Genomic DNA, 61,626 nt, shown 5'->3' with positions numbered 1-61,626 from the left:
ACCAAAAATCATTCAACCGGAAAACCCGTGCAATATGCGCAAGGACTTGAGCTATAGATCAATCCTGTAAAGTTTCATTGAAATTGCATTAGTGGTATAAGAGAAGTAGTCCGGACAAAACTTAAAAATTAAAAATTATTAAAGGGCCATAACTCTGACAAAAATCATTGAACCGGAAAATGCTGACAATATGCACAACTAGACTTGGTACTGATCATTCCTGTAAAGTTTGGATAAAATTGCACCAGTAGTTTATGAGGAGTAGTCCGGACAAGTTTTGTGACGGACGGACGGACAGACAGACAGACAGACAGACAGACGGACAGAAAGACGACGGAGAAGTGATCCCTATATGTCCCCACTACTCCGTGGAGGCGACACAAAAATGATGCAAAATTGAAAAGCCTTGCAACGCTGTTCACTCAAACCGGACTTAGAATAGTGCAAAAATATGACTTTTAAATTCATTTTTTGGATATATTTCTTAATTATCTTTTGTATATCTTTCTGTTTCAAGTGTCCAAACTGATCTTCATAAGAAATAGACCTACCCCGGAATTAAGAATGTTTGGGTTTTTCCCAGCTAATCCAGGGGTACAAACAAACTTTTGCAGTTACAGCTTCGAAATTAAGTGTAACAGGACTGATAATGCACCATGAAGCTATAACTGTAAAAGTTTGTTTGTACTGGAGACATAGCATGGAAAAGCCCACATTTACGAGTTCCGGATAACATCTATTCAAACTTTATGTTTTAAGTCTTTTGAACCTCAGTGGAGTCCCTTTAATGAACTTGACCCTCTGGTATGGAAGCAGGGTCCTAATTACCTTTTGGAGGCAGTGGCCAAGGGCCTGCAGATTGGGGGAATTTTTTGTTGTTTTAAATTAAAAAAAATTTTAATTGGGAAAAATATACATTGTATATGAAACTGGGAGTAAATTTGTGCCAAATCTGACAGGGCCCCAAAACTTATGTTAAGAGGGCCGTATAGAGTGGCTAATTTCTTGTCACACAGACCAAGTTAAGGTCATATTCTGCGTATGATCGAGTTAAAACTTAGAACAAAAAGAAGGAAGAAAATACTTAAAATCTATTTCCAACTTTACTATTGACCAAGATACAATTTTTGGTGTATAAAATATGGAAAACCATCTTATTATGATACAAGACAAAAAATATGAAGACATATTACCTGTCAGATGAGAGTAGAAATTTACAGATATTCAGCATTGTGTTCACAACAAAACTGTATCTACTAGCCCCTTGTTTATTCAGCTGATCTATCAATGCCTGTTCTATAGGGATTGTCCTAAAAAATAAACAGTAATCAAACATTACAAAATTGATAATTGTTAGCTTTAACTACGAACACATGCAATGTATTTGCCCTATGAGCACTTCGTCAAAAGTAGGTGCTGTAACAAAATGCCGTTTATACTTCCATCTTGTTACAGTGCTAGAGTAGATCATACCATTAATTTTCCATAAGCTAGCTTGATAACCTACCTCAAAAGATAGAATTCAATATCATATACAGTAAAACTTTGTTCACTTGAACTAGAATTGTTTCGAATACATCCCTTTGCTTGAATTAACTGTACAATCCCAGTAAAGTCGTTAAATAATATTTGAGCCGCGTCATGCCAAAACCAACATAGTGCGTTTGCGACCAGCATGGATCCAGATCAGCCTGCGCATCCGCGCAGTCTGATCAGGATCTATGCTGTTCGCTATCAGTTTCTCTACTTGTAATAGAGTTGGAAAGCGAACAGTATGGATCCTGATCAGACTGCGTGGATGCGCAGGCTGGTCTGGATCCATGCTGGTCGCAAACCCATTATGTTGGTTTTGTCATGACGCGGCTCATTTATTGTTCTGCAATGGTTCATTAAAATACTGATGTCTTGAACTCTCGAACCTGATCTCTAGTCCCTTCAGCAGTAATATAGTGAAATAGCATCTTTTGGTCAGTCACAAAAAGACATCTTTCAGACTCTCGAAGAAATTCTTTGAGCTCTCAGACTTTGAGTGAACAAAGGATTTGCCATTCTATAAATTTGGTACACTCCATTCAAAGTTTAATAAAGTGATGACAATATAAAAATATATAAAATTAAGCTAGCAACAGTTGGTAAGTCTGCACTGCCTCACTGCTGTGGGTTTGAATCCAGACAGGGACTTTGGATTCTTTCATGTGAGGAAGCTACTTCATGTGAGGAAGCTACCCAGCTAACTTACGAAAAATAGGTGATTCTACTCAGGTTCTTGTTCATACCTGAAACAATGCACTGACAACCCCTGAGGTCTTCCTCCATCAGAAAAGCTGGAAAGTAACCATATGACTTATACTTTCTTGGTGTGACATAAAACCCAACAAAAAAATGTCCAGACTGACCAGGTTCGATCCTTGTGGCAAAGGCTTATCAATTTCAAGCTTAATAAATAAAACAACAGTTATTTTATAACAAAAGTTTGAATGATAATATCTTACTTGGCATTTTCCAGGAAGCTCCCCATGAATGCTGGATCCCACATGAGGTTAGAGGCAGATGGCTTGATATCAGCATATAATGTTACTCGTATCTTAGAGTAGGCATTACTAAACATCTCTTGGAACTTGTTCTGTAAAAAAAAAAATATGGTAAAATAAGGTTCAGCTTAACCACAGATTATTTCCTAACCAATTCAATTACTGAAAGTCTTCATTGCATAGATATGTTCTGACAAGTTGTTCATGACATGTTTCACAAAGATGCTGGAATGTAAAATAATTAAAGGAGCTCCACTGATGTCCAAAATGCTTAAAAAACGAACAAAAAATTTGAATACTGTGGCATTTAAACTGAAAAGATACGCAAAAGATAATTAAGAAATATACTCAGAAATAAATTAGAAACATATTTTTGTGCTATTTTAGCCTGATTTATGCTTTTCAATTTTCTGTCTGTTTTTTCCAAAGAATGATTAGTTTTGGAAAAACAGAGTAAGCAAATGATCTGTAATTTTGCTAAGACCTACATGAAATGGAATATTCATTTCAAAAATCATTTCCCTTCCTGTCATGTCATATAACCTTAGTAAAGTCCCTTTAATATTAAGAAAATTAATTTTGCTTGATGAGTTTAAAGTCACAAAGGTACTATGAAGGCCGTAGGGTAGCTTAATTACCCTTGAGACAGCTAAAATAAAGGGAGATATTTTACATTGAGAGGCTGAATAAAGAGAGATAATTAAACTTGATATAGCTTAAACAAATGGAGATAATTAAACTTGATATAGCTTAAACAAATGGAGATAATTAAACTTGATATAGCTTAAACAAATGGAGATAATTAAATTTGATAAAGCTTAAACAAATGGAGATAATCAAACATCAGAGATGCACAACAAAGGGAGATAATTCACCTTGAGATAGCTACAGGACGTGTAGACATCATACAGGTATGCCAGGATACATCTCTCTGCTGATGAACAGTCGGCTGGGTTACATACATGCTTCACCACACCAATCAGACTGAAAAACATTATATATAATATAACATTTTTAATATTTTATTCTGACCTTATCAATATTATTCACCATTGGCATTGAAACTTTATCAATAAGAAGTTAAGATTTCTATGCACATACGTTGTATATGTACTGTCTTCATTTGTTCTTATTGAAAAGCATTTCTGGTGGACATAGAATAACAAAATCATCATGCATAGGTACCTTTAAAACAGACATAGTCAAAATAGAAAGGATGTCACTTTTATCTGTTTAAACGTGTACAGTCAGTTTTTAGCTAAAGACCGTATAGAAAATTCAACAACCGGTATCTGAGGTTAGTATTTGTCAAAGAGGAGAAAAAGTTTTAAATTGATATTAAACATATAACAAGATATGACAATTTGTTTGTATTTTGGTTGCACTTAACAATGTATTTTTTCCCCGATCTTATCGAGTACGATATGACCCTAACAGAAAATATTCACTCCATATTGTAATGATTTTGAGTACAAGAAACGCAAACGAAATGTCATATCTTGTCATAAGAAACAAAGTTAAATTCAAAAATCTAAGCATTTTATTTGTGTGGTCTGTTAAACGTTTAACACGGTTATCTGGTGTCCGTTTAAACTGTTATCATTTTTTCTTACCCTGACACCGCTACTAAATAGACAAATAACTTCTACATGACCAAAATTGGCTATGACAATATGGATGTATATCTCAACTGCATATTCTTGAAGACGGTATGTACCTTTTAACGGTCCAATTGATAAAAATGAGCCGCGTCACGACAAAACAAACATAATGGGTTTGCGACCAGCATGGATGCAGACCAGCCTGCGCATCCACGCAGTCTGATCAGGATCCATGCTGTTCACTATTAGTTTCTTTACTTGTTATAGGGTCTGTAAGCAAACAGCATGGATCCTGATCAGACTGCGCGGATGCTGGTCGCAAACCCATTATGTTAGTTTTGTCATGGCACGGCTCAAATACATTATTACTTGTTACATACCCTTCAAATGCCTGAAATGTGAGATCTTCGGAGACTAGCAGGAAGGAATGATATTTCCTGAAGATAGCTACAATACACAGACACAGTGATGTTGTGTAGATGCCAGATAAGTTAGAGTTACTGGCAGACAGCTGGCTTTCCACTATACTCAAATCTTTCAGAAGCTGAAATGATCATAAAAAAATTAAACAGATTTTAGAAAATTTTGGAATTTTGAAACAAAATCATAAAAGACCTAACTTTGGGGGTGTGGGGGGGTGGAAATATGATAACTATTATTTTTAACATTTTTTTAACCATTTTGCAGACAGAGGTGTTTTTGCCTTGGAACATTCTAAGAAGTTATGTTCGTTGTTTAGTTAAGCACCAGCACTGTTAAGGTCATATGGTGACTTTCCAGCTTTTCTATGCTCAAACTAAGTCAAAACTTTACATGCAATATTTCAAACAGCAGAAATTAAAAGTAAGCTTTTATAAACATGAGAAAATTCAAACAGTGTGAAACTGATATACCAATATTCAGGATGACAGAAAGATTTTTCTCTCAAACATAGTCATATTTAATATGTCATACTAGTAATTCAAACAAACTATGGAAATCAAAAGTAAGCTGAAACAAAAGGGAGACAAACCTGTACGGAAAATTCTAGGAGAGTGTTAACAGCCATTGAATGTTCCATCAGATCAAACAAGTACGATATATTCTCCACCTGCGGTAAATACGTCGACGTTCCCGATGTAAAACAATTGATCTGTTCGTGAACGGCCATGGTACACTGCCACGTGACCACATGTTGATCGTAATACGATAACTTATGAAACTTTCCAAACAGCACTTCTAGGTTACCGACAACTGAAACTGAACTTGGTTCGTCTTTATCTTTCTTTTTCTTCGGTTTACCGAGATCACCGCTACTCATGTCTATACAGCTTTTACGACTGTACAATCGTAGGATCTCTTTCCCGACCTTTTTTAAGATGTGGCGCGCAGCGTCCCGAGCTTTTCCGACACCAAACAGAACCACTAGCCTTTGATTACATTCGTGACTTGACAACTCGTCTTGAGGTAGAGGGAAGTGGGTAGCGTACTGCTGATGTCTGGATGGACCTTTAAGTTCCGCCATCATCGGCGGCTCGGGCTTACTAACACTTGCTATAGGCTGCTCTTTCTCTGACTTAATTGATTTAACGGAAGCTGAAAATAATTCACACTGTTAGTATGATTTTGAGTAATAACAAAAAATAACTGTTACAGAATATGTGAAGAAACAAACATGAAATCAAAGTGTATGGCATTACTGTGTTATACATTACAAAAGATAATATGTGCATTTGTAGTGTGTTCATTTGTAGTGGTGGTAGTGTTTTGTTTTGTGTTGTTGGTGGTGGTGGTTGAAGTTTTGTTTTCAGTCACATGCTTTGAGTTTTCTGTTACAATCATGAACATTGGTCAGATCATGTGGAGATTTCACCATCTTAAATGGTCAAGAAGAAGAATTCTATTAGACTCGTCTTTTAGTTCTCATCCTTTTCTATTATATAAACATATTTTGTTTGTTGTTTATTTGTATGTACATTATATATACTTTTGGGAATAAATATGTTTAAAGCTTTAGTGAAGGAATAACCAGAGGAGTAGAATCATTGACCATTCACCTTGACAATTCTTGCTAGATATAGCTTATATAATATAAAACATTATTTCAGAAAGATTTACATAAAATAACTGGATCCAAAGACAGAAATACTATAAAACCCTCAAATAGATGGAAAAAAAGATACACATTTTAAAAAAATAAATGTTTTTTTGGTTGGGTGTTATGTCGCTTCAACACTGTAAAGGTTTTATGGCAACATTCCAGTTTCATTGGTGGAGGACGACTTAAAGTGTTCCCTCTATGCATTTATTCCACGCATGAATGGGCACCTGAGTAGAACCACTGACATTCCGTCAGCCAGCTGGATGGCTTCCTCACAGGCGGGATTCAAACTCAAAGTGGTGAGGGGCATTTTATTTGAAGTCAACAACCTTAACCATCCAGCTACAGACACAACAGTAACAAATATGCTCTTTTAGTTCAAAATTTATATAAAGATGTAAAATACTTGAAACAAGAATGTTCATTAAATTCAGCATACCAGGTGCAGTGGGACTAAGTCTTGGTTCATCTTTCACGTCAAAGAAGCTACCAAAGTCTGTATCCATTGTATGTATGTCCATGTCCACCTTTATATCATCTTGATGCTGAAATAAAAATGTTGATTTACTAATATTTCTCTGTCAATAAATTAACTCACATATTGTCATTTTATTGCAGTAATTGGTTAACGCTTATTGACATTTAATTGAGTTAATTGGTTAATACATTATAGTGGCAACATCTTATACAGATATATATTATCTACTTTATTCACGTGAAATGTTAGATAGATTTTTGTACTGTAATGTAATGTTTGAGATTTTTTTCACCCTAAAACGGTAGAAACCCACAATACTGGATTTCCATTAAACCGAAAGTCCCCAGTAAATGGGACATTTCTAAGGGTCCCGAATTGCTCACTTCTATTCTCTTTGTATAAATATCCTCACAAAACTGGAAACTCAGTATTTAGGATGCTGGACAAAAAATTGGAATAATAAGTCATTTGTCACCAAAATTTACCCTGCAAAATGGGACATAATTATGAATTATGGATTCAAATACACAAGTAAGCTTTCACCCCATCCCCTTAAATCCTCAGTAAACAGGAATACTCGCTTATCCGGATATTCTTCCGTTCCCGACTGTGTCCCGTTTAGTGAGTTTTTACTGACTATAATAATGAGTATATTCACTACAATGTAACAATTAATGAACTTACTTCATGTTTAATACTCTCCACTTCACTCTTCATACTGAGTAAGTCGACACTGTCGGCCACCATGGAAGCTACAGCTGGCGCTGACATGAGATCACCACGCGAGATCAACGTGCACATGTACGCATCGTGTGAGAATACTTCATGACGTATTAACTCTGAGAACAGGTGGATCAAGTTAGCAAACGCTTGCTGGCTGTCCTCACTCGAGTTAGCTGTATCGTCTATAAATAGAACATATTCAATCGATTGTAGGTTTAATACGAAATTTATTGAGCCTAAGGGGACTAGTTTTATTCAACAAGTTATATAAATTTATTATTGAATCTAAACAAATATTATATTCTATTTATCACACATTAGAAAAAAGAATGGTAAACTGTTAAAAAGAATCGTTTTTCATTGACGCACCTATGGTGTAAGGCTAAAATTAGCATGCTTTTATGATATGCTTGTCTATAACACAATCACACTATCAATTCTGAACAAAGATTCATTGCAGATGGTCCAAAATCTTCAAATATTCAAACTTATAAAGGTCTAATTATGAAAAAAAGCAGCTTACCTAGAACAGGAGCTTTAGTATCTAGGAAGTTAAGAAGTAAGGACTGGAAGACAGGAACACTGGCTGGTATCATCATATCACTACCAGCAGAATCTTTATCATCAGGTACATCCGAATCCCCATATTTCTGAAGCATAAGAAATCAGAACATGTCAGCATGTGCCGTAATTCTGTGTCGGATCAGAAAATAGTTTTTAAAGCAAATTCTTTACAGTTGATTTCTATTTGGTTGGGTTTTATGTCACATCAACACTGTAAATGTCTACTTTTCGACTAATAGTCAAGCTAATAATTACAGTCATTCAATTTCTTACCTCTGCCCTAATGTCACTTTGCCTTTTCTCTAGTAACTTAGCAACCACAACAGCTCTATGAGCACCTTTTCTCTTTGTACTCACACCCAGTCTATAAGCAGCTTGATTTGGGTCTCACTGACCAATGGTAAAAATAAAGAAACACATTTTCCCAGTGTTTTATTTCTAAAAAAAAATTTTCTAGGAAATTTAAAGGGAACAGTAAAATGATATCTTCCCCGAAAATTAATTTCTTAAAGGCCAGTTTAAACTTTTTTTATTGGTTTTTCTGCACTACAAAAGTAAAATCATATGGCCACATTCCAACTTTACTTTTCAGGAAGATTCCAGGTGCCCCTCTATACATTATTTCAGTCTCAAACAGGCACCAGAGAAGAACCACCAACATTCCATAAGATAACTGGATAGTTTCCTCACATGAAAGAATATTTAAGTCCCTATTGGAATTTGAACCCACTGCATTGAGGGGCAAGTGGTTTGAAGACAAAAGACCTGAATGACTCTGCCACAGACACCCATAAAGATAATTGAGTGGAGCAAACCAATTACGTCACTTTAGTGAGTAAGTATAAAACCATCAAGGAAGAATAAAGGAAGATTTAGAACCTTGTGTACATACCTCATTTCCATCTTTGTTCTGTGTGACGGTGAAGATTTTGTTATACAGTGAGTCTAGACAATTGTTACTTTCTACTTTATCAAAGTTGTGTCTGTCTAACATGTCCAGAACATTTAAAACTTTACCCATAGTATAACCTGAAAATCAATGGTAAATAAATATAAATACAGTGTGTCTCTCAATAAGCTGATTTTTATTGTAACATTGGCGGTTTAACCTCCTCACACGAAAGTAGCTTAATTCCTTGGCGGGATTCCAACCCACAGTGGTGAGGAGCAAGTGGTTTGAAAGTCAATGACCTTAACCACTTGACAAAGGAAGCCCCACTTAGAACCACTCTTAAATCTACCTCCTTCCACTAACCATTACAAGTGTCATATTAAGAGAAAATTGTAACCCAAGATGACTTTGAACCTATATTTTCAAGATTTAAAGGCAGATTGTCCACTTAGCCAATAAATTTTTAGTTCACTTAGCCCATTTATTATTAGTCCACTTAGCCTATTTATTAATAGTCCACTTAGCCTATTTATTATTTGTCCACTTAGCCAATCAATTATTAGTCCACTTAGCCTATTTATTATTAGTCCACTTAGCCTATTTATCATTAGTCCACTTTGCTTATTTATTATTAGTCCACTTAGCCTATTCATCATTAGTCCACTCAACCTACGCTAAAATTACAATAAATATAACTAACCAGTCGTAGACTGTTGACATTTATCGGAGGACCATCTAACTTCTGCTGCCCTACTACGTAACCGTATCTGCTGCTCCATATTCCTAATCTGTGAACGTATCTATAAAACAAATATACCTTCTTTGTTAACATTTCTTCAAGATGTGTTTAACCTTGCACCAACACAGTATAGGTCATATGGCGACTTTCAAGCTTATGTGTGGTGGAAGACATCAGATGCCCCTCTGTGTGAGGCACAAAGATATATCTTAGAAGAACCATAGACATTCTGTAAGACAGCTGGATAGCTTTCTTTCATGAAAGAATCCAATTAGGCTTGCTGGGCTAGAATATACAGCAGTGAGAAGCAAGTGTTTGGAGTCAATGTGAATAACAAGTGGGACACAGATGCCCATTTTTTTACATGAATGTTAAATTATAATATTATAATTTTATTTTTTGGACTTTGGACAGCTACTTTAACCATTGGTCACAAAGGCCCCATATCAATAGCTGCATGTTAATTTGTAAAGTATTTAAGAAATAACAACAAACTCCTTAATTCAAATTATTTTGGTAGTGCTTCAAATGTTTCTTTTTGTGCATATCATCAGCTGACTATTTTTAATCAACAATAATACACATATCAAATGATTTAATGTCAAGAAAAATGTGAGAATAGTAAATGAGAATGTTTTCCGCGACGAAACACTATTATGATTGTTTATACCCTAAATTTGTTCATTTGTATACAAATTTATATTTATTACCTGATTATTTTGTTCACTTGGTGGCATAGGTAAACAAGACGGTGAACAAGGGAGAATATCCAGTGGTGATCCGCAGTAAGGGGAACTACTCCTACCTTCACTTAAGTTGTTCCAGATCATAGCAGACGGGCTTGTCATTGTTATAACCTGAAATCATGTACAATAATAATAATTAATAATAATATATAATAATGATAATAATAATAATTATAATAATAATAATAATGATAATAATACTAGCAATAATAGTAGACTTTATATACAATTTGAGCCACATAAGACACTTCATGTAATATCGTGTACAGCTGAATTTTATAACTGGTTAAATTATGAAAATATTCTACAGGTTATACACATAACATTACAGAAACCTACCATTTAAAAGATATAATCACAGTCATATCAATACAAAATTTGAAAACTTCTTGGAGAGGAGAATAATTTAGTTTTTAGTTTACTTCAAACAAATTTATTTTGATTGTGTTGAAAGCTTGACCTTAAATTGACCACTCATGAATTCAATTCCTAAAATTGGGAACAAATGAGAAAACATGGTTGCGAGTTTGTGACTCAAGTTGGACATGAAACAAAAATCCCTTGGTTCCAAAATAGACATCTTAGAGGAACTCCACTTAGTTTTCTTGACATCATGGGACAGTTGGGACTGGAAATAAATTTTTGAGATTAATATTTCATTTGATGTCAATTGAGACCAATAACTTGTGTGCAAAATTTCTCTTTCCATTGTTCCAGAACAATTACTCTAATTGTGCCAAATGACCTAAATTGAAAAGTGTTGTAATGCTTTTCACTAAAATCAGGCTAAGATTATCATAAAGTACGATTTTCAATTTATTTCTGTAATTGCTGTACTACTATATATTAGCATCCGCGCACTCTGATCAGGATCCATGCTGTTCGCTATCAGTTTATCTACTTGTAATAGGGTTGGTAAGCGAACAGCATGGATACTGATCAGACTGCGCGGATGCGCAGGCTGGTCTGGATCCATGCTGGTCGCAAACCCATTATGTTGGTTTTGTTATGGCGCAGCTCATACATATATATATGTATGATAAAACTTTACCTGGAGACATGCACTTAAACTTAGTATAATCCCTCTATGTTGTGGACAATTGTTGTACTCTGCAAACACTGCAGCCAGAGGATTCTGGGATACCAGCTGATTGTTATTGTTACTAAAAATAAACATTTATACAGTGTACATGTTAGTTTTATACTAAATTATTTCAGTTGGATTGTGTTCGAAGCTAACACTCTGGAATCCATTCCTGGAACCAATCAGTACTAAGCAATGAGTGTAAAGTTTCTTGTTCACTGAAACAACAGCTTGCCCCTGATGAAGTTTGAACCCGCAAGACAAGCAATCCTTAGATTGCTAGACTGACATGTTAACCACTCGGCTATGCCGCCACATGTTAATAATGAGGAATTCAAAATTGCATGGCTAAAATATTTGAAACATTTAAATTTCATTATAATTTCTTGTCTGAAGTTCAAAATCTTAATCCAAGCAGAATGTAAATCTCAATAATCTATTTCATAAAAAAAATCTTGAATTCAACTTTCAAATTCTGAACATACCTAATAACTTGGAACTGTCAAAATTTTTCAGTAAAAATACACAAGGCTGTGAGTCGTCATATAAACAAACCATCAACTTTATTGTTTAGTGATAGATTCAAAAACCTTTTACTATTCGTAATACATTAGATGGAATTTGGAGAGTACTGTTTTGTTGGTTTTTAAGTCGCACCAGTACTGTAGACGTCATAATGCTACTTTCTAGCTATACTGGTGGAGAAAACCTCAGTAGCCCCTTCAGACATTAATTAAGACACCAGCCCACACCTGAGTAGAACTACATTCATTTTACTAGCTAGCTTGATGGCTTTCTCACATGAAAGTATCTAATGTCCCTGGATAATACTATAAAAGTCAACAACAAACATACAAAATGTAGAGAATCAGGTTTTGATACGTACTTATTGTTACTTGCGTTTAACATCGGCGACTGTGTCCTGGGCGAGGTACAACCTGAATCATTACACATCTGACTGATTCTACGTGCCGCACCGTAAGCTAGACGTCTCGATAACTGTGCTGATAATGTCACCTCATCAAGATACTGACAAAAAAAGAAGAAACAATATAAAACATTCATAAATACCTTAATCAGTGTTGCAAACAGTAGGTTTTAGCAAGCTAATCCTTAGGTACAAACTTTTAAAGCTGTAACTGTAAAAGTTGGTTTCTACCTACAGATTAGCTTTGAAAAATCAAAAAATTCTTAATTTCGGAGTTAGTCTATTAAGAACAAGCATTTGATAGTATTGCGGGCAATACAGTAGTCCCCTACCGGTCCCTCAAAAAGTTCTTTAATTGTCATACACTCCTGTGTATTGCCATTTATAATGAATTTGAGGATGAAGTCTGTATTTGAAAATATCAACCACAAAACATAATAAAATAAGTTTGTCTATATCACAGTAATGTGTTAAGTTTCCATGCTTAGTAAGGAAATTATGTTTATACAACCTTGTCATATTATTACGATGTGGGATTTTAAAGTAAATCCTATAAGGAATGAAGAAGTTGGAGTGAAAATACCAGTTTTCTCGAAAAAATCTAAGTTCAAGGGGGACATAATTCTGGAAATAGTCTCTTGCTAGAGTATTAAACCTTCTCAAAAATGTCGAGTGATAATAAGAAACATATATATGAAGTTTGAAGTAGATACATTAGGAAATAAAGAAGTTATTTAAACAAGAGGGCCATGATGGCCCTGAGGTCGCTCACCTGTATATAGGCCCCCCCAACCCCCCTCCCCAACGTTGCAGGGCCAATTTAACCCAAGGGCTTTTATTTGCACAAACTTGGTAGACACCCATTAGAAGATGTTTCATGCTAAACATTTAAGCTCTAGCTCATTGGGGCTTTTTAAAAGAAGATTTTTTAAAAGTTTTTACTATACACATATAGTTAAAAACAATGACACCCCTGGGGCCGGGCCAGTTTTGACCCCAGGGCTTTTATTTGAACAAACTTTGTAGACACTTACTAGAAGATGTTTCATGCTTTAATATCTAAACTCTAGCTATTTGGGTTTTTTCAAAGAAGATTTAAAGTTTTTGCTAAACACAAATAAAGAAAATCAATGAACCCCGGGGCGGAGCCAATTTTGACCCCTGGGCTTGTATTTGAACAAACTTGGTAGACACCTATAAGAACATGTTTGATGCTCAATTTCTTAGCCATAGCTCTTTGAGTTCTTTAAAAGAAGATTTTTTAAGTTTTTACTATATGCATATAGGGAAAATCAATGACCCCCCGGGGCGGGGCCAATTTTCACCCCCAGGGCTTTTATTTGAACAAACTTGGTAGACACCCATTAGAACATGTTTCATGCTAAATATCTTAGCTCTAGCTCTTTGGGTTCTTTAAAAGAAGATTTTTTAAGTTTTTACTATATGCATATAGGGAAAATCAATGACCCCCCCCCCCCCGGGGCGGGGCCAATTTTGACCCCAGGGCTTTTATTTGAACAAACTTGGTAGACACCCATTAGAAGATGTTTCATGCCAAATATCTAAGCTCTAGCTCTTTGAGTTCTTTAAAAGAAGATTTTTAAGTTTTTACTATATGCATATAGGGAAAATCAATGACCCCCGGGGCGGGGCCAATTTTCACCCCAGGGCTTTTATTTGAACAAACTTTGTACACACTCACTAGAAGATGTTTCATGCTTAATATCTAAACTCTAGCTATCTGGGTTTTTTCAAAGAAGATTTTTAAAGCTTTTGCTATACACATATAAGGAAATCAATGACCCCCGGGGCGGGGCCAATTTTGACCCCAGGGCTTTTATTTGAACAAACTTGGTAGACACCTATTAGAAACATGTTTGATGCTAAATATCTTAGCTCTAGCTCTTTGAGTTCTTTAAAAGAAGATTTTTTAAGTTTTTACTATATGCATATAGGGAAAATCAATGACCCCCTGGGGCGGGGCCAATTTTGACCCCAGGGCTTTTATTTGAACAAACTTGGTAGACATTCATTAGAACATGTTTCATGCTAAATATCTTAGCTCTAGCTCTTTGGGTTCTTTAAAAGAAGATTTTTTAAGTTTTTACTATATGCATATAGGGAAAATCAATGACCCCTGGGGCGGGGCCAATTTTGACCCCAGGGCTTTTATTTGAACAAACTTGGTAGACACTCACTAGAAGATGTTTCATGCCAAATATCTAAGCTCTAGCTCTTAGGGTTTTTTAAAAGAAGATATTTAAAGTTTTTTCTTTCGGTTGCCATGGCAACCAGAGTTCTGCATGGAATTAAATTCTTTGAACAATTTTTAAAGGTGACCACCAAAGGAACATTCCTGTGAAGTTTGGATGAAATTGGCCTAGTGGTTTATGAGGAGATGTCATTTAAAGTAAAAGTTTACGGACGACGGACGGACGACGGACGGACGCCGGACGAAAAGCGATCACAAAAGCTCACCCTGTCACTTTGTGACAGGTGAGCTAAAAAGACAACATTTTTTCCCCTAAAAAATCTAAGTTCAAGGGAGGTAATACTGATATTTTTTGTGCTAGAGTTATAAACCTTGTCACATATGATGTGAATGATGACCAGAAACTTATATTTAAAGTTTGAAGTAAACACCTTAAGAAATAAAGAACATATAGTGAAAAAGCTGAAAAATTTAAATCAGAAATCTTGAAATTCAGGCTATTTGTTGCCATAGCAACCAGAATTTTCAACATAGGAAGAAAAGAAAAAGATGTGCATAATCTCCAGACTGCCATCTACCCATATTTCAAGTTTCATAAAAATATTTTCAGTACTTTTTGAGTTATCATTGGATCCAGTTTTTGGGTTAAATTTGCCATATTTTCAGACTATTTGTTGCCATAGCAACCAGAATTTTCAACATAGGCAGAAAGAAAAAAGACGTGCATAATCTCCATACTGCCATCTATCCATATATCAAGTTTCATAAAAATATTTTCAGTACTTTTTGCGTTATCGGGGGATCCAGTTTTGTGGACGGACGGACTGACAGACTGACAGACAGACGGACAGACAGACGGACAGACGGAGGGTAAACCTAAAGTCCCCTCCGGTTAAACCGGTAGGGGACTAATTAATCAATTAACTTACTCAAGTGCATGTGTTCTAAGATATTAAGCAAAATTTAAATATCTGACAAATATGAAACTTTTCTACATCTTAACTTCAAAGTCATTGGCAAAATTACATGTGCAACCCTTATCCATTCACCTTAGGAATAGTTTGGAGTTTTAGATTATAAATAAGCAAAACACTAGAGACAGGCAGATGATAAAAAACACCACTAAATGTCCTGGCAATGTGAGATGCAAAAATGGCATTGGAACAAAACCCATGTCTAAACGTAAGACTAAAGGGACAACCCAGCACACTGGGGACAGAAGAAGACTAAAAACTTGGCTCAGGGGGTAATAGTTTTAGTAGTTTACCCTCCAGATCACAGAAGTCAGCCACATTAAATTTACCAAAGCACAGGTCAGCCTCCACATTGTGGGCCCAGCAAAGCAACTGCTTTGCCTGTGTGTTCAGTTTCTCTACTTTGCCTTTAAGTAAGGGGCAGGGTAGGGGGTACTAAGTATACAATAAAGTATAAGCAAAGATTAGTACCTGTAACAATTCTTTCAGCACCAGTTTCAGTATAGTATCATCAGTCTGTTTTGTCTTCTCTACTATCTCCACAATCCATGACAAAAACTCATGTCTGTCCAGTAATCCCTCCTGTATAATACATATACACTTTCAGTAAAATATTTAAAACATTTCACAAACATTTGTCATCTTATGTGCTTATTTTATAGTAACATCAGCCGTTGCAACCTCAATTTGTCTTGATGCTTGATAGCAAAACAAGAGCCATGTTGAAATTTTCTAGTTTGCTTCTAAGTTTACAGAGTGTCCAACTATTTCTCAAAGTTTAACATTTGACTTCAGGCCATGTAGCAATGTTCCAAGTTCACAAAGAGAATAGATAATTCACTAAAATCCACAAATTTTGGTCAGTAACATGTGATTTTTACCCTAAAATTGACTCAAAATAATACAAAATTCACAATTTTGCAGTTGTCATGACATGTTTTTTTTTTATCCCAACAGATCTAATTTCAGGACCGAAACATTGCCAAATTAAATTGACTTAGAGATGTTCCCAAAAAGGGTCGAAAAATCAAAATAAATCAACATAAAGTCTATCAAAAGTCAAGTTTTCACATATAAACATGATACATACATCATACATATGTCTTGCCAGCCGTGAACAGTAATGCCACTGTTTGAGCGCTAGATCCAGGTCGACCTGTGATGGTGCCTGAGTGGCGGTCAGAAAACTCATCACCGGACCAGTAGTGCTGCCATGGTAATGCTCCTGAACCTTGTTTAACTGTTCCTTCATAAACTTTGTAAGACCTATAGTCCATTCTGAAAATAAATAAGAATTTTGGTATTAGTTTTTTTGGGGCTGGATTTAACGTTATACCACCACAGTATACATGTAAGTCATATGGTGATATTTCAACTTTATTGGTGGAGGAAGACCTCAGATGCATTATTTCAGGCACAAACGGGCACTGGAGTAGAACCATCATCATTCCATCAGCTAGCTGGATTGCTTTCTCAGATGAAAGAATCCAAAGACGCTAGTGCAGCTCAGATCTCCAGTGATAAGAGGCAAGTGGTTTGAAGACCTTAACAACTTTACCAAATGCCGTCAAAAAAAATTCATGACACATTTTAAACCTTGTAAGAGCTATATTCACAAGTAGTCATTTCTGAAGAGTGAAAATTTACTAACTTCTAAATTATAAGGTGTGTAGTCCATTCTGTGAAGATAAAAAATTAAAGGAAGGTGATGAATACCATAAACAATTATATTTATAATCATAACAGTTCTGAGTGATTTCGTAGAAACAATTTCATGATGAATACTCATTTTTTTGTTCCAACACAATTTACCAAAGACTTGCTACATAAATAACTATATGTAATATCAGATCAATCATCATGTATATCAAACTTACCAACAACATGACACATCCATATAATTCTTTCATAGTTTGTTGTTATGTCTGATACTAAATAATTTAACTTTAATCTAACATAACTATTTATTGTTTAAAAGCCCTTTTACAGACCAATTCACCAAACCTAAATATGACCTATACGACTTACCTAGTGACTGATCAACTGTTTGTCTTTTCTTCGGCTTATTTTCCTGCATGGCAAGGTAGTGGGCCGCCGTCATCTTGATAAACCACACTGCTTTTATCATCGGAATGTTAAACTCGCAGAGGTTGGTGAATATTTCCTCTTTCTTACTGTAGAAAAAGGACGGCACTCGTTTGCTCAGGTGTGCTAGAGGCTTAGATCCTGAGGCCAAATCTTTAAACCAGTTTTCTACGAGAGGTTTCTTTGTTGTTGTAACCTGCGAAACAAAATTTATTAGACAATCAATATAAACAAAAACCTGTAAACAAAGGTCATTCAAGAGAGAGAGATCAAACATGACCTTAATAATACAAGTGGGCTTAATTTGGAGGTTATTTTGTTCTTTTTAATCCCTGACTGAAGAGTGGCCTTTATTTACAGGATGATCTTTAATCAAAGGAGGTGTGACTGTATATAGCAAACATTTATATCAAATTAAATTAGACAGAATTTAAGACAATTGAAATGGGCAGCATTTATGTCAACTAAAAATAAACAACACTTACAGGCAATCATAATTTATAACTTAATTTTTACAACTTAAAGCAGTGCTTTTATAATCAACTTTTAAAACAGACGCCATTAAAAGGCCTTTCCCACACTGAAATTTTCATAAAAACCATGCAGTTTTCGCAAAAATCTGATCTTACATGTACACCAGCTTTTTAACCTTTTTAGCGATAGTTCTTCCCAATTATATGGAAAAAAACACTGGAAAGAATCACGAATAATAATCATCTATGCTCAATTTTGATTATTCTTAAACTGTTATTTCATTCATTTTTTCCTCTAAAATTCCACAAAGACCAGAAAAATATTTTCTGAAAGCTAGGAAAGAGTTAATTTATCTGATTCTTGATTTCATACTTTCCTAAGTCATATACAACTAAACACAAATCTATATAAACTATAATTCAGTATACCGGCCAGAAATTATCTTTCATAATCTGGGGCTTCTTTTTGCTACTGTCACTCCATGTGTTCAATTCTATCTTCTTAGTCATCACCGCACTGAAGAATGCTCCAAACTGAAATATTATTGAAAATTATCATTCTCCATTTAAAAGCAAACATTTTTTTTCGTTTAAGAAGCATGGGATAAAAATCAAAGTTTTAACTGTCATTTTGATTGTATTGTAACATTTATGTCTTCAAACTAAAATACAGGGGAAGCTGTGGACTAGTTGTGAAGGTAATTTCATTTTTTGAAATGCTTAAGATTTTTTTTTTAGATAAATTGTCATGACATGACTTCAAGAAAATCTTATTTGTATTTACAAGAAAAACCTGCAAATCTTAACAATTTTCAATAAAAAGTTGATTTGATCATGAAAAACTCAAACCCACAAATCACTATTTTGAAAAAGCATTAGAAAAGGAATATTAACAGTATATTGCTACTTATTTATTTATATTACAAAAAACACCACAATAAAACCTTCTCTTGACTGATGTTCGCATTCTTCCCGGATCCATACTGAAATAAATATCAGGCATAAAATTAGTTCTGTATCAATGAAGCTAAACTTGCTAATACATATAGATATACATTATAATTGCAGCTTATCAAATCTATATTTGTTTAAATCTAACTAAAGATCAACTTTTACAAGATTTGTGTTCTATTTATTTAATGTTAACCTAATTTTATAATAACCTTTTTTTTTATAATGATTTAGTCTGTTATTCTCCCTATGAAAATCATCAGAAATATGAATGTAAGAATAAGTTAAAATAACAGCAGTGATTTTCCTGCTTACATAAAAGACTCTGATATAAGGCCTATTCCCAATTGAAATTTTCTTTAAAATCAAGTAGTTTTCCCAAAAATCTGAACATAAACCTGCCATTTTACTTCCAAAATTGACAATTTTAGAGATAATTTTTCCCAAAATCAAAAGGCTAAGGCCTCTTCCCAATAAAGCGAGAAAAATCACTGAACAGAATAAAATAGTGTACTTGAATTGCATTAGATAGCATGAAGCTCAAGCATTCAATTCTACGAATGTTTTTACTTACTTCATCATTGAAGTGTGGCAAATTACTGAATCCAAGCTTAACACTGGTTGACGTGAGTTCATCCTGTAAAAAAAATCATTTGCTGATGTGACAATATTTGTCATTCTTTAAAAATGTTTTAAAGACTATTTATGGTTTATAACAACAAACGAACATGCCAGTGTCAAAATTTTCATATTGCATTAAAAAAAAAAAGAATTTAAATCTTTTCGATTTACGATACAGTTAGAATACTGTTCCACAGTTAAGCATCCTTACAAGTTCAAAGGTCAGCTGCCAGATATGTATACAATGACTACAATTACACCAGTAGTGTATTTAAAATGTAAAGTGATCTTAATTGGCAAACTCTAGAGCAGAGGCGCAACATCAGCTCTGTTACCCTACTCCACAAAATCCAAAACAATCTTGTGAGGGTCGACCATCACCATCTGACACTCACTATAAACCTGAACTACCTAATACCATACTCAAGGACACAATACTACTCCTATTCATTTTTCCCCAGAAGTATCCGTCTGTGGAGTCTGGAATGGCCTACTAGTGTCCTTACAAGCTAGTCCCAGTTTAGATCTCTTTACTGGGAAGCTGCATCCTTTTTACCAGTTCTGATTCAACTTTGCTTTTAACTTTTTATCTCAGTCTTGTAGTTCTTATTATTATTTTAAACTTGCTTTTATCAATAATCTTATACCTACAGTACTGGACACGCGAAACCCGCAAAAGTCGCGTTATGCCGCGAGTGTAGTCTATGTCGCGACGGGACACTACGCGGTAAAACATCGCCGCGTGCAAGTTCGCGGAATTTCATGGCGGTTCACGAAAAATCGCCGCGATGTATCGCCGTAATTTACGGCGAATCTTCAGCAATAATTGTATTAGAAAGTACTACTTGGTCATTTCCGTGGTCTTTAATTTTGAAAACTTTAAAAAAATCTTGTAAACGTCATGTATATTTATAAATATTTAGCATTTTAACATGTACAGCATATACATTTTGTATACTAAAACAAAGCAATCAGGTGCTGGTGAAAATTAGTTAACAATAAAACGAGATTGAAATTACAAAAGGTAATTGGTACTACATCAAAGAACGCACGATAACAAATTGTCCAATTGTTATTTTGATAATAATACAAATGTAATTAAAATCCATTGTTTACTTTCGCACATATTCTATTTTTAGAACAATGCAAAGCGACATTTAGCACCGATTCACATGTGTAACGTCTAATATGCTAATTATGATTGTTGAAAATTGTAAGTTTTATCACTTAAATTGAGACATTCTTTACCTTCAATTTCACGAGTAAAAAATGCCAGGTGCATGAGTAGTTAAAATCGGAGTTAAATCACACATTTAATATGTAAAGTAACGAGTGATCATTCATGAGGGCATTCTGTGCATAAATTAGGGTGTTACTATTTAAAGTATTTACATAAATAGCGACCAACCAGGGAAGGATATTTTCCTTACGTCACGCAGTACTGCATGCGGGCGGCAATTAAGTTGAATTAACTAATAAAAGCACGTATCACGTGGAAACGGGATTAAAAATTTTTTTGTTCAATTAATGAATATTTGTAAAGCATTTATATGGTCACTAGTTTACCATGTGGTAATTTTAATGTGCTTTGGGGTACATGTTCGTTTGTTCATGACTGACGACACAGATTAAATACTAAGCCCATGCAATAAAACATTTCTGGTAGCGGCGGGGATTCTGTCATAAAATTGACCGAAAAAATATTTTTTGGAAGCTGTGGTCCTTTCATATGCATTATTGTTTTGATAGCAGACACAAGTATTGCACAATATCTTCAAGATCATAAAAATGTAAATAAAATATCACACTCAAAATGCACTTACGATTGATAATATGTCAATAATTGACACAATCAATATCCAACATTTTTTTTACTTGAGCAGTAATTAAACATGTGTAATCATTCCTTGACAAAAAGAAATGACAGTTTTTTTCTGATATATAAAGAAGAGGTGGAAGTCAACCGAGTGTCGGCATTTCTTTGATGATTCGGCAACAACTACAGGTGTGTAAACATCAAAGATTCACAGATTCTTCAGAAGAGCCGACCAGTCATTTGTCAGAGGTCATTTCGTGTGTAAATTTTGTATTTATTATTTAACAATGGAAACATTTAATTTATATTCCTTTTATTTATGGATGCTTCTTTTTGCGCGAGTGTTTTTGTGTCTTTTAGCACTATGGAATTTCAACAATCAGCGATAATTTTCGGTAACTAACAATTAAATATTTTAACATTTTTAAAACAGGGGTGCAAATATCCGCCATTCAGAAATTATAGACAAATCTTGCGTGTGTTATTTTTTACAGACGTGTAAGAGAACGAAATGTCCCGGTGATCCACTATAACTCTTCCAGGTCGTACGGGAATATTTACGCAGGATTAGTTTATCACATCGGTAATTTGACCATGCTTGAATTTATGTCTTATGTAACGTTTTCAATATGGGGATACATTTAGAAATGAACAAGTTAATGTCGTATCAATTATGTATCTTTTTATGTAACTAAATATCTTTTTACACATATATTATATTTATATCTCTACTTTAAACTCAATATGTATCCCCCCCTAAAAAATATTTTTACACGTGTACATGTACACTATTTACCTGCCGATGGAGCCGCATACTTGTACTGCGTCGCATTTATACATTGAGGTCATGATTCCGCCATTCACGGAAAGTTTTTAACGGTGTTATTTGATTTCGCCGTGGTTATTTATATTTGCTGTTGGCATCAAACATAAATAGAGAAAGGGCATTTTAGCAAATTACAAGATTTTCTTGATACAACCTAATTAATTTTCGTACTTGTACATGTATATCTGGTTTCAAGTTCACAGAGTACAATTATAAATAGATCTACATTTATTATACAAATGAACATGTATTATTCCCCGCGAATCACGGCAAATGTTCACGGCAAAATCGCCGCGAGTAAAATTCGCGGCAATTGTCTCAAGTTGCCACGAATTCGCTCGCTTTATAAAGCATGAGAGTTCGCCACGAATACGCGAATTGTGCGGGTTTCGCGTGTCCAGTACTGTAATCCTATAAATGTGATGTCACTTTGAGATATTTTTGCTTCTGGGCAAAGCAACAGGCTTGACCAACATAAACTGTAACAAGCCTGTAACGTCTAATATATTGGACTAATCCAGTGTAAGAAATTAGGATTTGAATCGACTAGGCTGGTCGGACTACCAAATTGGAATATTCACTAGCCCAAAAGACATTTCACTAGCACGATTCATTTGTTCAAAACAGTTGTTTATATTGCCTCTGAAAATACAGTAGCCTGGTCGGGCTTTTTACTGTTAAAAGTTGGTAGCCCGAGGAGAAATTTAGTAGTCAGGGGCTATCGGACTACTGCTGATTTCGAACACTGCTAATCTTATAGTTATACCTATAAATTTGCACTTAACACATTTGTTTTTAACAGCTATTCCCAGACAACTCGCCTGCTTATTGTAATTGTTAACGATTTTGAAGCAGTATGATGTAGATGTAGAATCTAACTGGCTGAGATGAAAAGACTGCCATCTATCATGCAATATCAGTTTGTACAGTAAAATCAGTTGGTCATGCAGTCGAAATTTGAGACTGTATAGAACCCAAAACAAGAGATTGAACCCTTACTGCAGTCAAATTGTCTTGTTAGTTGAATTTTTTATAGGACAGATTAAATCGTATTGAATTAACCAACACCATTTTAATCAATTAAAGGCAGCTAAGTGATGGAAAAAAAAGCTGTTGATAATTTATCCGAAAACCAATTCACTTCATTGTCCCGCATTGTATATAAACAAGTATATTTATTGTAAAATCAGCCTAAAATTATTTTGAAAACATATATGCACATTCTATTCTACCTCTTTTTGCTTTGGGTCCTGTGGATAAACATCTGGCGGTCCCAATCTAGCCTTTTTTAAAGGCCGCTTATCCTGACTTGGAAAAGCGGCCATTTTGGATTACTTTCGTTTAGTCAAATGCACGATTAACTTTTCTTACGATGCACCGTTTCCTGAAAAAAAGAGTAGAAATTAACAAACCGTCAAAGAAATGTAAATTTTGATGACTTTATGAAACATTTACTCAAAAATCAGGTGAGATTTGTAAAATTTTGTGTACACTTACTTTCTTTTGCTTTTTATATAGTATGTGTACGGTTTATTTCAATTCAAATTGTTCTCCAGATTTTGGGCTGTGCCCCAGGGTTTGGAAAGTTCACTGCCCTCACCATAATTGGACTTTCCTGTGACGTGTATGATGAACACATGCCAAGAAAATCAACGTAAAGTAAACTCTTTTTTATTATATGTGCCATCTTATGGGATATAAGAACAAATAAACTGCTATTTAGATAAGAAATGTATATCAAAGTTGTATATTTTTGAACAGTTAAATTTGCATATATTTAATTTCCTCAAACAACTGAATTTGCATATTTAATTTCCTCAAGCAACTGTATCAACTGGAAAATCCAACCAAAAATATCTTGCCATTCCTCAGCCATTGATTCAAGATTTCTACTTGCACATTTTTGGTGGAATTTTCATTTCAGATGGATAGTTTTCATATTTTGTTTTCTGTTGAATTAATTAATTCAATAAATCTCTTGATTGGAGGTGCGAGGTAGCTAAAGATACTTCAGTGAACAGGTTTTACAGTGCTGCTAGACCTGTTCGCTGAAGCCAATCCCATATTGAAAGTCAACCAGAACCATGACATATTTATGTCATGCTGGAAAATCCAACCAAAAATATCTTGCCATTCCTCGGCCATTGATTCAAGATTTCTACTTGCACATTTTTGGTGGAATTTTCATTTCAGATGGATAGTTTTCATATTTTGTTTTCTGTTGAATTAATTAATTCAATAAATCTCTTGATTGGAGGTGCGAGGTAGCTAAAGATACTTCAGTGAACAGGTTTTACAGTGCTGCTAGACCTGTTCGCTGAAGCCAATCCCATATTGAAAGTCAACCAGAACTATGACATATTTATGTCATGCTGTAATTCAATAAATTTGCGTGATCTGGACAAAGCTATTTTATATTTATTTTATTTCTTCATCCACTTAACTGAGAATGTTGACATTAATATGGAAAGACAAGGGATGGAAAAATCTGATTTTGATATACCTGTTGGTTTTTATCTAAAGCAGATTTTCTTAACTTCTTCCTATGATAATTTATATAGTCAGGGTTCTCAGGGACGCTTATTTTGGCGTCCTGGTACGCATGCTTATTACAGCTGGACGCAAATATTTCAGACCAAGGATTCCGCGTACGCTTAATTTTGCCTGGGACGCATAAACTTACAACCATAAATACACAAATACGTAAGAGCGCGTCAGTCTATACGTAGACGGTCCTATGCACATCGACCAGTGATGCGATTAGCCAATCAGCGATAACGCTTTCGATCATTATCACGCAATAGAGATCAGACTTATGTATACACACGCTTTACATGTAATAACCAGATATAACATGTGGTGATAATTTTTTATCTTTGATCAACAGTTGATTGGAAATTAGCAAATTTTACCGTCAAAAGGATTATCTATTGACTATTTACGCCGCAAGTTTAAAGACTGTTTTTTTTTTAAATTACAAATTCATGAGTGCTATTTTGAATTATTGTTGAATATTTTTCGCAATTTCTAGGCAAATTTTGCTTTAGTTTCATTCTTGCAAAAAACGTTCTATAAGAGTATTAAGAATTTAAGATATTGTGCGGAAATGCCAGGACATAAACCAAAATACACATACGCTTTTCTTTGATATTTAGATTCTATCCGAAAATTGATCCCGAACATTGGCTATTTCACGTTTGCCAGAAACCCTCAAATTTCTCATAGGGCACAAAAATTCTCAGTTTCCAAGCCAAACATGTGAATGAATTGTTCCTTTGTTATTTAATCAACATTAAATCTTTAAATATCGATCTTCAATTTGCCCCCTTTTGAAGATATTTGCTAAAATAATTGTTGATCGGATGAATCTCTTCCACACTGTGTGAAGCTGTACACGATTTTCCTATTCATTCCGCTAAACGCTGCCTATACCAGTATATGTTTTTTTTACAAATATAAACTTTTGGTCTTAAGAGTGGACTTATTTAACCAGAATAAAATTTGATTTGGTATTAAAGTGAAAAAAACAAAAACAGTTTCCACAAGGTGATGCATTATAATTTTATTGTTTCATAATAAATATTAACAACAAAACAATAATTATACTATGTAGTTCAGAGTTTGTTTTGAATAACTATAAACTTTGTAAGTCTCTTGAAGATTCAAAATATCAGTAATGCTATTGTGAGCATAAAATGACTAATCTGTAAACATATTAATTGCGACGCACTTTTGGACAATGACTAATCTGTAAACATATTAATTGCGACGCACTTTTGGACTCCAACTTTTTCAGGCTTGGGAGTCCATGGACTCCATGTTTTAATGTCCTAGTGAGAACCCTGATAGTAAATTCTTGAAAATTTCCACTTGGATTCTTAAAACTGTTTGTGGATTTGTATACATTATACAATATTAACAGTAGCTTGTTTGTCATGATGAACACAAGGGAGATAAAAGAACAAAAACCATTCGAGGTTACAATAGAAGTGAAACTGGCTGAAAGCATTATTTTTGATCCCAAGCAATAATTGCTTAAGGCGACCAATTAGCGATTTTTAGTCCTCCCATATGATGCCAGATGGGCCATTTTATCAATTTTAAGTAGTGACTAAGTCTCTTTATATACAATATTATGAAAGTGCAACATAATGAAAGTGCATTTTATAAGTCAAAATTTTACAATTATGCAGAATGTCTCATTTCTATTGTAGGCTTTGTGAAACACTTAAATGAATGACTTTGACTGTTTGAAAACGCAATCAGTGCCTGTAGTTGGGAGTGGCAAGTGGAACAAGGTTAAGAGATGCGGCTTGTGCGGAAAGAAAGCGTGGACGAGCCACAGGAGGGCACGGAGGAATATAGGCATGCCATCAAATCTGTGATCAAATGCCAAATACAGTCATTGGTAAGGCTAATTTAAAGTTGTGACATATTGTGAATTTGCTTAATTTTGTGGACAAAATTACTTGGTTAATTTCATTATATATTTAATTGGTGGATTATCTTGGTTTTTTTCCAAGACAGTAAAATGCCAATGATTTAACAGGGCTTCCATAAGTGGAAGTTTGGGAGTCATTAACTCCTTTCTGTATTTTGGCTTGTGACTTCCAAAATATGACCCTTTGTCTTCTTTACCTATATGATGTGCAGGGTGTTCGTTTGACCCTTGAAATGACTCTTTGAGCCTTCAAATTTCCAAAAGGCCTTATTTGACCCTCAGGATTTAAACTGGAGGGTCAAATTTTGTTAAAATCATGGGGATTTGGCCTTGTACTTGTAGTCAGTAAAACTTACCCTCAGGATTTCATGGCTAATGAACACCCTGATGTGACTTCCAATGTCAGACATTTTGCAGTCTCTGACTTCCAAATTTTGGATCTTAATGGAAGCCCTGATTTAATGCAAAATAATCTTACAAATGAAATGAAATTTTGTTGTTGGATCTTAAATTTGTTGTATGATATATCCTCAAAAGAATAAGAATATTAATGCTCAACAAATAATGATTCTGCAGTAAAATCACAGTTCAAGAAATAATTTACATGTTGTTTTGCAATTAATGACAGATTTTGCAGTATTTATTACCATATTTCTACTACGTGACTAACACAGTATGGGCTATTTTTCCATAGCCTGACCTATTTTTTTTGTAGAATTTAACTGCCGTTTGCAAAATTTTTGTAACATACTTTCCTTTGTGCACTTGTCAATATTTTAAATTTTAGTAAAATTCATTAAAATTTAGCTTGAATCTTGTGCATGCCGCTTTAATACGTAATGTTTAATAAAGTGATTTATCACAAAAGCATTGCCAATGTTGCGATTTCATAAATACATGTATGGTATTTCATGGCCATCCAGATATTTTGATGTGACGTCATTTGCGTTACACAAACATAGTGTAAAGACGCGCTAAATCTTAGCATTACACGGGTAGCACATAAATGATTCTTTTGCACTCTAAACAGTCTTTATTTTGGGTATGTGATAAATTGAATATTATATTCATGAAGGTTCATTACTGAATAATTGAACTCATTTAATAAAATAATATATTGGATGCTCGCATAATATAATTTTATTCAACTTGTTCAATAAATTCAGTATTGAATCTGTACACATTCGATATCCTCTATTTCTTATCTATTACAGTTACAGAAGTTAGCGAGCGAGCTAGGTGAGGAGACGATAGTTATCAGTACCAATGTTACAGCAGGAACGTACAGTCAGTTTGGCTCGTTTATGGGACGGGAATTCCTCGAGGAAAAAGATGACTACGTCCAGTCAATGAGTTATGGCTTTAATGCTTTTTGTTCAGGTAAAATAATAATCAGAAATTACAATGTTAGTGGTCTTTTATCTTGTAATTTATATCTTTTACTGAGGTATATGAAGAAAGCATCAGGTAGTAGCAGCATGGCCTAGTAGTTAATGCATTGGACTAGTAATCTAAGGATTGTTGGCCACGTGGGTTCGGACCCAGTCAGGGGCTAGCCATTGTTTTTCTTAAGCAAGAAACTTTTCATTCATTGTTTAGTATTGTTTGGTATCAGAAATGGATCCAAGAATTTTTCAATAAGCTTATATTTTCCAACACAAACTTATATAAATTTATATAAACTAAGCATCAGGGAATTTCTATGAGGAATCTATAAACCTAGCAGCAGCAAAGTTGGTGTATCTAGTAGACTACTCAAGGGACTGTCCATGTGACCTGTCTGAAGTAGGGACAGCTGGTAACAGTATTTTTGGAATATTTTTACTGTAACAAACCTATGTGTAACTGTACTAATTGCCTAAAGGTTACAGAATCAAAAGATGGTTCAGCTTATGAGTAACCTTTTGGACACCAAAAATAAAAAGCTTTTGAGAAATAAAAATAAAAACATTTCTGAGGCATAATGGACCTTATAAACATGTATTTTTAGTTGCAACAGTTGCAACAGTTATTATGTATTCATATAAAAGTAACATTCATTTAATTATTAATGTGAAACTTAACATTGACATTTACAGAGAAGCAGAAACTTGGGCTGGTGCAGCATGATGGTAGTGACTATAATGTTGGCACAGAGGAAATACATTCTGGTCAGTATTATTCATAATGTATCCTGCAATGTACGTGAATTCATGTTTATGTCCTGCAGGGCTTTCGTTAAGTTCCAAAGTTTGAAAGTAAAAAAAACTGCAAAATGTCTTACATTGGAAGTCACAATGTATAGATATAGAAGGAATGTAAGGCTTCTCTGCCCTAGTCGCCCTCTATCTCAAGCCCTTGTAAAGCATTATATTTTGGAATTCACAAGTCATAATCGGGAGAATTTCTTCTATGCCCAACATCTCCTACATTTCTCAACGGATTTTGACCAAACTTTCACAGAAGCTTTGTCTTCAAGTGCCCTGGCGCATATTGTCGGGGTTTTGTGATTGGATGATATTTGACCGAATTATGGCCTTTTGTATATTTTTTCCTTATACAGAATATATAGTGAACAATTTCTACAGTGCGCAACTTCTCTTACATTTCTCAACGGATTTTGACCAAACTTTCACAGAAGCTTTGTTATCAAGTGCCCTGGCACATATTGTCAGGGTTTTGTGATTGGATAATATTTGACCTTATTATGGCCCTTTGTTTTTTAGCTCACCTGTCACAAAGTGACAGGGTGAGCTTTTGTGATCTCTTTTCGTCCGGCATCCAGCCGTCCGTCGTCTGTCCGTAAACTTTTGCTTTAAATGAAATCTTCTCAAAAACCACTGTGCCAATTTCATCCAAACTTTACAGGAATGTTCCTTTGGTGGTCACCTTTAAAAATTGTTCAAAGAATTTATTCCATGCAGAACTCTGGTTGCCATGGCAACCGGAAGAAAAATCTTAAAATATCTTCTTTTAAACAACCCCAAGAGCTAGAGCTTAGATATTTGGCATGAAACATCTTCTAGTGAGTGTCTACCAAGTTTGTTCAAATAAAAGCCCTGGGGTCAAAATTGGCCCGCCCCTGGGGGTCATTGATTTTCCCTATATGCATATAGTAAAAACTTAAAAAATCTTTTTTTAAAGAACCCAAAGAGCTAGAGCTAAGATATTTGGCATGAAACATCTTCTAGTGAGTGTCTACCAAGTTTGTTCAAATAAAAGCCCTGGGGTCAAAATTGGCCCTGCCCTGGGGGGTCATTGATTTTCCCAATATGCATAAAGTATAAACTTAAAAAATCTTCTTTTAAAGAACCGTAAGAGCTAGAGCTTAGATATTAAGCATGAAACATCTTCTAGTGAGTGTCTACCAAGTTTGTTCAAATAAAAGCCCTGGGGTCAAAATTGGCCCCGCCCCAGGGGGTCATTGATTTTCGCTATATGCATATTGTAAAAACTTAAAAAATCTTCTTTTAAAGAACCCAAAGAGCTAGAGCTAAGATATTAAGCATGAAACATCTTCTAGTGAGTGTCTACCAAGTTTGTTCAAATTAAAGCCCTGTGGTCAAAATTGGCCCCACCCCAGGGGGTCATTGATTTTCCCTATATGAATATAGTAAAAACTTAAAAAATCTTCTTTTAAAGAACCATAAGAGCTAGATCTTAGATATTTGGCATGAAACATTTTCTAGTGAATGTCTACCAAGTTTGTTCAAATAAAAGCCCTTGGGTCAAAATTGACCCCGCCCCACGGGGTCATAGATTTTCCCTATATGCATAAAGTAAAACTTAAAAAATCTTCTTTAAAGAACCCAAAGAGCTAGAGCTAAGATATTTAGCATGAAACATCTTCTAATAAGTGTTTACCAAGTTTGTTCAAATAAAAGCCCTTGGGTCAAAATTGGCCCGCCCCAGGGGGTCATTGATTTTCCCTATATGCATAAAGTAAAAACTTAAAAAATCTTCTTTTAAAGAACTCAAAGAGCTAGAGCTAAGATATTTAGCATGAAACATGTTCTAATGGGTGTCTACCAAGTATGTTCAAATAAAAGCCCTGGGGTCAAAACTGGACCCGCCCGGGTGGGGGGGTCATTGATTTTCCACATATTTGTATAGCAAAAACTTAAAAAATCTTCTTTGAAAAAACCCAAATAGCTAGAGTTTAGATATTATGCATGAAAAATCTTTAAGTAAATATCTACAAAGTTTGTTCAAATAAAAGCCCGGGGGTCAAAACTTGCCCTGTCCCAGGGGTGTCATTGTTTTTAACCAAATGTGTATAGTAAAAACTTTAAAAATCTTCTTTTAAAAAACCCAATGAGCTAGAAATTAGATGTTTAACATGAAACATCTTCTTATGGGTGTCTACCAAGTCTGTTCAAATAAACAAATAAAAGCCCTTGGGTAAAAATTGGCCCGGGGGTGGGGGGGCCTATATACAGGTGAGCGACCTCAGGGCCATCATGGCCCTTTTGTTTTCTTTATACAGAATTAAACAAATTCTTCTGTGCTGAACTCTTCCTACATTTCTCAACAGATTTTGACCAAACTTTCACAGAAGCTTTGTCATCAAGTGCCCTAGCACATATTGTCGGGGTTTTGTGATTGGATAATTTTTTACCTAATTATGGCCCTTTGTTTTTTTTCCTTATACAGAATATATAGTGAACACTTCTTCTGTGCCCAATTCCTCCTACATTATTCATGTTTTACATTGCACATAGTTACATTGTTACTTGTATTTGTATTTCAAATACAACATATTTATCTACAATGGTGATAATTGAAAACCTGGTTTCATGGCATTGCCATGTTTCTTGTAATTCATTATAAACTTCAGTTGTCTTGATAATGATAACGAAAATGCTTCAAAATTTTCATACTTGAGATTTTTCTCTTAACATGTATTGTTGTCTTTTATGTAGAATATAGGCATTTTCCATATGTACAAAACAGTTGAAAATTCCCAATGTTATCTTTAAAGTTCAAGGGAAAAAATGTTACAATTTCCACCATATATATATTACTTTTGTTAATTAAAAACACTGTTAATTGATGTGTATTGTTATTGGTAAAAAGTGAATGTCTTTAATTGTCACAGGTTGTTCACCAAAACGAAAAAATAGCTAAAAAGTTAGAAAGAACCCCTTTCACAATTGATAAAAATTACTTTAATTCAGTGTATACTACTGGTATTTAAGTTAAAAAAATCTTGTCAAAACAAGGTATGTATATGTTTTATCTCAATAGATGACAGATATGCCAGAGGGCAGGGCACAAGACTGTCAGGGGTTTATATACTGTTAGTCATCATTCAAGTTGTAAAATAACATGTCAGTCAGATATGCTTTAGGTGTTTGTTAGCCATGTTTTAAAAGTTTATTTTATGAGCTTTTAAACCTTGTGACAGCATGGCCAAGTGGCTAACACATTGGACTAGTAGTCTAAAGATTGCTTGCTGTGTGAGTTCAAACCCCATCAGGGGCAAGCCATTGTTTCCTTAAGCAAGAAACTTTACACTAATTGCTTAGTATTGGTTGCTTCTAGGAACAGATTTTAAAGTGTATCTATAACCTTATAGCTTCCTACATAATTGAACTGAAAAAAATCTATATAAATCGTTGTTTCCTTTGAGTGGAAGAAAAAATTGGACACAATATTAGTAGTTTCTGTATTTTCTATATTTATGAATTTTTCAACTTCACTTACATGAGAAATATGTGAAATGGATTTGCCCTGCTTTGAATTTGGAAGAGTCAATTTTAAGTTTAAAGGATTTCATTATCAAAATACTAAAAATTAGGCTGCCAACAGTATTGGACCTGCTCAGACTGCATGGTTGTGCAATTTGGCTGGCTCTATACTGGTGGCAAAGACTAATATCTTCCTTTTCCTGCAGTTTTAAAATTTAAGAATCATTATTGGTTTAAGGTTATTAATTTTGATCTTCATTTTTTTAGTTGGAGTTTTTTAACTTAAAGTCTTTTTTTACTTTTAGATGTAGCAAGAACTACTTTGCCAGCCCCAAGAAAGAAAACACCAAGAAAACGACCTTTGACCCCAAATTATGAGTCACATTCAAACAAGAGGAAGCAGACACATTATCCAGTTGAGACTGGTTCTAGTCAATTGTTCAATAAAAGTATGTTTCAGTACCAGTCAAACATGAATACCAGTCCAGGGAAGGGAGGTAATTCTATTCATATGGAGGGAAGTAACTCTAGTCAGTTTACTGATAGAAATTCTAGTCAATGTGAAAGAGAGGTAAGCAAGATATACGTACCCAACGTACCGTTTATAAAGTCGGAGCCGATAGATGATTATACGCCGATGTCTGGAGATTACAGGCCGGTAACTACCAATGGAAACTCTCCCGATAATATGATATCACATGACACAGATGTTTCTCCAAATGAAGAATCTGCCAAGAACAGTATTGCGAACAGACCAACATCTCTGATTCCTTTAGCCAATATCTTCAAGAAGTATGGCACTAAGCCAATAAAAAATGAGCCAATGAAAACACCCGAATCCATTCCGGAAAGTCAAGACAGGGAAGACAACTTACCATCAGAAAAAAGTATCCTCCGTTCCTTGTACAATCAGCCTCTTTACGGACTCGAAGATAATAGCAGTGGTACTAATGACTTTGAAAATACAGGTCAGGTTGGGATAAATTTACCTTCAAACTTGGGCGAGAGTATGGATCAGTTTCCGTCCACTACGGAAAACCTTGTTCTGTCCGGTTACTACGACTCGGAAAGTTACCCTGCCTATCGCCATAACAAGAAACATCCAGCAAACAGCAGCTCTAAGAAATCCAAAGGTAGAGACAAAGCAAGCACCGGGAATACCTCTTCTTCTGCTAATCCAAGCTATGTGGACTCGTTAGTGAGTCCAGGAGGCTCTGATCTTAAGATGAGAATGTTCGAATCTGGTGGTAGACTCGTTTACGCTTGCGATGTGTGCAAGAGAGAGTTATCCCACCTGACAAGCTACCGTCGTCATATGAAGCTTCACACAATGGATCGGCCACACAAATGCCCAGTCTGTTCCAAGGGTTTTATACGCAAGTACCATTGTATCGATCATTTGAATAAGCATCACAAGGGCGTTGACTTTGATCACGATACACTGACTATACGTGGAAGCTCAAAAAGCTTAAACGAGTCGACTTCATACTCCGAATCTCTCAGCGTCTCACCAGGGGAATATAATTACACTTTGGATCAGTCCCTCGAAGAAACTGACCAATCAGTGAATGCCAGCGTTGACCAATCAGTGAACGCGAGCATTGACCAATCAATGAACGCCAGCATTGACCAATCAGCTTCTAATATGCTCTCCGAGCTAGCTAGATCTGCTCAGAAGGCACAACTTCTTCACCAATCGGAATCAGAGATTATCATCGCCCCACATTCAGAGCCGCTGGAACTGAACCAGTCAGAAGACGATACATTGAAAAATTGTCAGTTAGAGGGAATTGACTCGAAAACTCCCGAATCAGAAAGCAGCAGAAAAGAGAACGAGAATCCAGACGATGTTAAAGTCGTGAAAGAAAATGGGTCAGAGTTAGATGATCAGCCAATCAAAAGCTCCCTTGTAAAGCCTGAAAGCAGCTCATTGGCTAGAAAATATGAGGTCACTGAAGGGATTAAAGCAATCGTTGCTCACTTGAAATCTTCGTCGAAAAAGAAAAAGATGACGTCTGATCGTGAAATTTCTCCAGAATGTTTCAAAACTGAGGAAGAAGTATGAGATTGATACGCTGTTGTGTGTCAAGGTCGTACCTTTGAGAAGATATATATCGGAAACCCGTTAACGTTAAAAGTACAGTTTGAAAAATGAGGTGATTAAAAGCATTAGAAATCCTTAAAATATGATCGAGCTATCACTTTTGAACATGAATGTATACGTATTATGTACATAAAAGTAACAACAATTATGTGTTATGACCTTTGAAGATATTTTCGAGACAAAGGTCATGTGATGTAACTTGTAATGTGTATTCAGCCTTTGAATATATATAATATTATATTCAGCATTATTTTACAGATGGTGGTTATTCTTAAAAAAATGTGTTCATTAACATTATATTTAATGTATAAGATATTTGATGGGTTTTTTTTGCGTGTTTTTGTCGGAAAATTTTCGTGGAATATGTATACCTTTTTTTACGTTCAGCTAGTCATGTTGTTAATTAAGGTCATAGAGTGCACCTGTTTTAATTCTATATTGTCACCTTAGTGCAATAACTGATTAACTCCTATTAGATTTACCGGGTAGAAGGACTTAACCCGTACTTGCACTAATTGGACAATATATTCATAGTTTTCTTTATTGCCTTCAAGAATTTCTGTATTGTAATTAACATTATATGGTGGAAGGACAACGGTTTTTCCGAATTATCGCTCAGTCATGAAAATTTCAGTTCAGAGAATTTCCGCTTATAAACATACTATTAACAAATTTGAATTACCTGTTATAATCAGTTATTACATTACAGAATTTTATTTTAGGAATTCTAGGAATTCTGAAATTTGAAGACCAATGAAATACTTCTCAAGCTCTAAGACAACTTGAGCACAACTTAAATTTCTATTTAGAATCAAATTAGTTACATTTACGATAAACAAATTATGTGAAAAAGTTTATTTTGAAAACAACAACAAATTCTGTAATGATGGAAGTTGTATATTGACCATTTTGAGAAAATCGACTTCAAAAGTTTTGACAGGCTATATACTTTATATACAGCGTTTTGACAAGTTCAATATATGGCTACAGGTGAGAACCAGAGTGATGTTGTTCTCACCATTCGATAGTGCTAAAAATTACGAACCTTTTGATACCAACATTCATTCCGTCTGATTATGACCTGCACTGTTTGCTATTCAGTCAGAACAAATTTTGAAAATTTCTCCCCAAAGAAATGATCAATGTGTCACCTTAGTGCAATAACTGGTTAACCTCTATTAAATTTAGAAGGACTTGGCAAGTTACTGAACTAAGGAGACAAATGATTTTGTCATGATTGAAAGATTGGCGGGTCGGTTTATGATATGTAGGATGATAACGGATAAAGCCTTAAAGTAAAATGTATCATAACTTATATTAAAGCAGTATTATAATATATAATTCTAATATATCAATACCATTTTGTATCGGTTCTCGAAAAATTATGTCCTGCCACCAATGTGATGAATAACTTTTTTTTTGGGTGCTTAAATGTTTCATGCTACCTCAATGTATATCAAATGTGTGCTTTTTGTATCATCTAGCATTTGTTTTTTATCTAAACGTTAACATTTTATCAGGGGCCGTATGAAAGTTCTGTCTCATTTTCATCTAAGGGTGTTTAGTTTTGATACATTTTATACAACAAGTTCAGATTCAGATTCAGAAATGTTGAGGCATGTTGAAATTTATAACTTGAAATTTAAGCATTAGTTCTTACAATAAATAGAATTTCTTTTCTTTTCATGGAGTTAAAGAAATGTTTGTTACCCCACCCCTAATTGTTGAAATGTTGTTTCCTTCTCCCCCCTTTTTGTTTTCGTGACAGTAATTCTATTTTAAATTGATGGCAAACAAATATACAAATAGGTTGCACTCTAAAAACTGTTTTCCATTATAGATTAATTTAGAAAGTAGTAGACTTTAAGTTTCACTAGATATTTTTTTGTCAATTTATTAACCCTAACCCCTCCATCACCCCAACACCCCTAGTCGGGTTACTCTAGTCCATAAATTATATACATTTATATTGTTTTATTCTTAACATACTTGTACATTGTTATCAGGTTCTTCTGACTTATAAATTTTTTTTGAGAAATTGTATTATAATGAAATTTACTTTATTGTATACTCCAACCCCTCACACCCCTACCCCACTCTTTTTTTTGTTTGTTAGCATGTTTATATTTAAATCAAATTTTAATTTGTATGAAATTACATTATGTATCATAGCCTCATATATATATACATTGTACATCATTGTTTACATTATTGTTTATTATGCTTTCAAAGACACAGCTAAGGAGAAATTGATAGATATGTAATTTATTTGCTGGATTTAAGCTGAAATTTGTCTAAAATCTCTTATGAAACTCTCCAGTAACTCTGCAGAACCTAGGAATTCATGTTTGGATATCTGTTAAATAAATATGGCAGTAAAACTTTTACAAACTTGCTTCCATTTATCAATTAAGTAAAATATAGGGTTATAGAAATTTGTTTAAAAAAAGATAGAAAATAAGTCATTAATTGCTTAATAAATATGGCAGAAAAACATTTACAAACTTGCTTTAATTTATCAATTAAGCAAAAAATAGGGTTATAGACATTTGTTTATGTTGTTTTAGATAGAAAATAAGTCATTAATTGCTTAATAAATATGGCAGAATTTTTTTACAAACTTGCTTCCATTTGTGAATTAAGCAAAATTAGGGTTAAAAAATTTGATATGCTGTTCAAGATAGAAAATAAGTAAGTCATTTTTTGACTGATTTATTTGTTCTGTTGATATACTCAATTAGTTTAGAAAAATTTGATTTTTTATGTGAAAAAAAAAACAAAACTAGTCATTGTTCACTTTTACCATACTTTAGTTAAAGCAATATATATATATTTGAATACATACATTCTTTTCATTCTAGTCCATATACTTATATAATACTCTAAAATGTTTAAATTTTGCTATTAGTTTAGTCAGTATAGAACCATAAAGCAATTGTATTTATATAGTTATCAAATGTATAAAATCAAATATGTCTTAGTATTTATATTATATTAAGTGCTAAACGAAATTGTTACTTAGTTATTTATTTTCTTCTACAAATTTGTATACATTTTATTCTTACTTTTGATGTAATATTTTTCATGAAAAAGAATTTTAGGAGTTATTGCCAGAAAGTTTATACTCTCTTTTACTCTGAGTCTGCAGGCAGTAACTTGTTCTTCCAATTCAAGATATGTGTTGTCTGCTCGCGGTCCACTCATGGTCTGCACTATTTGCTATTCATTCAGTTTACTTATTTTGAAGTTTTACCTAAAAATGATAAATGGTTTTGTCCAGATTAAAATATTGACAAGTCAATTGAAGATAATTAGCATAGTAAGGGTTGATTATTATCTTGCCAGATTATTACTGCTGCAATACTCTTGTCTGAGTTTGTATGAAAATATATTTTGGTCGCATATTTGTTTAACAATTTCTATGCTTCACTGAATAATGTAGCAGATCATATACTAGTATTTTCATGTTTTGTCCTTGGGTCAAGGTCACTAAGGCTATAAATAGATTTGTCTTAGATTTCTTTGTATTAAGGTCAAGGTTTTTTAGCTACAGATCAGCATCTTTTAGGTTCACCTATTTCGATTCTTTATAAAGTGTTACCTGTCCACCCTGTTTACATATGTATAAAACTGGTTGGTATAAACATGTGCCTGCCATGAGGTTCTACCATATAGTGGGTTTTCAGGTCGCTTGTTTCAAGGTCACTGACATAATTTGTTTGGTCAGGTTTTTAGCTATTTGAAACTGATGTCTGGGAATACCTCTCACTTTTTTCCTACATCATGCTTTATAAAGTATTATCGATGTTGTTCTAACAATTGAGTAGTAACTTGTATGTTTATCAGAAGTTTATGTTGAATCTATATGAAATGTTTTTGATAACATTATACATGTACAATTCCTGATCCCTTTCTTTATTTACCATATATTTATGTATTGATGAAAGATTCAGTTAAGGGACAGCCGCTACTGTTATTCTGCTGGTAGCCTAATTAAGTTAATTGTAATTTGTTCATCCTTCAAACCTCCAGGTAGCATATTTAAGCAATTTTTTATTCATGACAATTTTGTTTGACAATATATCTAGGGCCTTTCATCCTCCACTTAGATTTTGAACATTGTAAATGAAGAAGTGGATGCAGATTTGCAATAAAAAGTAGTTTCACTTTGGTGAAAAATCAAGAAATACCTAGGTCACTAGAAAACAGATACTAATTTTGTGGGCTATGATTATTTTGCGGTGCTAGATTTGATGATGTTTGCAGTGAGGTATGGTATGTTATGTACCATGATATTGATGCAGAAGTTCATTTCTGTCCAAGGATTGTTTAAATATCATTTATCATTAATTTTTCATTACACTTTTTCTTTCTTTTTATATTGTTTACAAAAAGTTTCAACCCTATTGCAATTGATCTGTTATAAAAGAATGAAAGTTTTCATTTATAGCTTGTTTGTGAACTTTTGAAGTAAAAAGTGGAGTTTTGATCGCTGAGGCGTCATCGTCATGCAAAAACTGTATTTTAATTCATTAGTCAAACAAATTTAAAAGGTATCAATATGAAACTTTGATTGCTTGCTTATCATGACAAGTTACAGTTGTGTGACAAGGGACATCATTCTTTAAGCTATTTTTGGAGTTATGCCCCTTTTTAACGTAAAATTTTCAACAGACAAGTGTTTAAATCACATGTGGTGCTCTTATATAGCTTCATCATTTCTATGATGCGATATGACACAAAATGTATATAGAAAATCTAAAAAAAATACTGCTCACATATCTCCCACCTTAGTGCAGTAATGGCTTAACTCCTATTGAATTTTAATAAGAGTTAACCTGTTACTGCACTAAGGTGACAATATGTTTAATTAAATATGAAATATTTAGCATCTTTTGTCACGTGTCAGTAAAATTAGAAACTATGTACTTTTTATTTTGTATTATTATTCTGTATTATTGTATATACTATCCTAAAATTCATGACAACTTTTGAGTTAAGTTGTAAATTTGTACACATGAAGGGATGTTTAAAATATGTTTTGTGTAAATCAAGAATTTAATGAAATCAAATTTTTTGTACATATACAAATATTTTATTGTAAAATGTAGATAATTTATGTTATTTTTTTGTTGGTTTAACTGTACACTATCGTAACTGTACAAGCATTAAGACTTACACACCTCCAGATTTTTATATAAATCACATTAAAGAAAAATTTATCAAGTGATTAAAGATTATATAATTACTCCAATATTATATAAGTTGTAATATTGATTAAAAAACTGGAGGCGTGCAGCTTTTAATTTTATTAAGAATATTCAGCATAAACTGGAGGGTCAAGGCTTTAAAAATGTTAAAAAATACTCCTCATAAGACTGGAGGCGTGCAGCTTTTAAAAAATTTCAAAAAGTATTCATCATAAAATTTGAGAAGTGCAGCTTTAAATATTTTCAAAAATGTTCATCGTAAAACTGGAGGCATGCAGCTTTAAATATTTTCAAAAATATTAATCATAAAACTGGAGGCATGCAGCTTTAAAGTTGGAGTTGCGCTAGTGTATTGGTACACCACAATTTGTCTACAGGGTACTCTCTGTACATAGATATATAAACATCGTATCGTCATTGATCGGTTTTTTGTTCGTTAATATTGTTTTGTTAACATTTCAACATTCATATTATATATGTATAATTATATACTTAGTTCTTATGCTCGGCTCAACTGTAAAAAACGTCTGTTATGGCAACATGAAAATGAATTTCTTGGTCGTAAAATTTTCTGGTTCAGTTATTAGTCAAAACTTTTTTTAAATTCTTTTTCTGTCTTGTATTTTTATTGAATAATCAGATTTAAAAGATTTCAACATCTTCTTAAAAGTTTTGAACGAAAAATGCAATGATTTTCATTGTTAGATCAGTCTGTGACGTCAGTGCCATTTTCGGAAATTTACCAGTAAAAGCTTTCGTGTGAACCTTTATTTTGGCATTCTTCCAGTTTTTACTTTTGACATTTTTCCAATTTTCACATATAATTTATGGTTTACAAAAAGTCAATGAAAATGCTGCAATGGCTCACTATGGAGTGCAAGATTTTGAGCTAGTATTTTTCATTAATTGAATATAGATTTGATATAGATATAGATTATTAATAAAACCTTTCGATATTAAGGATTTACATCTGTTTGATAAATTCATATAAGTGCTCTATTGCTATGCTTTCAACATGTTTTTCTAGTCATATAAATATACAGTACAGGTCTTCATGTTACTTTACACATGTACATACATGTATGGCGGATATTCTTTAATCACACGTTTAGTTCACAGTCACTTTTGGTGTGTATCGAACTTCTGGTCCCCCACCCGAATTACACACCTTATAAAATAATTCATGTAAACTTCCTTTAAAATGTATGCATGTAATTTAAAACATGTAAAAATGTTAATTTTTTTCTCACAAAAAAGCTGAAATATTTTATTAATGGTTTGTATTAAATGTAAATTTAAGTTATTTTTAGGTTTTCAAAAAAACGGAATTTATTGGGTTATCACAGTGTGCAGTCAGAAGTTTGAACCACGCCCTACATTTAATTATCTGTGGTTTTGTTCTAATCAAACTTGTCTAGTCATTTTAACTTTATTACAATACTCCTCCTTGTTAGTCAAATCAGTGGCTTATCTGCAATATTTTAGAGTCAAGTTATTTTTGTTATAATATATAAATCTAGTCACATATTTATAGAATAGAAAAAGGAAATATTTCCATCTTATATCAGTCAGATTCTGTGAAAACTAGCGATTACTGTACAGGAATCATTGTTGCGTTCCTATTGGATTATTTTTTATTTGATTCACTCGTTTAATTAAAGCATCAAAATTCCATACGGAAAAAAACTCTGAAGGTAGTTTCACAACATTATTTGAATTGAACATATTAAGCATTTTACATTTAATTTGTTATTTATCTATATTAAATAAACATTATGTACATAACTTTACTGATATATATGAAATATTATTTACTTAATTACTCATCAAATAAATAATCAAAATATTGTGTAAATCAATATACTGTTTTGCAAGATTAAAATACGAGATATATTTGCCGACTTTACAGTGCATTAAAGAGATTGATTCATGTTCAATAATTTGTATTAAACATTCACCAAATATTCATTGCAACAGTATTGTCACCAGATAACTTTTTAAAAAAACAACAGTCACAGTTGCATACCCTTTAACATATACATCAAATTTTAGATTACTCATTTTTCGTATTATCACTTATATATTATCGATATTTCCACTTATGTAAGATATATTCTTTTCATCATTCAGATATAGTCCGGCTACTGTGAAAAATATATTTTATAATTTCACTAAATTATATTTTATAATTTCACTGTGAAATTATCACAATATAATTTCACTGTTTTTGAAAAGGTATATAATATAAAATAAAATTACATAATTGAGCCGCGTCACAACAAAACCAACCTAGTGCACTTGCGACCAGCATGGATCCAGACCAGCCTGCGCATCCTTGCAGTCTGATCAGGATCAATGCTGTTCGCTATCAGTTTCTCTACTTGTTGAAGGGTTTGTAAGCGAACAGCATGGATCCTGATCAGACTATGCGGATGCGAAGGCTGGTCTGGATCCATGCTGGTTGCACACACATTATGTTGGTTTTGTCGTGACGAGGCTCATATTATTTAGAATGTTATATTGTCTTGTGATAATGTATTATATATTATACGATCTTTATTATTGCATTATTATTTACACAGGGTTCATTAAATTTGATTCACATTTTGTTATCTTTTATAAGTAAGTTAAAGACTGTCATTTACATAATTTTGCTGGGGTCACACTGGCTCAACAACTTTTAGCAGAAAAAAACTAGATAAATATTATTTTTGAATAGCAAAATCAGACTTCTATTGCAACTTTTTTTTTCAATTTTGTTCTTTTAGGCATTTTTTTATGGATTCCGTTTCTCTATTTTATAATGAATTCAATTTAAAATTTTCATTCATTTTCCAGAAACTTTATCAAATACTTGTAGAAGTAAATACCATGGAATTAATTTTTCTTCTCATGGTGTTAGTAGCTTGTTGTTTTTTTTAGCCCAAATACTTGCCAGAAATTAATGTCACAGCTCAAAGTTCACTTGTATCCATTTTATTGACCTTTATGTACTTGTACTTTAAATGTTGGCTGATCATTGCATGCAAATAAAGTATTCAAATAAATGTGTTGTTTCTTGTGAGTTTATGTAACCCGTATTGGTACCTTTCATTTAGTGTGTTTGTAATTAAGGGTGTCACGTTTAAAAGGGTATGGCAGGTTTTTAGCTGAAAACCGGTTAGAAAATTCAACAACCTGTAACCAAGGTTAGTATTTGGTGAAAAAGATTTAAATTGTTTCTAATATTACCTTAGCTTTGATAGCAAGATATGACAATTTGTTTGTGTTTTAGTTGAACCCAGCAATGTATTTTTCTGATCTGATCAAGTATGGTACAACCCTTACAGAAAATAGTTACTCCATATTAGTACGGCCGGTTAAATGTTTAACACGGTTATTTACTAGATCGCCATTTAAACGGTTAGCATATTTTCTAACCATGACACCCAAGTGAGAGTAAAATTTTGTGTCACTTCTAAGATTTGTATAGTTTTAAATTTTACGCCTATTTTAACACATGTCTGTCTTTAACACAATCAACATCAACATCTTTCCTGGATAGCTAACCAGTAAGCAAGTTACCAACTTTTCATCTACACGTTGATTCAGCGATGAGAAACAAAATTTTCTCTTAGACTTGCTGTCCGAGATGTTATCACAAAGAAATTTTGCTTTATCATAAAGGATCAAACCAGTGACCCCTGGGATGAAAATTCAATGCTCTTCGTATTAAGCCTAGGGTATGGGCTTAACTTTCTAACTAATAGAGGATTACAAAAAGTAATAAATCTTTAGATAACAACAGACGATGGGTAAAATAGGAACCCAAAGCTGCTTTTGCCTTCTTTCGTCAGTTTTCTAAATACATATTTAACTGGTACCGTTTGCCTAGTTGTTAAGGCGTCCGCCTTTGGATCGGGAGGTCGAAGGTTCGAGCCCCACAGGGAGCGTTAATTGAAGGTGAATGTTTCTTGTGGGACACGTTCCAAAAAGGCCGGTTCGTGAGCCAAGAGGTAGTTAAAATGAATGGTTACGGATTTCTATCCGCCTTGCATAGTAGGGGTGACACTATGATAAACAAGACCTTTACCTTTTATAGTATAAATCCTTTCCCGCCAAAAAAATTTAATCATCGGGTCAATATCATGATTAATCTGTTATTTCTGGAACATTTTTTCGCAATCCTCGGTATTTAATAATTTTTAACCATTTATAACCGGCGTAACCATTTATTGCCGGAATTTAGTACAAAGGGATGAGTGATAATGTAATTAATCTAATGCCAAAGATTTTGAAAAAAATAACATTCCGTAAATAACTGATCTACGATATTGGCTGATGTTAGAATTTTTTTTGTGGTAAAGACTGCCTTAACCAAGTATAGCAGATACCAATATGATGGTCAATGTACATGATCATTGGCATCTGTAATCCACAGGTTTGCATTTTGCACTCACAAAATGCTTATCAAAAAACAAACAATGCCTAAATTTTTTACATCAAAAAAACTTTTGATAAGTGAGCAAATAACAAGCCCTTAAAATTATTTTTAAAGGGCAAGAAATAAAAAATTTTAAAAAAAAATTGTCACAAATGCATGAAACAAAATAACGATACACAATTTGAAAGGTCAGACTACTCAATTGCATGGTCAGACTAGTCCATTGGCATGGTCAGACTATACAATTGGCATGGTCAGACAACTCAATTTGCATGGTCAGACTACTCCATTGGTATGGTCAGACTTCTCAATGGTATGGTCAGACTAGTCCATTGGGCATGGTCAGACTACTCCATTTGCAATGGTCAGACTAATCCATTTGCATGGTCAGACTACTCCATTGGTATGGTCAGACTAGTCCATTGGCATGGTCAGACTAATCCATTTGCATGGTCAGACTAGTCCATTGGCATGGTCAGACTACTCTATTTGCATGGTCAGACTACTCTATTTGCATGGTCAGACTAGTCCATTGGCATGGTCAGACTACTCTATTTGCATGGTCAGACTACTCTATTTGCATGGTCAGACTAGTCCATTGGCATGGTCAGACTAATCCATTTGCATGGTCAGACTACTCAAATTGCATGGTCAGACTAGTCCATTGGCATGGTCAGACTACTCAAATTGCCATGGTCAGACTAGTCCATTTGCATGATCAGACTAATCCATTTGCATGGTCAGACTACTCCATTGGTATGGTCAGACTAGTCCATTTGCATGGTCAGACTACTCCATTTGCATGGTCAGACTACTCCATTTGCATGGTCAGACTACTCAATTTGCATGGTCAGACTAATCCATTGGCATGGTCAGACTAGTCCATTTGCATGGTCAGACTACTCAAATTGCATGGTCAGACTAGTCCATTGGCATGGTCAGACTACTCAAATTGCATGGTCAGACTTCTCGAATAGTTGGTCAGACTAAACTATTGGCATGATTTAAAGTTGTTGCAATTACATGGTCAGACTACAATAATGTATTGTCAGACTACACCAATGCGAGGTCTCAGACTGTACATTTTGTAAGGTCAGACTGCACAAATGTACAGACTTACCTTGCACAAATTTTTGTGAAAAGGTCAAACGATTTCATTTTTTCACAGGTTGAAGGAAAAAGCTTGTAAGCATAGAAATAAACAAAATCTTGAAAAGCTTTCAATATAGTTTATTGGCAAAATGTACAAATTAGGCCCTTTAACAATAAGGTTATAATATATATAGCAAAATAAAATCTGCAACAGAATAAGAAATGAAATGTGTTCCAGCTTTAATGCTGACAAAAAAATTACAACCTGGGTGAAGAATTTAGTCAGAACAATGTGTTGTGTCAGTACTGCACTATTTACGCCTTTCTTTATATCTCATAGCATTGTGGAAGAACTTGATGCTGTTGAATAGCCAAACATATACTGTCTCGATTAAATGCAAATTGATTACAATTTGGTAATAACAAATACTAACAAGTTTTAACCAGTGGTTTTGCAGAATTTTTTTTTTCGATAACTGTATTAAATAACTTAATATCAATGCTGTATACAACCTTAAAGACAAGTGTTTCAACAACTACTTTTCATTTCCAAAGAAATACTTAACATCGAGGTTTTACCTGTATGCTATTTTATTTGTCTCTATGTGGAAGACGCACACAATTTTTTGCCATTTAGATTATAATAAGTATGACCTAAATAAATAAATATTGAGCCATGCTTAAATATAATACAAGTGGGGAACTACTCCCTACTGAGCAAAGATTTACTACTTTCTTTTCATAGAAGTAATTAATAGTTAATAAATCATGACATAAATTTGGCTATGAATTTGAGTTACTAAATTCTTGCAATAAAATAGTAACTTAATACTAAATACTAGCTATGAAATAGTTACTAAATTCTAGCTACAATTAGTTACTAAATTCTTGCTATGAAAAAGTTACTTTATCATAGCTACAAATAGTCACTAAATTCTTGCTATGAAATAGTTACAAAATACTGGCTATGAAACAGTTAAGAAATTCTTGCTTTTAATTTGTTACTAAATTCTTGCTTTGAATTTGTTACTAAATTCTTGCTTTGAATTTGTTACTTAGTTCTTGACTTGAATTTGACCGAGTTTGTTTTTAAATTCCTGCTATGAAATAGTTACTAAATTCCTGCTATTAATTCAGCAATGAATTATTTACCAAATTCTTGCAAGGAAATAATTGCAGTATTCTTGATTAAAAACAATGGTTTATCAACAAAAAATAGTTAATTAACATTCTGATTAAATAGAATAGGCAAACACACTAATGAAACACTGGGCAATAAGGTCATAACTTTAATTTACTAAAAAATACACTGGCACTGTTGAACAGACTTTATTTTGTTTATTATGGAAGCCAAACTAAAGAATATCACAATATAAAATACTTGTGCAGAGAAATGATTTAAAGCTGCAGGAAACACACACTTAACCTGTGATTAAAAATTAGGACCCCCGTCTTATAACAGATCCGTCTTATAGGGTGAGTAAATATGGTTGAGAAGAAAAATTGCAACAAACTCTGCTAAGAGTCTTATTCGAAGTATCGTGGTGAAAGGTGTCTTGAAAAACATTTCACTTACAATTACTTCTCATGATCAGACTTAGAGTCTGTTATTTTCTACTACTGTAGAACTGGTTTTATTTGATTTAATAAATTCTTCTTAAAATCTGTGAATCAATTGCTATGTGAATTCATAGTTATCATTATTAAATATGTTATTTTTGTGTTGTTTTGTTGGGTTTTATGTTGTAACCAACACAGTGGAGATCATGTGGTCACTTTCCAGCTTTAGTGGTGGAAGAATACCTCGGGTGCTGATCCATGCATTATTTCAGGCACCAATAGACACCTGATTGAAACCAACAACGTTCCATCAGCTAGCTGGATAGCTTCCTTACATGAATGAATCCAAAGCCCTTGGTGAGATTCATTAAATAATGGTTAAAGATATGATATAAAATATATGTGTCCTGCAACTTTATACCTTACAGACATAGCATTTGTGTAACAAAATATCAAACATGATGATCATAATTGTATGAAAAGGCGTTAACATGTTACTGGACTAAGGTGACGATTATGAAAGGTTTGCTTATAATAAAAATACCCTTTTAATTATCAACAAAAATGTTATGAGGAAGATTTTCCCTATTTACAACTAGAGCTTAAAATCAATGCATTATAAAGTAATATCTATTATACTTATTTTAAAAATCTACAGTTTTTTCATATAAAACAAATTCAAGTTATTATCAATAATTTATTAACCTATCTAGTTCTATTATAACAACAAGAATGGTCATAGAGACCCTTCATTGCCCTATAGACTACTGCATACTTGTTTTATACAATGTAATTGAAAATATATGACAGCTTGTTATTTTACAATGACAAATCAAAATCATTCTTATTTCCTTCCTTCCTTCAGATTTTTGGATGGAGTTTTAATTATTTGTTAAAATTTGAAAAAGTCTTCCTCACTTTAGCAATCCAAAGTCCCTGTTGAGATTCAAACCCACAGCGGTGAGGGGCAAGTGTTTTAAAGTCAACGATCTGTACCACCAGATATCAAAATATTTACTCATAAGCAGTGCTAAGGTAAGCTTACAATGTGCAGCACCAGTGTAAAAGGTCAAACTAAAGGTCAAGGTCAAAAAACAAAGGTCAATATAACAATAAGAGTAATATGATGGACCTAATCTATCACAACTCTACGAAAATAGTTATTAAGAAGTTAGAAACCTAAATGACCTTGAACTTCAATAATTATTTAAAATGACCTTGACATTTCCAAGTAACCTTGACCTCTGTCATTAGTCTTTTCTCTATTTGTAAATGGTACATCTATTTCATTTCAAATGATAGAACTATTCAAGACAAATTGCATCTGCTAAATAGTAATAGCAAGTTATTTATTTCTACATGTTCATAGGCAGAAGCTGCTGTACTTAATGCATAAAATGTCATCAAAAAATGATATGGTGTAGTCAAGGTGAAGGTTAAACATTAAAAAAAAATTAAGAAAATAGATGTATAAAAATGATATGGAATAAAATTGAAAACTTCCAAAGCCTTAACAATATTTATGGTAGCTACATATGTTGTACATTTTCAACATAAAAAGAGCACAAATTCAGGAAAAAAACTATTAAGATAGCAATTTTTTAAGATCAGATCCACTGAGGTCCAAAAGCCTAATAACATAAAAATTTAAAATCTTACATATATCAATTGGTAAACTTGCTACAGAAAAAAGTGAAAAAGAGAATAAAGAAATTGTCACCTTATTGCAATAACGAAATAAGTCCTAAATTAAATAGTCCTGAATTAATCAGTTATTGCACTAAGGTGACGAAATATACTAAAAATTTACATAGGTATTGATAACTATAGTGATTCTAAGCCCAGTTTAAGTTAACTCATAGTAACTATATATTCAATGCTTAATGTCTCAGGGCCAAAAGGTGACCTATAAATTTTGAATTACGTAATTCACTGAATGCTTCTAAATAATTCACTGAATGATACTAAATATGTATGCAAGTCAATTTTTGTATTAACTTATTTGGTCCAATCACTCATTATAAAGTTGTTGTTACTGTACAGTATGTATTATACTAATCTAGTCCAAAAAATGTTGAGCTATATCTGAAAGATGACTTATTTATGACTGATTGAAGACAACCTTTATAACTTATCTGAACCACTCTCAAAACTTTATCCTGGATCTTATAAGTACTGTCAAATGAGAAAACATGATCATCCTAGACGGCTCAAACCAATGATCCAAAGGGGCAGGCATGAATTGAGAGGCAGACACCTTAACCACGGGGGCCGAGGCTATATCCTAAAAACATTGAGCTTTTTCGTTAAGAATGAAGTTGATATCCGACACACTGGCATGATAATTGGATGATGAAGAACAACCAGTTTTAAAATAATATGTAAAAAAAATCTCAAATCGTCAATCTAAAACAAAATATTTAACTCATAACTGTACAACTTTTCTGAACGAACAAACGTGAACCTTTTGGCAGTCACTAACCTTAAGATAAAACTTTCAATAAAATAAGTAAAGCTTCAAACTGATAAAAAAAAACGAAAAGAAAAAATAACCAAACAAAGAAAAAAATAACCAAACAACTGTTTCTAAAAATAACTTATTTTAAAGAACACTTAGAAAAAAGATCACAAACATAGTTATTTAATATACAAATAATATATGAAACTGACTTTTCTTTTTAATTTTTTTTTTTTTTTCAGTCTAATTATTGTAGCCAGATTCTTGCACTGACTTAAATCAACTCGATACAAATCAGATCAAAACACAATGGAAATACGTCAACAAAAACATTCGAAAAGTTATGTATACGATCAAAACACAATGGAAATACGTCAACAAAAACATTGAAAAAGTTATGTATACACAAAAAGCGAGACGTAAACGTGTAAAATATATATACAAAAATAACACAATAAGTTTTCACAACACAAAAGGAATGAACACATCATTATAATAATCATCCCTGGCTTTACACTTTACACATGATGCAAGCTGAATATTGTCACAATCACAAATGGTAGAAAGAAGAATACGCAATCAGATATATACATATACAATGATGTCTATAAAATCGGTCAATTTCTAGTGTAAATGCCATTTATATACTTGTAAGGCTATCCAAAGTGTCAAAATACAATTCTACACATGTTTTAAATTGTACCATTGAAATGAGTAACTAATATATTTATTAGTGTACTTTCAAAACCATGGAAATTAGTTACTAAGATGTCAGATCATTTTAGGCATTTATTTTGGTTTTGGTTATTATAATTCTATCTAAGTATAGGCATGTATTTTGGTTTGGGTTATAAAAATCCCTACCTTACTTTAGGCATATAATTTAATTCACTTAATATAAATTCCAAGCTAGTTTTAGACATATATTTTAGCAAGAGTTATCAAAATTCCCATGTACTTTTCTTGTTTTTTTTCCTAATTAATTCTAGGCACGAATCTAACATTCACATCTGGACCCAAAAGTATCACAATTCAAATACAACTTTTCAAAAAATAACTTCTTTCTATTTATCACTTAACAAAGGGAGATCAATCTAACAAACTTTACTTAAAAAAAGGGAGATTATCCTAACCAACTTAAATGTCATCTATATTATAATTCTTTAATTTTTCAAATGTCTGACTAAAAAAAATTATTTTTTTTGGAAGACGTAACCTGCCATATCGAAGTGATGAATACGAAATTTAGATTATTTGTGTGCAATATATAAATGTTTGAGTGACATGTGTCCATAATATTATGTCATATTTAGAATGAGACCAAAGTACTTCAAAGCACAAATGCTGGCATGACAGTTGCGTATAACTTTAATTTGTATGCGATCTATTTGAAACAATTTGTGAATGACTGTTGAAAATGTGGAGATAAAAAATAAATCAAATTATGCAAGTTGTTGGAAAATAAAACATAGAACATGCTGCCAAAAAGCATTACACCGAACGTTTTCAGGACAAAAGCTAACATACTTAAAAATTCTTTAACAACAGTTATCAAGTAAATCCAAAAAAAAAAGTTTGGAAATTTTCAAAATTTCAAACAAGACAATATCTGACATTTCACACAACATTCAAAAGTAGCTCATAATTTGAGCAATTTCTTAGGAATCTTACTTATTTCTATTTCACTAATTTGCCCTCAGGTATAAAAATATGGGAAAAAAATGTTTTAATTATTAAATCAATTTTCAAAATAATTCTGGAATTTATCTAATATTTATTTCTTCTTCAAATCTTTGATAAATAACTATTTATTAGGTCATAGAATTGTCACATGATCAATATTGATTGGCTGATCAAGAGATCACATGACCAAAACCGCTTGGCTGATCAAGAGATCACATGACCAAAACCGATTGGCTGATCAAGAGATCACATGACCAAAACCGATTGGCTTATCAAGAGATCACATGACCATTACCGATTGGCTGATCAAGAGATCACATGACCAAAACCGATTGGCTGATCAAGAGATCAAATGACCAAAACTAAAGTCTCTGATTGGCTACCATCCCTCTGATTTCATCATCATTCTATTACTTTTCTTATTTGGTGTAGCAGTAGTAACTTCCCCATGCATGATGGCAGACATCTCAGAAGACTGGTTCTTGTTGTAATTATGTCTCGCCTCTGGCCGTGTACGCAATGGACTCGTCTGAGGTCGACTGAAATTTAAGATGTATAGAAATTACGACATGTGCTGAAGAAAAGGTCTTGAGATATGCTTTAAAAATATAAATTTTTTCAAGTGGTAAAATTACATCAAGAGCTCAATGAATCTGTACAAGCTGTATTGAACTGGTTTAACGATTTATTCCATCCGTATCAGAAACAGTCCATATTGTAATTGATTACCTTCTCAAGGCTGCTGTGGGATCATATTACAGTATGTCAAAATAAACCTCTCATCAAAAGTAAGGCATATCTACACACAATGATATACATGTGTATACACATACACACACCTTACAAAGATATTATAGCCAAAGATAAAGCTGTTAACAGGGGGCCAAAAAATATTAATGAAAAGTGTGACAGCAGGAAAAGATTGACAAGGGAAAATCAATATACCAACTCCCAAGGTGTGGAGATTCTTTTCTTACCCTCTAAAAAGAAAACATATAAAAAAATTCTGCAATCCTTGGGATACAGAAAACGTAATATTATATAGGTAAAAAATTATTTTGTAGTTTTTTTAACCAGAATTTTGATAAATTAAGCAAGATAATGGTTATAATTGAGCCGTGTCATGACAAAACCAACATTATGCGACCAGCATGGATCCAGACCAGCCTGTGTATCCGCGCAGTCTGACAGACTTCGCTTACAGACCCTAAAACAAGTAAAGAAACTAATAGCGAACACTGCATGGATCCTGATCAGACTGCGCGGATGCGCATGCTGGTCTGGATTCATGCTGTTTGCAAACCCATTATGTTGGTTTTGTCGTGACACGGCTAATATATATGACTTACGGTGTAGCCGACTCCTGCATGTGAGCTTGAACTTTGGTGTCTCTCACAGTTGGTGGGTCTACATCACCTCTCATCAAGTTACCCACAAATTCAGAATGTTGTTTATCGGCTATACCCTCAGCCTCCGGCCTCGTCCTCACAGCTGGAGGATCCTCATCCCAACTGTTAACATAAATTATATCATCATAATATTGATAAGATACTATACTGCTTTACTTGAGAAGGCTTTATTAAATCAAAACTATTCAAGCATCTATTCTACAGTAATTAATGCATTAAATGAAATGTAATTTGTACATAAAAGTAACGCCACCGACTCACAAAATTTGCCCCTACTCAAAATTTTTTTTCATGGTCTGGATAAAAAATTATTTTTTTTTAATCAGAAAATTATGCCTTGTGCTTTGTTTTCGTTCTTTTAAAGGTTAATAGAAGAAATAAAATGTAGGTCTTATTAAATTAGAATTCAGTTGTCAATTTATTAATTGTTACCAGATTATCAAAGCATATATTGTCCAGCATTTTGAAATTCCATGTTTATTTGGGAGTACAGTTCAATAAAAACAAGAATGTCGAACGACACATATACCCCCCTTTCTAGCCATTGACTCACATAATTGGTAATTTTATTAAAGAAACTTGCCAAAAATGGGTACATGGAAGTGTTCAATTATGGAAAAATCAATGGAAACCATTTTGACATTTAAGGCCCATGTGACATTGACCTTTGACCTAATGACCCCTTAATCAATAGAGGTCATCTAATACTTATGACCAATAACTAGGTGAAATATGAAGACTTTGTGATGAATACTTTTCAAGATAATCAGCAGAAACCATTTTGACATTAAAGGCCCCTGTGACCTTGACCTAGTGACCCCAAAATCAATAGGGGTCATCAACTAGTGATGACCAATCACTATGTGAAATATGAAGACTTTGTGATGAATACTTTTCAAGATAATCAGCGGAAACCATTTTCACATTTTAAGGTCCCTGTGACCTTGACCTTTGACCTAGTGACCCCAAAATCAATAGGGGTTATCTACTAGTGATGACCAATCACTATGTGAAATATGAAAACTTTGTGATACATAATTTTCAAGATAATCAGCAGAAACCATTTTGACATTTAAGGCCCCTGTGACCTTGACCTTTGACCTAGAGACCCCAAAATCAATAGGAGTCATCTACTAGTTATGACCAATCACTATGTGAAATATGAAGACTTTGTGATGAATTCTTTTTAAGATAATCAGCAGAAATTATTTTCACATTTTAAGGTCCCTGTGACCTTGACCTTTGACCTAGTGACCCCAAAATCAATAGGGGTCATCTACTAGTTATGACCAATTACTGTGTGAAATAATAAGACTTTAGGATACATACTTTTCAAGATAATCAGCGGAAACCATGTGGTCTACCGACGGACAGACCGACGGACGGACCGACAGACAGACCGACATTAGCAAAACAATATACCCCCTCTTCTTCGAAGGGGGGCATAAAAAAAAAATCGACCTACCTACCCACCTTGAAAATTCTGGGTCGGGTTACTGCAAACAAACATTTTTTTAAGGATGGCCTGAATATCACAATTTTAAAATCACATTCTGATGGAATTGACAACTGGGTAACTTAGACAAATTCAATGTTGGAAAGTTAAAAAATCTTGAAATTTGTTTTTACATACTGTTTCATGCATGTTTTAGTTTACATCCCATACATTTTTTTGGAGTTTAAAATCATGAAAAAATTCAGAAATAGTAGTGAAAACTCTTTACCCATGAGTAATGAAGACCTAAGTATTAAATAAAGTAAATCTTCTATCATCAGATCATACAGAAAATTTCCTCTGATGAAAATGTGTCAAAACAAAATTCATTTGTACGCCTACGGAAAACAAAATATCACTTTGTTTACATTTTGCTACTTTTATAACAAAATCACTACTTTTTTAAGGTAACAAACATCTAGCATGCTCCAAAAAAATATTGAATATAAACTTTATAGAACACAAGTTTGCCCTTTCCAATAAATAATAAAAATTTACTCGTTTCTGAAGCATAATGTGCCTTTAAAATATAAGTTAACAAAAACTTGTTATAATAAGGTAAGATTCATACCCAGGTCCTTGTGAGGTCTGATGTAATCTTCCTATCTTTGGCTCGGCCTGTGTTGCCTCACCCTCCATACGTAACAATGGTCCCATCCCCGCACCCCGATATTTCTCCGCAACTTCCTCACCTCCGTAACTAACTTTCTGTGGTGGAGGTTGTTCCGGACTTAACTGTCCGTAATTGTTCATTATTTTATCCATGGTACCGTGATTCCTTTCGGCATACTCTTCTGCGTCCTGGCCGTGCACTTTATGAGTGGGTTTTTCGTCAAGAGATAAATGTCCGTAATTATCCATTAAATCCTTCATAGCTCCGCCTTTACTCTGATTTGCTATTTCCGCTGCATCTCCTTTTACGGCACGTGGATGAACAACTCTTTGCATTGGGGGGTCCGCATAACCACCCATTATATTAGACATCGATCCTTTATTTAAATCCGCGTTTCTTTTTCCCTCCTCCGTCACAGCCCGACCGGCAGGCCGCGGCGACTCATAGGAATCTTCTCCGGTGTAATCGAACCATTTCTCCATGTTTCCCCTGTTTCTATCAGCATAGCCTGCAGCCTCAGCAGTGATACGGGGATGGGGTTTGGGGGTGGGGCTAGGTATATAGGTTCCATCTACAGTACTCATCTTTTTTTTTTTTAAATACGTCAAAAGTCCAATAAAACAAATAAATTCCAAAACTTCTACTTCACATTGGATTTACTATCTGAAAAAAAAAAGAAAAAAGATTTCTAATTAATTATCATTTGAATGGTTTGGTTAACTTTATGTTTAGCAGAATCACAGATAACCTTTCGATTTACAAAATTTAATGTAAAACTTCAGTCCTTATTAAACATCCACTTGTTTAACATGTAACAATTAACATTCTCATCATTCTTATATTTGAAACAAAAATTAAAATTGTATACATAATACATAGCATACACATGTACAAATTTATTGCTGTAAATCCTTTGTCCACGCAACAAGACATTAAAAATGTTACCTAAACGTAAGGACGGTATTCCGTGACTAAGGTCAAACTTACAATATTACTTTCATGTTATATTTCACCTAACACCATGCTTTAAAGGACCTCAACTAACTAAGTATATCATTAGATATATTAATAACTTAGCAACGCATTACACACACTGTTATTTAATACTTAACTTTACATAATCATTACAATCTAGCATAAAGTAGGCTATAAATTTACTTAAGTTTATACACCTAAATTAATAATACAGAATTGTTTAAAGGCACATTATTGGAACAATTTGACAAACATATTTAAATATTCTAGGGATAACCTTCATATCTGGAAAATAGATTTTTAATTTTCAACAGTTTTATCAATTTAGAAATGTTCAACATATTTATTCTGTCTAAGGCCTATTTTCATTTTTTTTTAAATCGGGTTTCAAGTCGCACCAACACAATTTAAATCATTTGGTGACTTTCCAGTTAAACTGGTGGAGGAAGACCTCAGGTGCCCATCTGTGCACTATTTCAGACACAAACAGGCTCCTGAGTATAACCACCTGCATTCTGCAAGCTGGCTGGATAGGCCTATTTTTTATACAAAATAATTATTAGCTAATGTACTATATTAATTAGCTTGTAGCTATTTAATTCTTCTGCTCTACTTTAATATCACATCAAAATAAAACAAAATCTTATTTTTTAATGAACTTACACAACATTGTGTCATTTGCTTCAAATTAAACATCATTTACTTTGGCAATATTAAAACATTTACTCTACTGGTTACAGACAACTTAATAGCTTTTTACACTTTACCTTAAGCATTTCTAATCTAAAAACAAGATTGCATTTGAGAAAAATGCTATGCCACCGCATCCCTTGCAGAAATATATACTGGTATTTAAAAAGTCCCAGTATTTCCCAGTTATGATCCTAGAAAATTCCAGAATGTTAAAACCAGTCTTGGCTATTCTAGTGTGGCCTAGGAAATACCAGTTACTGAGAACTAGGCATTTCTGATAATTTTTAAACAACTCATCAATTTCTAAGTTATACTAGGAATTGTAATTTATTTTCTGAGATTTCTAAGACTTAAGATTTTGCAAAATTCCTAGTCTTTATGAATTACTTAGAATTTATCTTGTAGAACAAAATTCTTAACATCTGTGCTAAATTCCTTGAATCTTACATAAATTCCTAAAGACTAGGAATTCTATTTGTTGAAAGTAAACAAGTAGATAAAGAAGGAAGACAATAAAATTGAAAATAAAAATGTTTTTTTTTAAATAAAACAACATAGGGCCTACTGATCTAGATCTATTTAATAATATTTTTCTAGGATTACTATTATTATTTAGATTCTAATTGAAATTTAATAATCAATTGACCTTAATGGTCAACCTGCATTTCTGACAATTTTATCATTGGCCATTTAATTAATAGATAATAGGAGTATATAATCCAAAAAGAAATAACAAATGTACAGGCACTCCAAGTAAATCAAAAGACGTATTATTATAAACCTTAAAAAAATCAATAATTGACATCTGAAGTATGTAATTTTTATCAGTTGTGTAGAGCTATTTTTAGCGCTGTCAAATTGCATCCACTGATGTCATGCTTCAGTGCTCAGGCTGTGTGTATAAACCACTTTATACATTATACTGCCTGTTGACATTTTTATGGAGTGTGATTTGAACATATGTAGATCTAATTAGGGGTGGATTTAAGGTGATAATTATTGCATAGTTGAAAATCCAAAGTGGCAAATTGACTCTTGTGCAGATTTTTTCACGTGTCATATTTGTGCATTTCCAAATTTTCACGAGTCAAAACCCCAATCCCCGCGTCAATCGAGAGTCCTGAATTAAAGTAGGCTGACGGATATTAACGATGATAACTTAGTCTTTACTTAACCAGCGAACCTTTACGATTATACTCGAGCAATATCCGTATATTTACGCTAACCAAGACGAGCATAATTTCATGACGTATTGGATACGTATACTGATGACGTAGCAACACAATTGTTTTGGAAACTACTGTAGCATTGTATGAAATTCAAGCGCTTGTTGGGCTTAAAATAATAGATTTTTGAAATAAAATTCAACGATATAATTGAAATTATTCAGTCATTGTATTGACGGCAAAAACAACAGAAGTACACGAAATTTTGCGAATCAAGCACATGTTACTGACGTAGTACACATGTTTATTACTGTAGTACCGTATGGTACTGGTTACGGGAGTTGACGGAAGTTAACGAAAGGTTCCGGACCAACCGGAACTAGTGTGTTAGGCTGACAGTTGGGCGCCATATTAGTGTAATAAATAACTAAGAAGAATTAGGCAATTCCTAGCTTGGCTGCGATCCAGACGTGGAAGGTAAGTCGATTGTTTGTATTGTCAATCCCTTTATAATCAATCGCGACAGTTCTATATTGGTGGCAGCGGTAATTTTTACGAATTCCGTTCCGAAAGATAGACGCTACCAAAGGTCCATAATTTTACCGATTGTGTACGAATTTGCCCTCAAATTCTGCACTCGTAGAACGAAGTCTACCTGAATTCTTGGTTTTGTTCATAGTGGGCCAATCTGCTTGAACGATTTAAACCAGAATTTCTACGTAAATAATCGTAGTTAAGCGGGAATTTGCCATCAAATTCCGCTTAGGTTAGACGTGGCCTGGAAGGACCAAATTCTTTGGAATTTGTTTATTTTTCGGATTTCCTTTTCGTTCTGCTGCCACTGGTACAGTAACTGTTATATTTTGATAAACTCCATTTAGCCCTTTTGCCATATAAAGGGGGAGAAGATAGATATTGAGATTTATTTAGTTAAAACACATTTTAACTTGAATATTTCTCGGTATCTTTCGTTGTTATGGAGAATATCAATATAAAGGGAAAGTTCGAGATATTTTCTCAGGAAGCAGAGGTTGTGCAACCACCCTTGGTTGCCATTAACTTTGCGTCTGAGGAAAGGCTACAGGCAATACCTAATGTGGGTGCAAGCCTAGCCACAAGGCGCTCATTGCAGTGAGGGAGAGCTCTGGTATTTTATAACCAGGGAGATTTTAGAGGCCGTCTGTCGTCGCAAGTTCTCCCCTGAGATACTTGCTATGATAGACTTTAGACAGAATATGTCTCTGCCAGCTGAGAATACTGACAAGCTAGGCCAATCTAGCTTGGAGGTAGACACAGACGAGGACGAGGAGGAAGATATTCAGCCAAGTGCACATGATTGGTTGGAAATGGTGAAGGTGGTGAAAGCGGCAACCAATGTTCTGGCCGCTCACAAGCAGCAACAACGGTCATCTGTTTGCACCCTTGCAACAGATGACAAGGTTTTTCCACATAAAAATCTGAAGTTGATGACTCCTGCGGATTTTACTGCCAAAAAGTCAAAATCCACACACCCCCCTACCTTACACTTCCAGACTATACCACCCCTAAACGTACCATACGTTTTGACCAGGTAGTGGATAGTGATTGCAGTGATGACTCTGTGTTCGCCAGGGCACCAATTGTCCATAGGCGTACTAGGGTTCGTAACCGGATATCTGCCTTTCCCGAAACACTTATCATATGATGGTAAGGGTACTTGGGAACCGTTCTTTTTAAAGTTCACTCGCTATGTCCAACAAGGCGAGTGGACTGATGAAGAACAAGTTAGCTGCCTTGTCTGCTGTTTAGATGGTAAAGCACTCGAGTATTATGCGCTTGTCTGTGAACAAGAAGGTCAGCTTACCTACAAGAGGCTGGTTAGCAAGTTGGCTGCCCGATTTGGCCAACATGAGTTGCCAGCTGCTGCACAGGTAAGTTTTTCAGAATGCAGCACAAGAGACAACCGAGTCCCTAGATGAGTGGGCTGACCGAGTGCTCACTCTAGGTTATAGAGCTTTTAAGAAGCTGCCAGAGGAGTTTGTCACTGTCCAAACAGTGAACAGATTCTGTCAGGGTATGGTTGACAAAGAGGCCGGTCTCCATGTTTGCATGCAGCAACCCAAGTCTGTGCATGCAGCCATACAAATGGTACGCCAGTACCAGCAGGTGTACGCAGCCATGTATGGTGACCGGAAAAAACCGGAAAAGGTTTTTGCTGTTGCCTCCCAGCCATCACGGGAGCAGCAGGCAAAAGGATATGTCAACTGATGATTTAAGCGAAGCCTTAAATGACCTGGAGCAAAGACTGACAAAAAACCTTTTTGTCAGAATTGTCCCAACCCCGCAGATCAACCGAATGCTACAATTGTGGCGAAATAGGGCATTTCAAAAGAAATTGCCCTAAGCTTAACGACAACCATAAGTCGTTAAACAGGGACGGTGAAAAAAGTAGGTCGTTTTCCCGTCCCTGTCTGCAGACAAGACCTGCAAAATTAAAAAATCCCGGTTGGCTGCCAATTTCAGCCAAGTAAGCACGGGGGGAGTCGAACCAGACCCTATTGTTGTCTGTCAGGTCAATTCCTCTTCCCAGTTTACCATGGGGGGTCCAAGTAGGGGGATGTGCAAGTAACAGCAGTGGTAGATACTGCTGCCCAGGTGACCATCATTTCTGATAAGGTCTACAATTCCTTGAAGCACAAGCCCCCCAAGATAAGGGGATGTCAAGCTGCAAACTGCTGGCAGGGAATTGTCTATGGCAGCCTTTGTAGCTGCGATCCCGGTTAAAGTTGAAGGTTGGTCACCAGTGGATACCAGGTCAACATTGTTTGTGCCCCATTGAGCAACAAAAGCTGTTTGGAGCTTTGATTTGCTTCGGTGACCCTGGCAAAATCTGTGCTAGACATGCAGCAAGGCAGCGGCTTTTACTATTGATGGTATTGTGGCATCCTCACCTAGATGCTCCATTCATCAGCATAGTCCCTTTTTGGTATCCAAGGTTACAGTGTGATCTAAGGAGGACAGGTTATTCCCCTCCCACAAACTCTGGGTAGCGAGAGTCCAAATGCAGGTTTGCACCTCTCCCCTGTATAGCACGATTTTATCGTGGAAACCAGTGAACCAGAAGAAATTTTTCTGGCCTCCCGAGTGTTACATGAAGGCCCACTAACACCCCTGTGTTGTGTCTTGTTAATTTCCATCAGATAGCTACCGCCTTGTCAGGAAGGGAACTCAGAGATAGGGAAGGGATTTGCCATCAGTGAAGTTGTCAGGAATGAGTGTGATGTTGAAACATCTTTGCCCAGCAAAGTGTTTGAAACATCAGGTGCGGTTGGTCCAATACCACCACACCTGCAGGAGGTCTATGACACCTCTTGTGGCAGCCTTGATGAAGGTCAAACGGATTCAATTAGCGCAATTGCTGATTGAGTTCCAAGATGTCTTCATCAAGGGTGAACTTGACCTTGGTGACTTCACTGATAAGGAACGTGATATAGATACCAAGGAGGCAAAGCTTGTGAAGCAAGGTATGAGGCGAAAGCCAACATGCTTTGCAGGGGAAGAAGAGGCCCAGCCTCAGGGAATGCTGAAGGCTGGGGGTGTACAAGATGCCACATCCAAATGGGCATCTGCTCCAGTTTTGATTAGGAAACATGACGGCTCTGTGCGTTATTGCATAGACTATAGGACGTTGAATAAGGTTACAGTCAAAGACGTGTATCCTTTGCCTTTAGTCGATGATTGCATGGACACATTTGCTGGCAGTGTTTGGTTTTCAAAATTGGATGCCAACTCCGCATTCTTCCAGTTGAACATCAGAGAAGGCTTTGGTTTGTGTGGTGCCCCAGCCACATTTGCCAGAGCAATGGACTTAGTCCTGAGAGGTTTGACATGGAAGACAGTCCTGGCATTTCTCGATGGTATCATCGTGCTTGGATTGCAATTTTGAGGACCATCTCTCAAACTTGCGGGAGGCTCTTTCGAGATTTTCAGAGGCATAAGCTAAAGCTTAAGCCGAAGGAATGTATCTTCTTCCAACAAGAAGTAGAGTTTTTAGGCCGTAAAATCGGCAAAGACAGCATTGCTATGACAGAACATGACATAGCAGTGGTGAAGGATTGGCCTGTTCCAAACAGTGCCAAGCAGGTAGAAAGGTTTATGGGGTTTGGTAAACTATCATAGAGTGTTTGTTAAGGACTTCTCTAGGGTTAGCAGCCCCATTGTACGCCGTCACAGGCAAAGCCAACTTTGTCTGGGGCGAAGAACAAGCAGAGTCATTCAGGACTTTAAAGTGCTTGTTGACGCAACCTCCGGTGTTAGCGTTGCCAAATCAAC

General features: G+C 34.3%; 3 protein-coding genes across 3 annotated transcripts; 1 reads left to right on the top strand and 2 right to left on the bottom strand.

Moving 5' to 3' along the window:
- Window positions 1–1,193: 1,193 nt before the first annotated feature.
- Window positions 1,194–23,698, bottom strand: LOC132726687 (mediator of RNA polymerase II transcription subunit 12-like protein; the record flags this gene model as incomplete). The annotated part of the gene is given in 22 exon segments (XM_060712035.1): window positions 1,194–1,310; window positions 2,493–2,623; window positions 3,407–3,515; window positions 4,513–4,676; window positions 5,145–5,707; window positions 6,652–6,757; window positions 7,375–7,595; window positions 7,937–8,063; window positions 8,251–8,336; window positions 8,339–8,398; window positions 8,869–9,006; window positions 9,570–9,669; window positions 10,319–10,465; window positions 11,406–11,517; window positions 12,325–12,467; window positions 16,024–16,134; window positions 16,643–16,830; window positions 17,581–17,833; window positions 18,540–18,644; window positions 19,055–19,093; window positions 19,636–19,698; window positions 23,557–23,698. Coding segments are annotated over 22 exon segments (3,176 nt in total), but the record flags the coding sequence as incomplete, so codon positions are not given.
- Window positions 23,658–35,013, top strand: LOC132726686 (zinc finger E-box-binding homeobox 1-like). The gene is made up of 5 exons (XM_060712034.1): window positions 23,658–23,790; window positions 26,539–26,732; window positions 27,980–28,145; window positions 28,844–28,915; window positions 32,740–35,013. Exons 2-5 carry the CDS (start codon window positions 26,631–26,633, stop codon window positions 34,497–34,499), a joined length of 2,100 nt encoding a protein of 699 aa, XP_060568017.1. The 5' UTR covers window positions 23,658–23,790; window positions 26,539–26,630; the 3' UTR covers window positions 34,500–35,013.
- A 12,493-nt stretch (window positions 35,014–47,506) lies between these two features.
- On the bottom strand, window positions 47,507–55,138 carry LOC132726689 (uncharacterized). Its single transcript, XM_060712036.1, has 3 exons — window positions 54,440–55,138; window positions 52,314–52,475; window positions 47,507–51,503 (listed from the first exon to the last, which is right to left on the bottom strand). Exons 1-3 carry the CDS (start codon window positions 55,063–55,065, stop codon window positions 51,344–51,346), a joined length of 948 nt encoding a protein of 315 aa, XP_060568019.1. The 5' UTR covers window positions 55,066–55,138; the 3' UTR covers window positions 47,507–51,343.
- Window positions 55,139–61,626: the final 6,488 nt, after the last annotated feature.

This window comes from Ruditapes philippinarum, unplaced genomic scaffold, assembly GCF_026571515.1.
Source record: "Ruditapes philippinarum isolate M1 unplaced genomic scaffold, ASM2657151v2 ctg6598_1_1_1_1, whole genome shotgun sequence".
NCBI lineage: Eukaryota > Metazoa > Mollusca > Bivalvia > Venerida > Veneridae > Ruditapes > Ruditapes philippinarum.
The sequence above is the reverse complement of the archived record's forward strand: the minus strand, read 5'-3'. Positions and strand labels throughout refer to the sequence as shown.

Bases quoted from the DNA above. Each gene is read 5' to 3' on its own strand.
- LOC132726689 (XM_060712036.1), bottom strand. From the start codon at position 55,065: ATGAGTACTGTAGATGGAACCTATATACCTAGCCCCACCCCCAAACCC. The intron at 52,476-54,439 runs GTATGAATCTTA...TTATGTTAACAG, and splicing joins CAGACCTCACAAGGACCTGG to TTGGGATGAGGATCCTCCAG. The intron at 51,504-52,313 runs GTAAGTCATATA...CTTAAATTTCAG, and splicing joins ATGCAGGAGTCGGCTACACC to TCGACCTCAGACGAGTCCAT.
- LOC132726686 (XM_060712034.1), top strand. From the start codon at position 26,631: ATGCGGCTTGTGCGGAAAGAAAGCGTGGACGAGCCACAGGAGGGCACG. The intron at 28,146-28,843 runs GTAAAATAATAA...TGACATTTACAG, and splicing joins CTTTAATGCTTTTTGTTCAG to AGAAGCAGAAACTTGGGCTG. The intron at 28,916-32,739 runs GTCAGTATTATT...TTTTACTTTTAG, and splicing joins CACAGAGGAAATACATTCTG to ATGTAGCAAGAACTACTTTG.